Source organism: Lottia gigantea (genome assembly GCF_000327385.1).
Source record: "Lottia gigantea unplaced genomic scaffold LOTGIsca_8, whole genome shotgun sequence".
Lineage (NCBI taxonomy): Eukaryota > Metazoa > Mollusca > Gastropoda > Lottiidae > Lottia > Lottia gigantea.
In genome coordinates, this window is record NW_008710662.1 from 4,043,137 (window position 1) to 4,099,027 (window position 55,891).

Here is a 55,891-nt window from a genome sequence, read left to right on the forward strand (position 1 = left end):
ATTCATTTCAGCTGCTAAACTGGGCAGAAGATCTCGAAAGATGAGGGAAATGATTCAAACTATTGAAGATACCCAAACAGAACAAGCTTTACATGGTTTATTAAGTTTAAATTCAGAAGGAAATAGTCAAGTTTTAAACCAACTAGCTGCTAATCCATTGGTTATAACTGGTCTGAATTTACCACCAGACCCTAATAACCAGACGTCAATGGCAGCTTTATCTATGCTACTAAAATCTAGAAATTCTGCAGGATTGATAGGAGAACCAATGGTATCCACAGACACTGTTCCACAACATACCCAGCAAATACCATCTCCTAATAATGATAATTATAATGGTGATAATGAAGACCTCAGACCTGAACCAGTGATATATAAACATGAATTGAAGGATCAAAGACATAGTCTGGACCAAAATGTTGCTCAGAACTTGAGTATAATGAGAGAACCAGCTAGCAGTAGTCAACCTGACCGAGTCCCATTACCTTTAATAACAACCTATCAAAGCGCTAGCCCTAAAACTAATACTTCAAACATTTATGTCAGAACATCCCAGGATTCCACTTATATGGTCCCTCATTCAACTGTTAAAAATGAGTATGGTGAGCAAGAAAGAATGTTGCCATCACCTACTGTTTCAATGACTTATCTTCCTGAGTCTTTACACCAACAATATCAACAGCAACAACAACAACAACAACAACAACAACAACAACAACAACAACAACAACAACAATCTGTGATCGTTCAAAACCTAACATTAGATCTACGCAAAAAGTCTGAAGAAGAAATCAGCCGCAGTCCGATAAAAAAACGACCATATATACCAAATGATGATACCAATGAAAATCATTCAGACAAAGAAATTGTCTCAAGACATCAACAGATAGATCATCCTTCAAATCATTTTCACTCTAGTAATAAGAAACGTATAACTGATAATTTAGCATTGAGAGCTAGTTTAAATGCTCATCGTGAAGCAATAGCCAGACAAGAATATGAGACTCATTCTTTATCTCGTGAATCTTCTAGCGAACATTTAGCTGTGGTTTCACCTATTATGAAAAATAGAACAAATTGTGTTAGTCGGCGAGAGGAGGAACCTAAATTAACTATACCATCAATGATTGGCAAAATTCATGAATCTTATAATGTGACCTTTACATTTTTGAAAGTAAGAATGGGAGAAATGTGTGAAAAATTGCTAGAATTGAAGAAACGAAATAGTGTGGAATCCATGATAGGAAGAATTGTAACACAGCAATTACAGAGGGTAAATTATGGCTATATTAATTAAATAATGAAATAGTTTATAGAAATGTGCAGATGACGAAAAAAGTTGATTTAAGATATTTTCAATAGAATTTGTAAAAAGCCACAAATCAAATTAGAACTCATAAGCACTGACAACATTCCATTGTAATGATCGAAAGAATATGAATGAAAGGACTAATGAAAATTGAAAATTCTTTTCAGCAAAATGATGAAGACTTGACACCAGGAGAAAGAGCTTGGGATGTCTTTCAGTTACGTATGCATAAAACTATTCAAGATGTTGTTATATTTGCTAAAAAGATTCCTGGTTTTACTGGTTTAGACCAAGATGATCAGATTAGTTTGATAAAAGGTGGATGTTTTGAAGTAAGTGTTTTTTTTTTTTATTAATTCCACAAATATTTTGTCTTTGTATTCCAATAGTGAGTTTTCCTTGAATTTGCTTTTGACCGACAGAATCTTGTGATTCTCAGACATTTGAGTTGTCCTGCTAGCCATATCCGGAAAATAAAGCCAAATCACAGCCCTGGAATCAAGTAGCCTGTGAAGCAACACATGCGTCAGTTTTTATAGTTAACAATGTATGTAACTCTAACAACTGTTTCAAATGGATACCAAGTGGAACACATAACTTACTGTCTGCTCTTTCAGAACATTATGTTAGTAGTTTCTATTAAGATATTATTGAGTTAACAGCTTTAATATTACACATATTGTGGATATTAAATTCATCATCAATACAACTGATATGGACATATGATGAGTGCTATCAACTTTTTACTGTTATTCCAATTTTTCCCCATATTTCACAAACAAATATTACAGTCAAAATCATAAGGCTATTTTTTTTACATTACAGTTACAAAAACGGCCCTTTTTTATACCTACAACAGAAGTACATTTTGAGAAGTGTAATTTGCGATGCAAATGGGGAGTTGTTTAATTTTAGATAATGATTAAATTTAATGTTAATCAATATGTATATGATGTAATTGTAGGTAGCATGTGTTGTTTGTGCACCATTTGTAGATAATGACAGTAATACTATTTATTTATTGGGGAATGGAACTTTAATAACTCGAGAAGAAATGAAGATTGGCTTTCCTCTAGGAGAACATTTTGTGGAACTACTATTTAATTTATGTAATCGTTTTAATGCATTTCATCTCTTGGATTCAGAAAAGGCATTATTTAGTGCTCTAGTTATGATATCACCAGGTTAGTATGAGTATATTTCGCTATTAAAGAAAGTTTGTAGTGCAGATTTTGAATCATTACATGCTGTGGTTTCTTTTAAAAAATCAATCAAATGGTGGTCTGGGGTATGGCTGGTCAATTATGGTTCATGTGCATATCACGATATAAATCATTGATATATCACAATATGGGTATAAATCACAATATTTCTTAAGGGGGTAAATTTTACTGGTTATTCAAAACAAAATGAAAATATATTGTTCCAATATTAAGAAACTTGTCAAAATTGGGTACTACTCTTCATCATAATATGGCGATATTTCGGTATTTTTTAATCATAGTGTTATGTTCTTATCTCGGTCAGCTTGTGAAAGTCAAGTGAATAAAATAAGAAATCTTTCCTCATTGCTCCATTTGACCCAGCTTTACATGGGTGCAGATAATCCAGGAAAGAACAATGTTTGGTCAAGGACCATTTGGTAGATAGGATCTTTTGTGAGCCTAAGTAGTTATCCTTGTAAAAATGGTTCTTTATTTCTTTCTTAGATTGAAAAGGATTCCATTTGTAAAATTTGAAAAATAGACATCAAATTGATGTGATTCCTCTGTAATAGTTGGAGAGTCCACATAGCTAATAACACTTACATGCGTAAATATTTTACTGAGAAATTGATAACATGGCTGGTGCTTTAAATAATCAGTCAGGTGTTGGAATAAAACCAACATAATAATCTTAAAACTTATTCTGGATTAATCTGGTATTGTTTTATATTATTATTATTATTATTATTATAGATCGTCCTGGTTTGAAAAATAGAGACAAAGTTTGTAAGTTACAAGAAATGTTGATTCAAGCATTACAGTTTGAAATATCAGATTGTCACCCAGATGAAGTTGGTTTGTTTCCTCGTTTATTAATGAGTATATCCAGTTTACGTGAACTTGGCGTTGAACATCGACGAATGTTAGAATCACTTAAGGGTCAAATGAGTTTTCCTCATGACCTATATGCTGAAACATTTGATCTAGTGCCATAAAAAGTTGTTATGTTATGTTGTTAAAATGACTCTCCCGGTGAACCAATCAAAATCTGTATTTTTGTTTGTTATTCAAATACTCCTTATTATTTATTAAAGGGAACATCTTGGTTGGTTATATTTTTTCTCACTTTATTTTTTTTGTTTTGTGTTTGCCTCAATGTATCCGGTGTGTACAATTAATAGAATACATGTGCTTTATAGATATTTGCCTTAAATCTTGAAATATTATATATTATGATTATGTGTATATTTAGATTTTAAATGAAACTGCTCATTTATATTATTACACTTTGGGAGCTTTAGCATACTTTAACTAAGATTTGGTTAGCTACATTTTTATCAAGTTTTTGTGGAAAGAATAGAAATTTAGGAATATGAATCCATTTGATTATGTTCTTACGAAAAGAAAAAATTGCAAAAAAGAAAAAAAAAACTGTTATTATTTGATACCGGTTAAGGTTTGGTGTAATTTGGACTATCTTTAGCTTGCTATTAACGTTCAATATTACCAAAAATAGAATATATATAAGAATTGTCTGAAGCTCCCTTCTACATGCCCTGTTGTTACTACACATTTATATCTTGGTGTTATAGTCACACTGTGTTCAATGAACATTACACAATAACTAAATTTTAAACCTGATGTAAACAATGATTCTGTACAACATTTCTCTTTAGTTAGTCTTCCATTTGATATTTAGAATGTTCTAGTCATATGTTCAACTTGATATAAAACAACTAGTTTTAACAGGGCCAATTTTTAATGAAGGCAGCAATCCTTTTCCTTTTTTTATTTTGGATTAAAAGCTTTAGACGAACATTTGTTCAAGGTGCCATCAACTTTTCTTAATGTATGCTTTATGTGTTTAGATATTCTTAAAAAACCTGGATGTATCTAGTTTTAAATCCGTTGAATTGTATCATGTATTGAAATTGACTTGTGATAGATATATACCTTAACACTTGAATTGGTAATTAAAGGAATGGCTCCACATTGACTCATATAGTTGTTTAAGTATTGGCTTTACCAGCAGATACCAGGTCAATTTAAGCTAACCATAATGCTTTTCTGAATTTAATTCAACATAAATGTACAGTGAAAGTCTGGCATTTTCCAGATGTTAAATTTTAAAAAGTGTTGTGGTAAGCTTAAAATAAGCTCTACAGATAGGTACGAAGTTAGAGAAAAGTTAAGGTATATATCTATGAACTAATAGATACCTATGCCATATCAATTGTTGTATATAATATAAATTAGATTTTTATTATTCAATAACTATGCCAATATATTTAACCAGTTTATGATCTATATATCTATATAATGTTATTGTGTTCAATAAGTGTCAACATCCGGTGAATTCGACCAATCAGTACCTGATGAGAAAGTTTATTTTTTATCATTATTTGTTGTACTCGGTGATGTCAAATTGTCTGTACCATCTTGAATTTATTTACATGTATCATGAACCATGCCGGTGGATTTTTTGGTCATCTTCATTATTACGATCTACATGCGGCCAATTTTTAGTTACTTTGAGATGCTTAAGGGGAGCTGAAATTAATAGAAATATATGATTCTGTGCTATTTAGGGTTGAGATGGAATTTCCTTTTCCATATGATACATTTGTTTTGTTAGAAATAGACATAGGCTTTGTTTTATACACAGAGCTAACTAATACTTGTTGATATTAAGTCTAAATGAGAGAAGCTTTAACTGTTGAAAGAGAAATTCATATAAAACCTCTTTTCAAAACCAGCTAAAAAAATAAATTAATATAAATATTAAGGGATATGGTTATCGTTGTATTGCTTCACCAGCTGAGAGAGCACAGTTTCAGATCTCCTTAAAACATCTGAGAAATAAGATCTGACCCCCAGTTGTAGTGTTTTATTTCTGAAAAGTGATATGATGAATTGAAAGTAAACTAACAGTTGGAAATATCAAGATAAGTAGATCCTTTTAATTGGTAAACTTTGTGTTTTACTGTTGAATAGTGCTCAATGCTTTTAGAAGTGATGTTAATAAAGGTATTTCACCAATGTACTACATAGTAGCCCCCCTTACATCAGTGATAGCAATACATGTATTATCATCTAGATTTGTTTCACATACATTAACTTAGCAAAGTTTGATAAAAATTGGATATTACAGATATCTATGGACAAGTCTATGAACACCTTATACCAGTGCTTTGATTTAATATATTATTATTTATGTTAATATTATTAAAATGATACATTGTACTCAATTGATAAATTTAAAGTATTAAATATATACTCTGTGGACAAAGTTTTCAACTGTTCAATGAACTAAGCAGATCAATATGGATTAATGTACATATATATCAATTAATAAACCTGATATTCAAAACAAAGAGCAATGTATCATTTTAATATTTGTTTATTAATTATTAGTTATTCAAATCGTGTATATTATATTCTATTTATTTTGATATATTTTATTAGTTTGTTTGTTGTACATTATATTTTAGACACAAAAAGGGCAGTAAATCCACTTTCAAGGGAGAATTCTACATTGAAAAATTGCATTTTATTTTAACAAGGGGAGATAAGGTAGACTGATAATTCTGAATAACTAGATGTGAAGAGATTAAAATACTATGAGACTACACAGAGATTATATTACTGTCATGCTAAGATTTTTTTATTTTCTTATTAGCTGCTCATGATTGTTTCTAACTATCCAATATAATTTTGAGAATTTTTTTTATGAGAAAAAAATTACAGTAGATCAAGCTGAAAAAACGTTTCCATTGTTAAGAATATTGAATTACATTTAAAATGAATACCTCACACATTTAGGTATAAAAAATAAGTTAAGCTTAATATCATTTTTGGACATACTGGCTTGGCTATAATGTTAGCTTTTAAGTTTCATATCTCAACCATAAATGTGGATTTATATTGTCATTGAAACCATCTGTAAACATGAATATATGAATGAATTCAATTTGTGAATGTGATACTAGTTTTAGTATAAAGCAGGTCTCCTTAGTAATAAGGTCAAATCTTTAGGTTCAATTTCATGATTTTTTAGAAACATTCTCTGAGGTTATCCTTTGACTTGGAGAAAATTCTTTCAAGTTTACAGCAACACCATGGAATTTAAGGTTATACATTTGATCAACATTTTCAAGATTTTTCAAGATTATAAATGTTCAATGATTCTTTTTCAAAAAGAGGTCATGTGTGGACTGTTCATTTAGGGTTACTACATTACTATATATTGTCATTTATCCTTCATTCCTTAAAACAGTTATGTGTGCCACAGAAAACGAAAATAACAACCAGTATTATATTAAGAATATGAGTAGATTATTTAGCACAGTCCATACTTAATAGATTGAAGCATTTATTTCTTTTACATTACTTTATTCTATAATGATTCAAAAATTAGTTTGCTGAAAAAACAAAATGTAGATTATGATATAAGCCATGAATTTATAGTAGGTCCAGTCTAACTAAAATTAGACCAAACTTTCGTTCCTTTTTTTGATTAGCTTTTATTTTTAATATAGCCACTTCAGTATAACAATAGCCCTCTTGAACATTTGTCAAATTAACATTTGGACCTAACCTGATAAACACAAAATGATAGCGCTTGAGAGGGCAGAGATTTGATTGGTTAAAGCAGATGTCATCGAGTTTGGTGGAAAGGTTAATTTGACGAATGTTCAAGAGAGCTGGGCTGTCGTTAGAATCTAACTGAAGTGGCTATATAAAAAATTAAACTGGACTCACATTTGTGCACATTTTGGTAGGACTAAAAATGTAAACACAAGCAGTGCGCTTGTTTGTTAAGTAGTACATATTAAAATAAAAGTATGGTTTACGTAATGTCAATAGATATATATTGTATCTAACAATAACTAGAACTTTAGGTTCTGAATTGTTTCCATGCATAAATATCTGTGCTTTATTTTAAAATCCAGATTGAGAAAAATATTATTGAACAAATTTCTTTTTTCCATGGGAAAGTGGCAAAAAATTAAAGTTTTAGAGGCATTGGATGTTGTAGAAAATGCTTAGAATATATGACCTAAATATAGGTGGTGTTTAATTATTTTTTAGAAATAACCAATGATCATTGATGTTAATAGGCACTATTATTATTATTAATGTGTTATATAGATTATATATATAAGTATATATTGTGGCTTAATGTAGAGAGAGAGAGAAGATCAAAGATTTTAACATTCCATCTAGTGCCATCCTTATCATGCAATTATTGTATGTAAATTGTAGTGCGATTTTTTAAGAACTCTCCCGGTGTTAGTAAACCAGTGAAAAATCATAAAGATTGTAAAACCATTCAACTGGCAGTATTTATTCACAATTTATGCAGATCTATAGTTTTTAGGATTCACTTTGTGGTGCAAATATTTTAAGTGAATCTCTTTATATTTTTCTGTGTTTGCTATTGAAATAATAAATCTTTGTCTCCTTCAGTACGTTTGTTTTGTAGTTTGTGAAGGATTGTAAAGACGTTTTCTTTTCTTTTTTGTATATAAGGGAATATTTTATTGAACAAAGCATTTCATTGGTTAAAACATTTAACCTAGCACATGAGTTGCATAACAATATCATCAGATCCTGGAGGTAAGTGGATTTCACTTGGAGTCCACAACAGAATAACATGAAACAGAATATCTAAATATTCATTTTGAATAGATTGTGTATTTCCACAGAAAATATCCTCATTACAATTTATACATATGTTGATAAAAATTCTCAAATTTGAGATTGTGTCACAATTGGAAGAGGTTTACTGCTGAAATGGATAAATCATTAATATAATGAATAAATATATTACATGAATAATAATGTCAATAACAATAATAATGTATCACTTTGTATGACAAAATGCCAGCTTTAGCGCTTATACAGGTTTTATAAGCCTAAAGAATTACAGTATGTGCCATTTTAGTCGTGTACATTTTCCTGAACAAAGAATAGAGTGCAATTCCATCTATACACAACACTTAAAATCACATGCCAGCTTCTCATCCAATTCGAATTCTATGTACAAAAAATATACCTAGCCAATAAGACTATCTCCATTTCCAGTAGGTCATTAACCTCCGCACGTGCAGTTATATTAATTACTTGTATATTATTATATATTATTATGATTGAAAGTTACAATATATAATTATCAGACTTCTACATCAGCTGATCGGCATGCGAAAATACTGGGTGTTGCTGGGAAGATCGTGGCCCGATCGTCGTCCTCAACCGCATCACACACCACCTGCTCGATAACATGGTATCAAGAACAACAGAGGTACCATCATGTTTCTTTAATAGCAACGATCCGATGATAGTGTTAAATGTGAATAATCTTCGTACCGTTGCTAAATGAACATGGCGTATCATTTACATGGTCTTTGACTTAGTCAAATCTAGAAAAAGTGCCAGGAACAAAACTAAAAACATCTGCATTCTCTTTGAGGACCTGACGAAAGCCTTCGATAGGGTCATTTCTATTGGCCATCTTATCCAAGTTCGGCTGTCCCCTAATATTTATCGACTAGTCATTTAACTAAGGCATGATGGCACGAGTGGTGGAAAGTGATCAGCAGACCTCTTTACTGTTTCAAATGTTGTAAAGCAAGACCTCATGCTGCATGTTCGCCACAATGCTCTTTTCAGCACTCTTAAGCCGCGCCCTCACTGAGAGAAGCAGACTTAACAGCTAGCACAATTGGCTGTTAACAGCTCAAAGAGAAAATTTGGACCATGAGTGTGCGGAAAACAGAAGTGCTGCTCTATCCTGATTCAGGTCTCATTTCCTCAGACACACCGAAAAAGGAGGAACCAGGATGAGCAATGTGGAAAGCTTCCCATGCCTTGGTAGCACTATATTTATCACCTCAATGGGCGAACACGGCAAGACCAAGATAGCAGTCTACAGAGCATCGTATTGACATCCATGTGGTATGGTTGCGAAACATAGACAGAATGTATAGGAAACAGCTGAAGAAACTCGATCAGTTCCACCTCCGATGCCTGTGCAAAATCAAGGGAGGATAGAGTTCCGAACGCAGATGTAATCCAAAGAGCTAATATGCCTGGGGTAGTTCAATCCCTTATCTTCAACTTTGTTCTTTCTCATCTGAATACATGGGTAGGCCTATTTTAATTAAGTGATTTATGGAGGCATAACATGGGCCTAACTACTTATATATAAAAAATAAATTATATACGAATCGAATCAGATAGACTGTACGCTATTATAGTCAGATTGTTGATTTGTAGTAGGGGATGACTTTATATTGTGCTTTGCTGGTTGGCTAATTGTAGGCCTAACAATTTCTTTCACACTCAAATCTTGGCCCAGTCCTTGGTAGCTAAGTTATTTGAGGCTAAGTTTGAAACAAAAGAAATGGTTGCCAAGTTATTTAAGCTGGTACATTGACCAATGGCTTTCTTGTCTTTCAGGTCAATGTAAAGGGAACACTTATAATTTCCAGTTTCTCGTCTGGCGTCAAGGCTCATAGCTACAGGGTTAGGCTTCCGAAAGAATGGATCGTTCCCTTGAAAAGATTCTGACAACCGACCAATTACATTGGCTACACCACCATCTATAGATAGTCTCTACTTAACCTTTTACAATCAAGTCTGACTACGGCTACGGGCATGCTGACGATTCTTTGACAATCTTTGAATTTTAGCCTACGAAATAATGCCAGTAACCACAAAGGCTACAAAAACAAAAGTCTTGATCAGGTGTGTATATGAGCAGTCTCCAATTTTTTAGGCTATATATTTTAATGGGATATTAATATCAAAACTTAAGTACACTTTCAAAGTTCAAAATGCCAATGGTAGGATGTTTGTTGTGAATTAAGAATCTTTTATAAGCAGATTGGATTTTTAGAATCATTATTCCTAGAGAATTATTTTCAACCATTACCGCCCTTTTTTATTTATCTCGCACGCCTACCGTGAAAAATCTGCAAAGCAGGGATATACACGTCACGTGATCTCCGAGCATGCGCAAACTAGCGGCATTTTACGAGAAGCCAGTCGAAAAGATGAAACTGCTGCCTAACTCGGCCTCAACAAGGGCCCGTTAGTTCAGCCGTGAAACGATATATTTTGTGTATTTGGGCAATAAAATGTCTCGGTACCGGTGCTATGTAAAAACATTAATTGATTAACTAATTGTGTGTTTATTCCTCAAGCAGCTTCTGTGATACAAGTGCAATCTTTCCAGGGTAGGAAACTCGTGCGGTTGAATTCCTTTTTATAAAAAAAAAGGTAAGGAACGGCTTGATAATATTTGCACAATCGCATTGTTTACTGTTTTGATTCCTAATTAGTTAATTAGATTAAGATTACATCTTAATGGTCTAAATTTTGGGATTAATCGGTTGATAAATACATTCATTTCTGTACACCACTCAACCGAAACACAACATTGAGCTTACAGCCATGTTGGGCGAAGAACGAATCGAAACACAGTTTGATAAAGATGACAAATATCCAATTAAATTGTCTTTTGTGGTAACTCTTTGCTAAATTAATAATCATTTCACTTAGGAAATATTTCTGCCTTCAAATGCAGCATTTTTATGAGAGAAATGTAGAGAAAATGCGTTGACAACACGAAGATTGTTGTAGTGTATGAAAGTGACGCTTTGCTGTAATACAATAGTCGCCATTTTATGTCGGCCATCTTCTCTACTCTCTACACTGAGTTAATTGAATATTCAAGATGGAGGCAAAAAATGTAAGACCTTGGGTAGACGGTAGCTGGTTGTTGCAATTTGCAATGAGTGCCCTTTTCTAGCATTTGTTTAATTGGTCCTACTCTACCTTTATAAGCGTTCGGAGGTAATATTTCTTGGAAAATGTAATAATAAAGCTAAATGAGGCTTAAACATTAGTCATATAAGCTATTCATATGTAGTGGGCTATTACATACAAGTAGGCCTATGTTAGGCTTAGAAATAGATTTGCATGTCCCTGGAATGCTGGTGTGAATTGATAGATCGTAAAATATCTGTGTAGATATGGTCTTATTAGATCTGATACGTCATAAAATATATGATGAAAGTAAGTTGCATGTTTATAGGATATCACCCTGTTGCTGATAGTTATTTATGCTTAGATCTACTATAAATTGGCCAGATCTAATCATTATTTAATTGAATAGATAGGTAAAATTTGAACTCATCTCCTATGACTCTGGCAGCAATCTCGATGTGAATCAGTCAAAACATTAGCATGATGTTGTCTTGAATTTATCAAAAATATAACATGAAAGAAAACAATTTCTCTGGAAATTTGTGTCTAACATAATAATAGGCCTATCCTATTGAATTTATCTACAATTATATATAGATAGACAAAGATATGATTTAAACCTATATTTATATTTGTTTATTGGGCTAAGCTTACTTAAGCCGAATATAGATCTGAATCAATCCATACATTAGCACCTGTGATTCCATTAAAATTGAAAAAGAACACATTCTCTACCACAATTCCATTCCATTAAATTTTGCTTATAAGATTCTTCATTTTGAAGAATGATGTGTTTACTTCAGTTGCCTGGGGGTCAGATGATATAATTAGCTGACTGTTAATTGTCATTGCATAAATATTCATATTGAGACCCTTAGATATTGATATAGATATAAATCTTATCAAGATTATTTGTATTTTGTAGCTAATAATCCAAAGATCTTTCATCTTGCCTTGCAGTATAATCAACATTACCCTTAATATAAGGTGAGAAATATTTTACATGCACCTTAAAGGGGACACAATGTTGTCAAATTCTTATTGTCAAAGAAACCTGGTAATCTAATGCATAAGACTTTCACTTTTCTTTTTTTTCTTAGATGAACAGTTTATTTAGCATCAATTAAATGCATGGCTACCTTTTGGTCATTCCACATTTCTTGTAGTCACGTCATAGAGGCTTGATCCAATCTTTGTGAAACTTGGTATGCATGCATTATTGATGATACACTGGTCAATTTCCATTTTGCCAATTATCGTACTATCGGTTTTTGGGTTATACAAAAGCACTGTGTAATCTATCATCAAATGCTGTGTGGTAGTACAGCAAAAAGTTTTCACTTTTAACGACATTCATGGGGAACTGGTCCAAACTAGGTCAAATCTTCTTCAGTACTCATTTGCAGTTTAGTTGGTTTTTAAATCTTGGGTAATTAAATGGGATTAATTGGGTACCCATACCGTAACTAAAGGATGTAAAAATCAATGACTGTTTGAACACTAGACAGCTGCTGTGAGCATGTTACCTAGTCTGCCAAACTAAAGCTATTTCTAAATATTTTTTTCAGCTACCAGTATTACTTTTGATAAAACAAATAATTTTAAATGTATGCTTGTGAACATGATGGAGGTTACAGTTTTCTGGATTTGAGAATCCTATACACATTTTTTACATTTGCCAAATATGAAAATGCCAGATTTAGACTTCAAACTTAACATCGATTAGCGGCAATATATCGTTAGGCATTTCTGAGTGATAATCGTTAAATATAATATTGATATTGACTAAATAAAATAGGGAGACAACTAAAGTGAAAAATAAAGTGAAAGTAATGATACCTGTATTCAATTAATTATATATACATATATAATATAACAAATGTTTGTACTAATTTATTTGGGTATGAGAAAATTCTTATTGATGATTGTTATGATCATATACAATCCATGAAATGGAAGAACATACAAGAATAAAGACTTAAGTTTAGTCTTAGTAGAGTTTATTCTGCAGTATGTGACTGCCTAAAAAATGTTTTTATTATGGTCCCAGGGAGCACTTAACAGAATTAGCAGAGGTTATCTTATTATTATGATAATCGATCGATTTTGAAATGAACTATCGATTATCGTTATTGGTACATGACATAACAGTAATAATCGATTTTTCGATAATCCAATTTAGTTATTTATAGTGCTGAAAACCCAAACCCTTGAGGTTTTAACCATGATAATCAGACCTAAATATTTCACAATATATGTTGAGCTTTTTCACAGGCAAACGTCAAAAAAATATTGAGATCCAATTTGATGGAAAAGTAAGAAATGTGTATGGAATCCTCTAGTATTAAGTTCGCTTTTTCAAATTTATGTTCTTCTATAATGTGGATAAAGAATGTTTATGTTTTCCTTGTGCCATATTTTTTAGTCAAGATATATTCAAATTGCCCTGTGAATGCTAGTTGTACATTCGTACATATTCATTTTAATTTCAGGTTTTAATTTCCATTGCCAAATCTTAGTTGAATCACTGCCTTTCATATCAAATCTCAAGTAAGTGTCTCTGTTATATGAATGTTTTGTGACATGATACGCTCTCTAATGAATTGAGTTAAATATTGATTTGTTTAGTGGATCACATTGGAGCTATACTTTCCAAATATGTATGAGTGTCTTATTATTAATTTACAGTACCGGTATCGCACCTTTTAATGATCATTGTTGAGGAAATAGATTTAGTTTTGAAAAAGTGATTCTCCGGTGAATAATTGTTTTCTTTTATGTTTCCAGATTAAATCAAGTCATTCATGAGGTAAGTTCTCAAACCATATTTTATTCGACTTAAACTGTAATTGTTTCAAATCAAACAAAGGAACATAGTTTCACAGTGATTCTGTCTTATGGATGTTGTTTTATATACCTTGTTTCAATGGATGGCGCAGTTATGAAATTCTGGACCTGTCTAATTGGTGTCATGTGAGAAAATTCATAATTGATCTATACAATTTATGTTAACAGATCTCAAGGGTCCATGCCACATTCTTTCAAGTATTTCCTAGTGATTAGAGTAAGTATTGGTCACTTATATCTATCACTATTCAGAGAAGACTTGAAATTTAAAAGTTCTGCTTTTCATTTAACACCAAAATATAACAGATCCTGAACTGTGTTATCTTTTATCTGACAGTGAACAATTTTGCAAAGCCTCTCCATTACATTTTGTTTATAATGCCAGATAGCTTTCTGAAAAGTTTTAATAGTATTTTAATTGCTGGTTATATAGATTATTACTCAAAATTTAAATAGTAAAGTAATTGTGTTTTTCAGGTAGTATCTATAGATGTTTGATTAATGCAAATATAATATATATCTTAATTATTGGTTGTGTGTTTGTAAGGTATGTATTTTGAATTTTATTATTTATATCTGAATTCTTTTTTAAAAATTTGTGAAAAGATGAGATTATGTTTTAATTTAAGGCATACAATTTCTTTGACTTTCGCTTAAAATTTTTTACATTTATTACCAATTTTATGGTCATTGGTCAGTCTATTTTATATTGACTGAATTTTTTATGTTTCAGATTGCATTCCAAAGAAAGGCAATTCAATTTACGGCTGATCATAATTTTAAAGTGCCTGAGCTCTCAGGAAATGGGAGTCATTTATTCCTTCCAAATCAAGGGAGGTAAAGCATTATTAAAGCTGGTAAGTAGGGACCTAGACCCTATTATCTTCAGATTTCTTTTAATGATTTTAATAATTATATTTTGTCATTACTTCTAATGAATAATGTTAAGTCCAAGCCCTTTATTTTAAACACTGAGTCCTTTTAAAGGTGTGTAAAATGTGTTCTCATTTTGTTGATTTTGGGAATATATGTCATAACAATAGCATAAACAAATCTTGATCTCACTTTTGTACTTTTACAATTATCTTAAAGTTATCAAATGTTTATGAAGTTTTGTATTTCTCAATATTTAATTCCACCCTCATGACAAAATGTTTTATCTTACGATCAATAAGCTTTTCTTACTGTGTTATGAGTAAAATTTTTTTTTTTCAGAATTGAACAAATCTAGTGATCAATTGCAAGTAGAGTAATTGGCTACTTGCTAAAGCAACGAAATTTCTATTGAACGAGAGTATTTTTAAATTTTAAAGTGTAGATAATGCAACAGGGTAAGTTTGATAGTTTTGCTAAATTAGGGGCATGACATTCTTATTTTCTCTCTTCCATTAACAGGCAGTATCTAGGATCATAGTTGTATTTGATGTGCTTGCTTCTCTTATTGTTTTTGTTCATGTTCTTGTGTCATGCAATTACAATGAAACATGAGAGTTGAGAATTTTAACTTGCAAAGAGTCTACATACTTCCAGATAATAAAGGGAGCCACGGTGGCTCAGTGAGTAAGACACTTGCTCTCTAACCTGAAGGTCAAGGGTTCAATCATGGCATAGGTCGTTAATATCTTCAAATTTTTCAACCCAGATTCCCCCTGTCAGTGATGCACGTAAGAGGGGCTGACATGGAAAAAGCGTCTAGTCGTTCAATCGAGGCCCCGTGTGCTACAGGCTGTGCATGTTTAAGATCTCTTGACAGTTGGAAATCGAAAAAGAGCAGGCTAATGCCGCTGTCCTCAAATTCCCTCATGGCACCCTGCATGGCGTTGCCCGTCTTCATTAGACACAAGGTGCAGAAAAGTAGGACGTAAAACTCGATCCATTTCGTTTTTTCTAAACAATAAACATATCAGTTAAAAGCAAACTTCCCTTACCGAGTTATGGTAATGTTCACTAGAAATCGAAATGGTTGTAAATTTGTTAGTGTTTAGATTGGAACTTTTAACAATGCAAATATATAAGGTACTTTGTTTGCAGGATTAGTGAACAGTAGAAAATAGAAGAAACAAATCAACTTCTACCATTTTCAACTTTATCAGTTATCCTGCTTGTCTATATGCTCCTTAAAACTTGTCTTTGCTCATTGTAATTGCTTTTTCTGTAGCTGAAAAATTTCTGTTTGTAGCTGGATCAACAGTAGATAGTCATTGGGCAGCAGGTGGAGGTGATAATCATAACAGTTGGGGAGAAGATGGTGGGTGGAGTCAGGGACCAAAGGTTACGGGTAGTGGCTGGACAGACACAGGTGTGTAACTTTTATTTCTTTGCATACTTTATTTGGCTAGTGTCACATATGTACCTTAATTATCTCTGAAAAAAAATATCCCAGAAATGAAAGTCATTGTCAATTGAAAACATGACTAACAAACTTTTAACAGGGCAATTGTTCATTTCCTTTTTCACTGGTATCTACAGATTGTTTCAAAGATTGTGCATTCAGAAAGATCATTAAGACTACTGAATGACCTCTTCTAAACAAATCGAATTATCTGTTGTAGGTCCATCTGAAAACGGCCAGGATATAGGCACTTGGCACAACCCACAACGTTCTGATCAGAATTGGAGTCAAACTACTAACAGTGTTATTGTTGATTCTACTGATAAAGAAGCTTGGCCATCAATTAGGCCAGGTGAAACTGTCTCAGACTCGTGTGATGATATTTCTTCAGCTAATCAATCCACTGTGATAACCAGCTCAACTAATCAAGGGCAAAATATTAACCTTTCAAACGTGTCTAGTGCCATGCAGAGTCAAAGTGCTTCCAGTCCATGGGGCGCACCATCCACATTCAGTGGTATTGAATCAAATCCTTGGGGGTCAGGAAACTCCCCTAGTCCCTCCGCATCCAACCAAAATTCCTTAGGTTGGACCTCATCTAATCCGCATCCAAGTCTTTCTGTGAACAACCAAGGACATAATATGCAAACTGGTACCAGTTCTGCTGGTAGTGATAATATATCAATTAGTAAAAACTTAAACCCATCGTTATCATTAGGATGGGCATCCACCACCCAAGGGCAGGGTGTACATCGACCACAGAATTCCATGCAATTACCAACCTCAAACGGCAACAGTGTGCATGGTATGTTGCCTAGCATAAGTGGTGCTCAACAAAGTGGACCTGCAGTAGGCTCAAGCAGAAGTACTTCAAATCCATGGCCAAGTAGCTCATTTGGAGAACTCTCCAACTTTTCTAAGTCAAATGATTCTGGTTGGAGTACTTCTAATGCTGTAATGAATAATGGGGCAAGTGCTGGAAAGGACAGTCGTGGCAATAATGAACCCAATACTGATTCAGGATCAAGTGTTTGGGGTAAATCTAGCGGTTTTGGTGCCTCTGGTTGGGATCAAAATCCTAGCAACAATAAACCACCAGTATCAGGATCTCAATGGGAGAATGGTAATACAAAGTCACAGTGGGGTGAAAACCCAAGTGGTGCTGCAAAAAGTCAGGGAACAGGCAATAATCCAGAGCAGCTGTCATGGGCTCAAGCTGCATGTAAAGGCCTTCCACCAACTAGTAATTCAGGTAATGATAAAATTATCCCAGAGCAACCAGTTTCTCAGCAAACATTGGAAATGGCACGTGTCATAGATTGTCATGATGGCTGGGGAAGAAAACCTGTGTGCCAGAATTCGTCCTGGGATTTAGAAGTTGCTAAATCTTCTCAGACACCTAGAGTAGATGATGGTGGGGCAGCTAATGTATGGGATAATAATAATGGAACAGCGATATGGGAATCTTCAAGAGATAATCAGAATAGAGTTCCTGGAGGTTGGAATGGGGCAACAAGTGGTCCCCAGTGGAACAAAGACAAAGAATCAAATCAATGGAGTGGTCCTGGTGGTGGGGGATCAGAAAATAATCCGATGAGCGGAGGAGGTGGTTCTGAAGGATCAATTGGGAATTGGAATGTTCCAGACACTACAAATCCAAATGTATGGGGAGGCAAGACAGAGACTGGTTCGTGGAAAGATACCTCCTCTTGGGAAGATACTAGACAGCAAGATGGCACAGCTCATTGGGCTGGAGGTGAAATGGTGAAACCTAAGTCATGGAGTAGTACACCAAGTACTCCTTCTACACCTATTACACCTGGTATTATACAGAAAGAAGACTGGAATAAGGGTGTCAATCAAGTGAATGCACCGGGCAGCCGACCTGGTGGATGGGGTAATCCCTCTAATAGTGACAGAGTTGATGATGGTACCAGTATTTGGGCTGGTAATGCTCAACACCAGGTAAACAAATCACTGGTAATTAATCTTGCTTCTGATTTTTCAATTATTCACAAATCTGATTTCGTCAAATTTTTTACTGAATTATGCAAAATATATAGATATTGAAATGCTTACTGATGTCTTAATGATGATTAGTGTGTGACTTCAATTGTCTTAGTCTGTTCTTTTATTATTTTATAGGCAAGAGCTAGTGGATGGGGTGATACTGGTAGTCAATGGAATCCAACTGTTGGTGCTAAAAGTAAAAGTAGTTGGGATGAAGGAGACAGTTGGAATTCTGCTAACAGAAAGGTTTGTTTGCACTCTGTGTTTTTCATGCTTGTGTTATGGGTTATGTGTAATGCAATGCTCCTGGTTTGGTTGCTGCTTTCTCACATTATTGTCTTGTGAAATTTCTTGGGTTGTCTTTTAAAAAATTTGAGTTTTCCCTTTTCTATTAATGTTACTTTCGTTAGATATGTTTCTTTATTTCTTTTCTACAGACTCACAGTACTTCTCTAACCTAAAAATAAAAATCAACTTTGGTCCGAGACCATAATAGTTTTTCAAGCAAAACTAGAGATTGTTTCTGTACTGTTATTTCTAGGTGATACCCTATTATAAAGACTAAATTGAAGGCAAATATTGAATTAGAACTCTTACTATATTCAACCATTTTTTATAAGAAAGTAATTTTTATTTTACTTGAACTTTGTTGTTTACTTCTTTATTCAGGATTAAGCTACTTTTGCATGCCAAATCTAATATTCAATCAATACTTACTTCTTTATTTCTTTATATTGATAATACAATTCTTGGTCATGAAAGTGACTTCACATTGTATTTTATCATGAAAGAAAATTTTTTTCTTTAACTTTCTCAGAAACCTAATTGTTGAATTGTCTGTCCTCTTGATGAAATGTCTAAATGAATGATGGAAACTTCTAGTCATAATAACTAACTTTACCTAATAGTAACATGTAATATAATAAGATAAGCACTGTGTGTCTGTAGAATTAGAATGTTACGTTATTATTACATTATTTGTATGTGTGATTGAGAGTGACCCGACCTATGTTTACAGCCAGACTGGACTGATGATAGAGGTGGCTGGGGGTGTGTAGATGTAGGCTATTGGAATGATGTTCCAAATGAAAATAGTACATGGAGTAGTGCATCAGGCTGGAAAAACAAACAAGCGGTGAAGGTATTATCAGCGTTCAAAATGATGCTGGCACTTGATTTCAATGTTTTACCCATTCACTTTGTTGGTCAATTTCCATTGTTGTAATGTTTACATGTAACCAACTGAATTATTATATACTTTATTTTATTTCAATTGCACTGTACACAAATTAAATGCTTTGTTGGCTTATATTAATGTCTGAATATAGTTGTAGAAACACCTAATTGATTTGAATGCATTTTACTAATTATTAGATTTAGAGAGTTATAAATGTTATAGTACCAATTGTTATATACAGGGGCTTGTCTTTTAGTTAGTACAATGAGTAATTGAACTTAAACTGCAAGTTTTCAGGTTAAGTTTTTCATAATCAATCGAATTGAATGAAGTTGTAAGAGATATCAGTTTTTAGGAATGGGTATTTTTTTTGTTTGTTAACTTTGTTAAAATTCATTTAGTTATGAAATGTATTTACCTGTGTAAATTTGACTTAAATTCTATTTGATATATTATTATGATAATTCTCTATAAATATTAACGATTATATAATTTCAGATGCCTGCCAATAAATTTCCCCCATCAGTTGGATTTCATCCAAACAATCAAATGCGAGTTCGATTATTAGAACAACTTGTATCAATGGGCTTTAAAGTAAGTTTCTAAACATTTTTTAATCATAGTATTTAGTAGCAAATAAACTCCATTCAATTCATTTTGTTTAACATGGAACTATATGCTAGAATTTTGCAGGTATTAGACAACTGAAAACTTCTTAAACATCTAGTTACAGAGGTTTATGAAAAGAACTCAACTCTATAAGGTACAATAAATACCTCTACTTTTGTTTTAATCAAAGATTATATCTTATTATTTCAGAAAGAAGATGCCCAAAATGCTCTGATTAGCAATAATATGAACTATGAAGGAGCGCTAGGTATGATCTGTCTTCAGTTTTAATCATCATTTACTACAATCTAATAATGTTGATTTAGTACAGTTTAGTTTCTATGGTAGTTTTTCTACCCTTTAAGTACGATAAGATATCAAAAGCCTTATTAGTATGTTAATTTACATCAATTGGTAAACTTACATTCTCCCATATATCAATGACAACTGATATGCTCTCATTGAAATATATTTTTGTTTATTTCAGCTGAACTAGCAAATACTGCTAAGAAAGATAATGATATGGATGTGTTTCACGCCAAAACCAAACCTGGAATATTACCTGATAGTGGGCTCAACAACATATCAGAGAATCATTTGGAGAGCAATCCACATGTGCCTAACTTTCCCGTGCAAAATACTCCTTTTCAAAATGCTCAAGTACCAAATCAGCCATTTATGTCCATGTATGATCAGTCCAAACTTGGTAATACATTGCCAACGTCTAGTCCAAATCCAATGAACTCCAGTATTAATCCTGCATTACAACCAAAATTCATGCCACAACAGAAGTTACCACAGCTTCAACAAGCACCGTCTTTAAGTCCCACCCAGGGCCCTATGACACGTAGTCAAGCACCTGATCTTAATTCCACACACTTTCAGATGTTCAGACAACAGTTGTTAAAACAATTGAATATGGCAGTACAGTCAGGCCTAATAAGTCCTCAATTACTAGTCGCCCAACCATTACCCCGTAATATACTTCAACTCTTACAACAACTACTAGAATGTCAAAACTTCCTACAACAACTTATCAAACAACAAGTTATGGTGCAGAAAAACAAAGGGATGCAACCAAATCAACAACTTAATACACCTATGATAGCAAAGATCAAACAACAAATACTGAACATTCAAAAACAGATCTCACAGGCTGAAGCCCAAATTAAACCTTCACAGCCACAAAACCAAGATGTAGTGTCCATGATACAAACTGAGTTGAACAGTTTATCCATAAATAATTCAACAATGACTCCTCCACAACCTCAATCTAGATTAAACCAATGGAAGACTGGAAATGGTGACAATGATGCTGATAACCTCAATAAAGCTGTTGGTAGTAAACCAATGCATCAATCTCAATCATCTCCTAACCTGGGTCGATTTGATGAGCTCAGTGGTTTAAATATATCAGGTGATACGACTTGGTCAACACATGCTTCATCCACCTCGCAGAATTGGCCATCCACCTCAGAGGGAACCACAATTCAAGCGGATTCAAAACCTAGCATGGATAACAAAGAATCTCTTAATTTAGCTACTTTAACTGACGTTATTCCAGAATTTATTCCAGGCAAACCATGGCAAGGTTTCAGTAACAAGAATGTTGAAGATGATCCACATATTACTCCAGGAAGTTTTCAACGCTCATTCAGTGTTAATGTTGTTAAAGATGATGCTTTAGACAACTTATCTGCTCAAAAGAATATGACTTCATCAGATTGGAGTAAGAGCACCAATTCCAAGAACTGGTCAATTGGAGAAGTAGGTGGAACTGATTGGAATAGTGGAATACATGGTACCAGTGGTAGACAACCTCCTGGCTTATCTTTACAAGGCAATAAAACCAACAACTGGCAACGTCAAAACTCATGGGCTGGTCGCACAGATAACTCAGCCTTTACACCAGGTAGGTTATTGACCACTGAAACTTTTCAGATCTTATCTATTCTATTGAAATTCAGATCAAATATGTTGACATGTAGGTTTTTGCTTCAAAGTTGCATTGTTTTGGTTTTATCATCATACTATAATTACTGTGTAAAGTATTGTATAGTTATTAGTAATGATCCAATACTAAAGAAGTATATGTTATGTTATTAAATTTCAGTTGGTAATTGGGATAAGAAAGCGCACAGAATAATTATCAAGAATATATCCCAACAAGTAAGTTATTGTCTATATTGGTTATTACTGCTATTTGCTTCATTATCTCCCTGGAAATTGGAAACATCAATAAATTTAAATGATTCAAGTCAATGTGCCCTGAAACATTTTTTTACAGGACAATAATGTGGACATACAATGTCCAAAGATGTTCTGCATTGTGTCTATAGACATTAGTTTCAAACTTTATAGGCAATCGTACCTTGACATGCCTATGAGAATAATGATATTGCATGTAATCCATGACAGAAAGTCCTAAGAGAAACATATTGAGATCTGAATAACCGTAAACTTAGTTTTCAAGTAATGGCAGTCTCTCTCTGTTTCAGACTGATGGAAATTTACTAAGAACATTGTGCCTACAACATGGTTCATTAACTGGTTTTCAACCAATACCACAAATAGGATGTGTAATTGTTTCCTACTCAACTAAAGAAGATGCTATGAAGGCTCAAAGAGCTTTGAATTCTCTACCTATCAACAATTCAACATTATATGCTGATTTTATTAGTGAAGAAGATGTTGAACGACTTGCTAGCAATTCAACAATTTCAATGAATTTATCAACTACTAGTCAGTGGTCACAAAATCACCATCAACAGCCACAGCAGCAACAACTTAATGTTGGTGGTAATTCTAGTTCAACCTGGTCCACAACCCCAACCCCTTACTTACCTACATCTGGTAGTGGTAATATGTGGAGTTCAGGTTTATGGGGTGCAACAGCAGATGATCACAACTCCAACCCTCTCAATATTCTAGGAGGACAATCTATGTAATCAGCATAGGTAACTCCATAACTTATGATCTCTTATTATGTATTACTAACTTATATCTTTTGATTGCTACAAGAAATAGAGACAAAATGGCTTGTTTTCTTTTCTTTCTTCAAGTATACTTATTAGATTTCAAAGAACCTCCAAAAAAAAATTGAATCAGTATTTATAAATTATTTTTTACGTAAAAAAAAATTGAGGTTCTTTAAAATCTTGTTATCGTTTTGTTTATTGTTATGTGCCAAAGTTGATTGGAGTAAGTTTTAATGAAACATGCTATTTACAGTAGCTTTATAGCATGAAGTGTTGTTAGATCTTAATTTAATATATAAAATCAAAGAAAAATATATATCAAAGGTGCCTCTATTTCTTCAAGCAATTAAATGATATTAGTTTGGAAAACCTTTATGGGTTTATTAGATGTGCTTAATATAAATGTGTTCCAAAGACGATATTAGCACGAAAAAGACTGGTCAACTACCCAAAGTGCATGCAAATTTGGTGCTCAATGCTTCTAAGAAGTATAGCACTGATTTTTATTTTTTTATACTTCCACATGAAGTATTCAGTCTTTCAGATGTCAAATTGTCTTGTCAGATGGGTCGACCAGTTTTACTGTGTAGAATGTCCATTTTGGAAAAGGTATTTGAGCCTTGATACAATTAAACCTCATAAGTGAAAAGTGAGAAATATGAAAAAAGAAAAAAAAAATCACATAGAAATATATATAGATATTATTATATATTAATATTACAAATTGTATAGTCTATTCATGACTAATTTCCAAATAATTAATATTTGTATTGCAGGAAATATTGCAAAAATTGTTTTCCTTTTTTTGTTTATTATGGTCATATATGACAATGAATCATGGTGTAATATGTTTTTGTTCTCACGTTTAATATTGGAATCTGTTGAATATTAGGACAATCCTCTGTGATAATGAAATTTCTCATTTTGTGTGTATGTTGTCCAATGTGTGAATCAGGTTATAGAAGTGCATTCTAGTGCTGTTCAATAATTAATTCTTCCAAGAAATAAAATAGTAAAAAAAAAGAGGAGCATTCTAATACTGTTGTATAGATGAAATGAATGGTTAGATTGCCCCCACCCTGTCGATTTATTAACTGCTGTATTGTCTGTAATAGTATTTTTCCCGCCCAGATTTGGACTTGATGCTAACCTCTTCTATGCTGTTGTGATCGGTGTCAATTTACAAAATTGTGTCGTAAATTTTAATCATTTGTTGTTCCATTGTCTGGGCTGTGAAATTTTTGATTAATGGCGCTATAAACCTCATGATGGCCATTTCATATTTTAATCTTTCCTAAAAATGCAGTATAGTGCAAGATTAAAGCATTCTGTGATGTTTTTTATTATAAGCAGGGCACAAAGTGTTCTAATAGTGCTGCTATTACAGACAGTATAGATTAATATATTAATTATTATTATAAATATATAACTATGCCTCTGTGTTTTCCACACTCAGTACTTACTGCATTTGTTTGTAACCAAAATGAGATAATAGAGCCATCACAATCTGCCAAAGCACCATTTATTCTAGGATTGGGCAGCCTTTTATCAGTAAAGTGATAGATTTTTTTTTGACATGACATATGTATATTGTACTTGTAGCTTGCTTTGAATTGTATTCTGAATAAAGTCTTTATTCATTCAAATTGTGACTTTCCTTTCTGGCATTTAGAAATTTCTGAACCATTTGAAGAGACCGATCACTAAAATCTCACTATATTTCATAGATGTAGATAAGCATGGTATACAGGGACTGCACATTTATTTGTAGTTAAAAAGCCTTATGGCCAAATTAAGGTGTATCCAGCAACATTGCCTTCTTCAACTGACACATTGATCTACAAGAGTCATCTCAAGGCATAAAAATAAATCAACTTGACGTGCTAGTGAATAGAATGTTTTAAAGGGATTGTAAAGAGGTTTTCTTAATTTTTGTGTTTCTGGGAAACGGATAGCATCAATAGCACAAATTCAGAAGTGTGAATTTTTTGTGATGTTTTATGACATCACAAAGAGCCTTATGTGTTCAAGCATTGGTGGCATTATCAAACACTTAGTTTGTGGTGGATTTGCAGGAACCACAGATGTTTGTTTGAAAATTGAAATGGTGCAAATTGATGCTATCAGTGTCCCTGATAAGCATAACTTTTTTTAGAAAACCTCTTTACAATCCCTTTAATGTGCCAGTCTATATTCTACGAAGTCATGAAATGGGTATAATGTCAATCTGCATCTTTCATGACTCATATCAGGCTAGTCAACACAGTACATTCAGGAGAGAATCAATAAGATTATTTCAAGAATAATATATTTTTAACAACATCTGTTAAACTATTCATTAGAAAACAAAACATATTACTTATAATCAAAACTAGAACCTAAATAAATACAAAATAGAATCTCTCTAGAACACTAAACATCATAGTCACTTCAGTTTAAATATAGTGTTACATATTTGTTATTTAATTAAGCAAGTCAAATTAAATTTTACCAGACATGCAACACAAATTATACTATAAGAATTTTCTTTAAATGCAATCATAACTTTCTTTTGATATTTTTAACACTACATTCTATGTAGACACTAACAACAACAAAATATTAATTCTAAACTAAAAAAGTATACCAGTCTTTCATATTAAGAACAGCTTAAAATTATAGCAATCAATTCAAAAACATCTTCACTAAAACATATAGTAAATACAAACCATTCAAAGAGCATAAAAACAAAGACTTTTTAAATATAGAGGAAGAACAGATACAATACTGCAAATATGGCAATTTGTTTTATCATTTGCGACAGAAATCAAAATATTTTTGTTTTAATTCTCTTGTCCACACTTTAATAATGACAACTTAAAAGAAAGAAAACTTAACAGGCAGGGTAGCATTTAGCCTACACTGCAGAAAAAAGCACAATCAATAAATTCATTACATTATGATTATTTTTTCTTATCACTATCAAAATATCATACAGTTCTTGTTCTTATGTACGTTTCTCAATTTTATCATCCACTCTTGTCCTATGACAGAAATATCAACCTGCAGAAGTCTCTGACAAGAAACTTTCAAAAGTTTAGTCATGCAAATATGATTGAAGAACACAAATAGTTCAACAAATGACGATCTTTAGATTGTTCAATGATGGGTAATTAGGCCTTGTTCCAAAAAAAATCTTATGATTAATTTTGTCATAAGTATGGCATTTCTCAATGCAACATTCGACACTAAAACAAATTCTCATCTTAAGAATTTTTGTGGAACAGGGGCCAGGTCCAATTTTCTATCATAAGTTATTGTGCACACATATTTATACAAGCAACTCACAAAACAACAAATCACTCAATATATCACATTGAATACCGGTAATCATTGGCAACTAAAATAGCACTATTACAATAATTAGCATTATGACATAATTGGGCCTAGATAATTAAGGCAACGAGGCATTCCATGTAAGGAAAGAACAACAGTTATTTCTCTAAATGAGAAAACTGCACAACAATTATAATATTTAATAGGTTAAATTATTCTCATTCCTTTCTTATATTTTCAATTTGTTTAAGATATTAATACATTTATTCAGTAATTCATTCTCTAGCAATGATTGTTACAGAAAGGAGTCAGATTTAAAGAGATTATAAGAAAGGTTTTCTAAACTTTGTATGTTAATAGGGTACACTTATAGGTTTCATAGTCATCAACTTGACTTCATTGACGAGATTATGACATGACTATCATCAATTACTATAGTGACGCAATATTTGACTGTTGTCAAAACTGGATATTAGATTGGTTAAATCGAAGCTATAGGTGTACCCAATACTCAATACAAATACTAGAGAACCTCTTAGTAATCCCTTTAAAGGTGTCTTTAACATTCCATCGAATTTAAATTGGTACAAAACATAATTCCTATGTATTGATTAATATGGTAAAATTTATACTGCTGTACTACTCTGTGAATGTGGTATATCTGGTATAACATCACTTGGTATTCCTGGTAATAATATAGGTATAACCAAATCATCCATATTGGGCATCACAAAAACACGCTGAAATATCAAATTATTGATTGAATATAAAACAACAAAATTTTATCAACCTTTAAATAACAGCACCTGGATAAGTCACTGCTACCTCTTTCATACATTTGATCAAAAATACAACTTTGATTATATACTTATCACACGAAAATACTATAAATGTCCAATTCGTCATTGTTAATAGATCATAACTTAAATATATTATTATTGTTACCTGAAATTCTGTAGATAATTTTTTTTCAATCCATTCTGTTATGTGTGATATATTTACTTGTCTTTCTCCTACTTTTGGTTTAGCAGATAATGATAATATTGGATTTCCACGGAATCCATACCTACACAAAAAACATATCTCTGTCAGAAAAACTTTAAGAAAATATACCAAACTAGGTTAACATGCTCTTTACTAAGAATTTAGCCCCTTTACTGAAAGAAAGACAATATTTATGGTAAAATGCTGAGAAAATCTCCCTTTTCTTGGGAAAATGCTGTCCTTAAGTCTAAAATCAATGTCAGATATTTGGATATTCAATTAGACAAGTAATATCAAAAGTCTTTTACTGTAAAATTAAAGAAATAAAAACATTTTTATGATACGAGATCCATGTTACTGGAAAAAATCTAAACCTGAACTAAACTAACCATAGTCTATCTGTTGGTGGTGGTGGTATATTTAAGGCTAGACGACCTGTTAAATTATTGAGTTCCACAGTTAATTCTAAAGGTGTATTAGACACTCCTTCCATAGCTTTCTTTATATATTTATACTCATAAGCTTGTTGAAAATACTTTGAATTAGCTATCTTATCAATATATTTTAGTACTTTTTTACCAGCTCCCCCTGATGACCTGTGAAAAGAGAATTGTTTAGAAAACCTACTTGAAATAAGGAGAAAAAGAAAACAAGACATTCTTGTTTTTAACAAAAATATAATTGATACTCTAACAGATATTTGTTGAATGTTATTTTATATCACAAGATGTGCATACATCATTCTTAAACTCCTTATATTCTTTGAAGATTGAGAGTAACAATTTATATATAAAAAAAATTGAAAAAATTACCCATCATTAGCTGTATCTTGACTTTCTTCATCTTCATCTGTAGATGATTCAGCACTATCTTCTTCATTAGAATCTGTTACAGGTGAATGATAAGTACTGAAGTAAAATAACATACAACTATTATTGGAAATTTAAAAAAATGGATCAATGGATCAGTGTGAAGCTCATGTGTAAAAACATTAAAATATATTTAGATGACTATATAATGCCTTTCAATTCATACAAAATACTTTACACATTATGCAATTCATTTTCAAAGGGCTATATTATTTACCCAGAATCATCTTTATGTAATTTTTCATCAGATTTCTTCTGTAATTTCATCAAGTTTATTTTTGTTTCCATTGTCATGTAAAAACCTCCATTATAGACAATATCTAGATCTATCCACAAACCCTGCTCATCAATATAGGGTTTACCAGCTCTTCTAATACTAGGTACTTCATATCCCATTTCTGTATGTGTGACCTTCAATTCTTCTATAAAATATGGCACCTACATAACAAAAAGGAAAAATCATTAAGGTTTCACAATGATGTTTACATGTATGTAAGTGAAGTTTAGAGTTTAGTAAAGATATTTGACATCCTGAGACAATTCAAAACACAAATATGAGATTTTAACCATCCAACTTTAAGGTAGCATCAGCAAAAATTAACATAAAATATGTGTGGTTTGTGTAATTTCTTTTTTTTCGTCTTTTTTGGCAAGCTCAACTTACATGAATTTTACTTAGTTTCTTCTGCAATTTCTCTCTTATTTTTTCAGACCACCACTCATCTTGTAACAAATCCCAAAAACATCTTCCAACTAACGAATTCAACCAAATCAACTGAGGATCACAGACAAGGGAACCAGTGACTTGTCTGATATCACTTGAATCGTGCTTAAAATGGCTAGATTTGGATGTGGCTGACTCCTTTAGTTCTTTTTCAGATGGCATTAATCTCCCCATATATTCAGCGAAAGCTTGAAGATTGACTGGATTGTCATCACTGGTTGTATTAGAAGTAGTTGTCTGTGAAGGACTAGGTGGTTGATCAGGTTGAGACGAAATGGAAGAAATAGAATCATTTGAACTCTGTCTTTTATGTTTTAAACTAGAAGTGGAAGGATTTCGAGACATTCTGGAGGTTATACTTAGAGCCTTATAAATATCTAATATATGATTTTGTAATGGTTTACCATGCGAGGCAGCTTGAAGCCTCTTAAACCATACCTCTTTCTCCCAACCAGTTCTCGCAAATAAATATAAAATATTAGATGAACACTTGTCTTCTGTGATAATTTCAAAATCAGAATCATCATCAGTACTTTTCTTACTATCATTACTCTTGGTTTTTACAACAGGTAATTTCTCCTGGTCTAAGGCTATACAAATTGGATATTTTTTACTCCAAACTCTTTTTTTGACAAGGCCTGGTGGCATTAGAAAAATACGGCTACTTTTTAATTCTAGATGACGTTGGTGTATAAATTTAGGAGGAGGTAATATCTCGTCCCACAGAGCACGTCTAGGCATATTAGTTTTAGGTCTTTGTAAACGTAAATGAGTTCCTTCTAAGACAACATATACAGAATGTGTTTGATTGAGATGATAGTCATCAGGATTATACTCTAATATCTCATTCATCCAACCCTAAAAAAAAAAAATAATAAAACTATAAGGCATGATTAAAGCTTCAACTTCGTTGAATCATATAACAAACAAAGAAGATAAAAAGTTCAAAGATCAAAAACGTTGTAAATATATATCCCTGAAAATATTTCTAAAATATGCTATTTATATCTATGTATCTACTCAAACTTATTTTATTTTAAAAGGGTTAATTAAAAATGGAGAATACTATAACTAATTTTCAATTGAACAGTTTGACCTAGTTTTGGTGACTTTATAATGTCCCAATATTAATAGTCAAATACTTTAGAATATGTACAATATGACATATTTCTCCACAATTAAAATTTTTATTATACTAAAATCTGTTTAATTTTTTGGATTTTTTTATTTTACTTAAATCTGTTTAATTTTTTGGATTTTTTTATTTTACTTAAATCTGTTTAATTTTTTGGATTTTTTTATTTTACTTAAATCTGTTTAATTTTTTGGATTTTTTTATTTTACTTAAATCTGTTTAATTTTTTGGGATTTTTTGCAACTTTCAGACGCGTTGAGGGACACATTTTTGGTTTTTAGTTTTCACAAATTTGAACAAAACAATTTTTCGACCTAAAAAAAAAATTTCTCTTTAAGATACTTCATTTTGACAAAGGATAAAGGGTTAAAAATTCTTTTACTCTAATAGTTTCTTATGTGGTTTTTGGAGAGGTAATAAAACAATATACCTTATAAACACCACTTTCTTTAGTTGGTTCTTTCATACGAGGTATTTCCATTGGTGGTAATTTATGTATTGGTGTCAATTCTACTGTTTCTTTTGGTAATGGTGCTTGTATTACCCATAAATATGCACTCCAACCACCAAAAGATAAAATAACTCCAATCACTAGTCCACTTACAAATGATGGCATTGGTAAAATTAAAAATGCTACTAAAACAATGCCTATAGAAATAATTTTCTGCCATGGCACCCTTATGTCTTGACTATTTTGTCTAGATAATTTATTATTAGCACTAGATGATTTTGTACCATTATTATCTTCATCTGATATAATCTTCTTTTCCATATTTGATGATGAAAACTCCCTTTGTACCTCTTCCTCTTCTTCTGGTGTTGATATTAACTTAGACATTGAAACTGTGGCTGATGATTTAGGTTTATTCTTTTTACCCAGTTTTTTGGACTTGGTATGAGCTGCTGTACCACGAAGACAAATACCAACATCTCCTGAGATATCTTCCAGCGTCTCATCACCAAAATAACTTTCAACAACCTCAATTCCATCATCCTCATACTCCTTTCCAACTGTTTCTGCTAATGCAGCAGGAGCAGATTGAACTCTTTCATAATGTTCATTCTGGAATTCTTCTTCTTGAGACTTATTTAGCTTTTCTACTATGGAATCATCTAAAGGATGATTAATAGGGGCATCTAGAATTATCCGACTACTATTTTCACAAGATGGACTAGAATCATTGGATAATTCTTCTAATTTCTTATTTATTGATCCAGTTATCTTAACTTTGGTATCTGTTATCTTTTCCTTTAACCCTGAAATAAGTTCTTTATATTCAAACACTGACGATTTACCCTTTTTTGATGGTGACATCAACTCATCATCCAGTGAGAGTGAAGAAGTTCGTAATTTCTGAATTTTAGTATCTGATGACCTTGGTGGTGAAGATCGTTGAACACCTGGGAAAATTTCTCCAACAGATTTATTTCTATGACTATCATCAAGTAACTTATCAAATTTACCAGTAAATGATGTCAAGTCATCTTTATCCTCTTCCTCTTCAAGTGCTTTAAAACTAAAGCCTGATAAATTTGATTTTTTACTACCATCTTTACTCATTTCAAATTACTTTTTTATCTGAAATAAAAACACAGTATCAAGTTATTCAGTTGAAGCATAACTATAGGCCAATAAATCAACTAAATATTTGTCTCACTCAAAAAATGTGTATGATCCTGATTTTTTTTTTTTGTATACAAATAGAGCATTGTTTTTGCACCAGATTATACAACATCATATATATTTACCATATAATATACATCAAAGGTGATATCAATTCTCTTAAAATAATTGATAAAGTTTGATATACCAACAAATAATTGCAAAGGTAATAGTAGTGTTTTATATTATTAGAGATTTTAACAGCTCATAAAAGCATGACTATGATTTTTTTCAAATCAAGCCACAATTTTGCTAAATTTTATTACTTGAAATCAGAAAACATGTTGGTGTTTTCACCAGTATGCCTAATTTCTTTTAATGAAAGTCTTCTCATTGAGTTTATACAGCTTTCCCATTATACTGGATTTTCAATAATATATAAAATTTCTAGGCTGAATATTTTCAATGAAAGTCTTCTCATTGAGTATATGTTTTTTTTTACAGCTTCCCCATTATACTGAACAATATAAAATTTCTAGAAAACTTATCTTTCTTAATTAAAACTAAAAAAAACTACACATTCACATGTTTTTGAATCAAAATGTTTTCAGGTTCGCAGACCCATTGTGTCAGAGAGAAATAAAGCTTAAATCTATCAGACGGGTCATGTAGAAATTATAAGGTCGAGTAGATCTATATATTATTGCTTGTGCAGCTAATAATAGCCCTACAGTTTATTCTTAGAAAAATAATCCACATGTCACATGTGTCTGTGGCTATTTCTATAATCTAATGAGGTTTTATCTACAATGTATGCATACATGGCATTTGAGCATATAATTTATAAACACAATTCTATCATACAAAATGAATAACATTGTAATGTAGGAACAGGTTGGTGGAAAACTAAAACTAGCACCAGAAATTAGTAGCACGTAGTAGAATTGGCAAGCCGTAGATTCAGATCTAATTTAGTAATTGCAAAATTATAAATTTTCAACTTTCAAGACAACCATCATGTACACAGAGAAGTCCATTCCCAAGGCAATGTTCAGATGGGCATTTTAACTCTTTCCAAATAAATAAGTGACAGACACCTTTTACTTTTACGCAGATGTTTGGGTTCCTGCCAGAATTATTAACGACATATTTTTTTTCTTATCTAGGGGCACTTGACCTGACACCCATTTTCTTCCTGTTTACACATCACGAAGCGAATATTTTCGTCCAATGCAGAAAAACTACGTTGGTGTATTTGAAGACAAAAATTTGACTTCTACAAAAGATTGTACGTGCAACTGATGCTTCTAAATTTCTTTGTAAAAATATTGTTTTATGATCAATTTGATTTATTTTATTCTTATTAGCCAATCAATATTTCAATATTTTGATTGAACATTTTTCACCGAGACTGTAATCAAAATCATAACAAACATGGCGGACCAGAGTGAATGGGAGAAAGGTCAATGTGTTTTCTCATGAATATTACTTATTTAATATAAAATGTAATTTGCGCGTATCTCCACAGATTAATGTCAATATGCTTCTGAAGAAATCTAATTTCTTTTTTACTATTTTGTGGTCTGTATTCTGGTTTCAATTGCTTGTCAGTGCAACTCAGGTAAAACTTCTAATTTACTTCATATCCTCATTCTTCATAGAATCTACCTACCTACCTAAGTGTTTCCAAACGCAGGAGATCAGTTTTCTCCTCTCTATTTGGCTCATTTTCATCATCACTAATTTCATGTTTGTTACTTCCGGTATTACTATATGTATAATCCATGTTAAAGTCATATATCAGGCCAGGGGATGGTTTTCCAATATCTGTCTAAACGACGCTCAAATGTTTTTACGTTCTTAGCTGAAACAACACTGTCAGGTAGGCTATTCCACACTTTAACTATTCTGTTGGTAAAGTAATATTTCCTGATGTCAAGTCTGCTTCTGTTTTTAACTAGTTTGAGCGAATTTCCTCTTGTTGTTGAACTGACATGTAGTATTGACACTAACAAATTCAGATTAATCCAGCCCTGGATCTAGTCCGAAACATCTGCCTCTATTCCAGCATCTGAAAGATATTTTGACAGTTGTCGGTCATCAGAAAAATATACCCTGCTAATTGGGGATTTTTCATTGTTCGTGATAATATCTGAACTTGAAGATGCATTTTTTCTGACATGATATTAATTATCTTTACAATGACTGTTAGTGGTTGAAAGGTATAAAGTTACCATCCAACAGAAGGCACTGGCACAGGGTTAAAGCAATGTTCATGAAAGTTAAGGTTAATATGTTAAAATGGAAATTGGTACTCGTAGTCCAAAGACCAAAAGACTATAATAATATATTATTAAAAAAACTGATATTATAAATCGATGATTTAATAAAAAAAAAAAAAAACATAAATTTTACGAAAGACAAAGTCAATTAAGGCAATCGACATCACTTTTCAGATGACAACAGTCTTATAACTGACTGTGATTCTTTCAAAATCACAATTTTTTGGTTGTGAGCTAATACACTTCTTGATAACTTTGACAGCACTCTCCAAATGTCTGTAGGTCAATTAAAATTGCAAAGAAATTTTAAGACATAAATCTCACCAACCTGACATGACATTCGGCCGTTTTTTTGCTAGGATGAAAAATTTCTCCTTTCTTCTTTCTGGTGTAATATGGGACAATTTGACCAGGAGAAATCTCAGTCTGAATAAGGCTAAACAAAGAGAATGTTACCCAGACTCCTACTCAGTGAGAGAATTTAAGAATTTTATTCTATGCATAGATTTCATTATAAGCTTGAATGCATCACCTTTGAATATGTTTATAGGTGAATGAACTTACTTTGCAAGAGTCCATGGTATTTATATCAACATTGAGTGGTTCATTTTATGCAATTGGTAAACACAGTGGGAAAAATTTGTGGACGCTAAAAGAAGGTATGATTTATTCATTACACCAAGTCAATATGTTCATATGTTCACGCCAAGAACATATAATAATGAAAAATATTTCTGGCCAGATTTGAACATAACTAGGTTAAATTCTTGTTAGTAATCACTTCAGGATGAAACCTAACAAAAACACAATAAAATAGTAAATATGAATTATTCTCTTAGTCATCAAAATGCTTAAAGTCCTAATTAAACAAAGATGGTTACCTGACATATCAGGAATTGATTTTTTTTTATATTGATTTTCAGATCCTGTGATAAAGGTTCCTCTTGATTTGACGTCTGGGTAAGTTTACATGATTTATAACTTTTTTCTGAAAAAGAAAACCAAAATAATGGTAAACGTAATCACTTTTTCACAGCACACAACATAAAATGATGATTTGTATTATTTTTTAGACCAAATTTTCTGCCTGATCCAAAAGATGGAAGTTTATATGCTATAAGTTCTGGTTTAGAAGGAATTAAAAAATTGCCATTTACTATACCTGAGTTAGTGACAGCCTCACCATGTAGAAGTACAGAAGGTATATTATATACTGGTAAGTACATTAACCCCCCTCTTCCTTTTTTAAAAAACCAAAATAAAGTAAATAGTCTTTTCAATGAATTCACAAAAGTTCTAATTATATTCACTATTCAAAAATCACAAAACCACTATTTTAAAGATAAAGCAGTGTGTTTCGTTTTGATGTGACTTGTAATGCTTGTAACTCTTTGCAATATATTACTGTGTACAATAAAGTAAATTCATTTCAGGTCATAAAAGAGATGTATGGATAGCTATAGATTTGTTAACTGGAAGTAAGTTGCAAACATTGACTATGGAAGGCTCAGCCAAAGTTTGTCCATCTTCAAGTGAACATATACTGTATATTGGTAGAACAGGTAATTTATAATTATTTAGATTTATTCAATATACCTTCTTGTTTAATAGTTCCATCCCCTGACTACGACCATTTGTGATATTATGGCGAAAACGTGTTAAAAAGTTCCTTAAAATTCCTCAAAATCAAAGCTGCCAGTGGGCGTATATTACCTTGCCTGGCAAGCTATCTTTGAATAAACATGTATGAGAGAAATTTGTATAAAATCACAGAATTATGATGATAGATCTTCATGTATTAACTGACTTTAATAAATAAAAACATATTTTCTAGAATATTCTATAATGATGTTTGATAGTAAAACAGGAGTTAAAAGATGGAATGCTACGTTTATGGATTATAGTTCTCATGTAGCTCCCGATCCTACAGAATATAGTAAGTTTTATATGTTGATTATGTTCAATCATATAATAATGCAAATGAAATTGAATCTGATGATTCATACACAATATTTGATTGAATTCATTAAGCTGAACTAATTTCACAATGGCTAAAAATCAATATTTTTGTTTTGTTGGCTTTTTCTGAGGAAGACTGTAGTTCAGCTGGTTAGAGAGAGGATTACATCATCTGTTGTGAGGCAAAAATCTTTTGACTTAAATGAATCTTTTCTATCCCCTTGGTTAAAACTTATCGAGTCTGAATTGTTATTGTTTTCTTTTCTTTTTTAAAGATCTGCGTCATTTTGTTGGAAGTTCCAATGGACAAGCAGTAACATTAGATAATGAATCAGGTAATGGTTTTCTAAGAAGTAATCTATATCTATCTTAGTATTCCATGAATCAAGTTATTAACATACGCAAAAATTTGATACGCTAGGTGCCACAAAGATCATGCAGAAATAAGCATGCATGAAGCCAGCAAACAATAAGATAATGGGTTGATTTGACAATGTAAAATACTGAATTTGTGCCTTGAATCTTGTAGATATTACAATATGAAATTTGTGACATGTCAATAAGAATATAGTTAAGCTTTATATAGCTTTCTGCTGATCTTTCATTGTTAAAATGTCATATTTATTATAGGTGAAATTCTGTGGTCTCGACAGTTTGATTCACCAATAGTAGCCATGTATAAATTACATCAAGATGGTTTACAAAAGATACCATTTCTTAGTTTTGCTCCTGAAACACTAGATCATTTAACTGGCCAATTATCATCAAATGTCTGGAGAACCAGGTTTTTAAATCAGGGAAAACATCAGTTATTTTAGTATGTATTTTACTTAGGATTCTCTATATTGAGGAATTCCTCTATTTTTTGGCTGGTGGTATTTTTTTGTATTTCGAATAAAACCATTAAAAATAATTTGGTGTGAAGGATGAAAAGATTTCAATATAGGAAATGACTTCCAAAGTATCATATAATGGTAAAATCTCCTCTTGTAGGCCACAAATGTGAGCCAGTGGTCCCCTTTCTATAACTTACTGCAATCCCTATTAGTCCCATTTGAACATTTTTATTTCAGTAAAAATAGCTCTGATAGGTGTCTTTTTATACGCCCACACATAAGATGGGCATATATTGTAATCACCTTGTTGGTCCGTGCGTTCTTTGGTTCGTGCTCACTCTACAGGCTACAATTCTTTACAGATTCTTTTGATTTTGTGTGTCAATATCATTATGAAGATGATCCCTATCGATTTTCGTGATGATCGGATAATTTTTCATCGAAATATCGTGTCTGACTTGACGTTTTTCTCTATTAGCTATATTGTGCAACTCGTGCTCACTCTACAGGCTACAATTCTTTACAGATTCTTTTAATTTTTATTTTGTGTGTCAATTTCATTATGAAGAAGATCCCTAATATGATAAATAACTGGCAGTAAATATACATATTGAATTCAAACTATTAAAATTTATTTAATATGAGAAAATTCATACTTTAGTCACAAAATACTGTTTTATCATTTCTGACAGCTGCCAGGGGCGTATGTTACCTTGCCTGGCAAGCTATCTTTAGAATTTTCCCATCCCTCAAGAACACCAGGCTACTCGGCTACTGAGTTTATCGTTTAGCAACCCTATTACAAATGTTTAATGTATTGTGTTAACTGTATAATATGTTTTCAGTCCTACTTTATATGTTGGAGAATATGAACATGGACCATATGCCTTGGCTTCTATGGTAGATGAAAGAACAGTTACTATATCAGTAAGTTTAACCTGATTCAAAACATGATCATTGTTGGATATGCACAAATATCTTTGTTCATTTGGACCAAATTGGCTTAGTGTCTAAGTACATGTATCTGAAAAAAGTCTAAGAGGCAAGGCTCTATTTTGAATTTACATTAGACCTGTATAATATGAAACTTGATGCAGAATGTTACATTATTGTACTTTGTTGTAGCCAAGAAACTTTGGACCATTATTGATAGAGGGACCACCTAATCCTACAGATCATGCTCAAATCAACATAGATCATTCCAAACAAACTCATGAAGAAAGAATCACAGCATCAACAATTAGAAGGGGTTCCCCTTTTCTCATGATTGGTAAGCTAAATACTTTTTTTTTTCTTTGGGTCAACATTGTGATACTGTTATTTTTGTGTCTGGCCTTAAAGGGATAATTTTGTACTACAAGTGATAAGTCACTAGTTGCAGTTACGATATTTGTGTGTTAGCTCATTGTGTAACGTCAATAGATTTGGCACCTTGCAATCATTCGTCATGCAGATTGTGATTCTTAAAAATTAGGTAGCAATTGAAAACTTTGCATTAGTTAACCTTCAAAAAGATCTGGCCAATGATGTAAGTTGCTTAAGGCTATAGAGTTGCTGTATATTTCTAGATTTGGCAAAAAATAATCATGAAAAAAATACAATTTGATTTGCAGATTGCAGATAAATTTTAGTTTTGGAGCGCAAAATTCATATTGAATCTCAAATTGCGATGCGATACTGCTTGAATTAAACCCTGTCATCAAGAACATTATAATTCATGTATTCTATTACGATTTTGTGTTTTGTAGGTTATCATGAAGTCCCTGATGTATCTATCTCAAGAATATCACCAGCTTTTCACATAACTGATAGAACTAGTAATACTCATAATGTTATATCTGTGGATAAAAATCATAATTCTGATAGAAATAATAATCAAACTAAAGATGATGGTGGTTTATCATGGTTTTCAATATCTGATATCAAATTTATTACAACTGTATCGTTGTTGATAGGAACTTTCATTGCTGTAGTTTACTACTTTCCTAGAGTAAGTATTTAATGCCTTAAGACTTTCTACTTTTAATGAAATTGTAATCATAATTCACTTTTCTCAGAAATTTATTTAAATTGTCATTTAATGATTTTTCAAAAAGATTTGTTTTTCCTGCAGAAAACAGAAGAGTCAATCAAGTTAATGTTAAAAAAACAAATGGAAGAACACAGATTGGAGCAAGCAGCACAAAAATCACTTCCAACACCTAATAAAACAATTTCTCAACAAGGTAAACACCTATAATTAACATTGAAGTCTACATATTGAACCAAACAGAATATCTGAAAACGAATAGAGTTTTGAGGTGAAATAATTTTTCAACCTAATGTTTTAATAGTTATGTTTGATTTTTTTATACAAAGTTAAAATTTTTCTTTTAGATATTCCAAATGGCCATATTCAAGTTGGTAAAATTCTTTTTGATCCTAAAAATGTCTTAGGTCATGGTTGTGAAGGAACATTTGTTTATCAGTAAGTTTTGGCACAGTTCTAATTTAATAATTTGATCATTGAAACAGTAACAATCTTTCAATTATTCACTAACTGCATAATAGTTTCCTAGTAATGAAATCTGTCGTGAAATTATTGTGAAAATGATAAACCATCAACTGTTTAAGTAAATCAGGCCGTGGTCACTTCCTATGAAAAAATATTTTTTATATTGAATAAATATAAAAACTCAGGTCATCTGGGCTTTAAATAAACTCTGGATAATTGGATAGCAGATGCAGAAAGTTATACGTAATAATTTGTCTTGTCATTGAATATATATAATACATAATTGAAAATTAAAACTGTACACTGTGAAAAAACCATGTCTATTATTTCTAGAGGTAAATTTGATAATCGGGATGTAGCTGTAAAAAGATTGTTACCAGAATGTTTTAGTTTTGCTGATAGAGAAGTAGAATTATTGAGAGAATCTGATCAACATTCAAATGTTATTAGATATTTTTGTATGGTATGTACGATTTTGAAAACTTTTCCTTTATGAAAATAAATTCCAAGTGTTAGAGAAAAATTCTTATGGAGTGGTTATTAAAAGTATAGTTTACTAATAGAGCTCAATTTTAGATATTCATAACACTTAAGTAATTAAAAAATTTAAACTGCTATGGTAAATTTCAAGTGAATTGCAGGTGAACCAAACTATTCATGACTGAATCCTATCAGCCTGTTAAGCAGATGTTTATATATATTATAATATATTTAACCAAAATTTGCATATTGCTTCACTTATTATTTGTCAAAAAGATAGCTCTGTGAGAAAACTAAGTTAGTGAAAATCTAAAGATTTCTGTATGGAAACTTCTATATATACATACGAGTATATACCTAATAAATGATTTGTTATAAATTTATTACAGGAAGCTGACAGCCAGTTTCGTTATATAGCATTAGAATTGTGTGCAGCTACTATACAAGTTTATGTTGAGAAGAAATCTCCTTATGAAAATTTAGATTGTAAAACACTGTTGTTTCAAGCTATGTCTGGGTTAGCTCATCTTCATTCATTAGATATAGGTAAATATAATAAACTACAAGTTATTTTTCTATTCCACTTGATTACAACATCTGTATGTATCTGTATCTGTTATCAAGCTTAACAAGTGTGAAATTAACATTCTTTTTAATTTAACAACAGCTGTTGATCAAATTACATTATACTTTTATTGTTAGTTAATGTAATAATCTTTTTTATACAAGTGATATGTCATACTGGTAATATTTCAATTGTAGATATATAATTATTTAGTTTTTCCTTTATTTTAGAAAGAGATTAAGAACAAATTTTCTCAAAATCTGAATAGACCATAATCATATCAACAGGGAGCCATAGTTGCTGCAGGTTCAAGCTGTTCATGTGAACAATCAACTGACAGTTGGAATTTGAAAATAATAGACTTATGCTGCTGTCCCTCATCGCACACTGCATGATGTTGCCTATCTTCATTAGTCCAACTAGGGACAGAAAACTCGATGTCACTTCTACTCTATATTTTATCTATATTTTCAGTACACAGAGATATAAAACCACAGAATGTGTTATTATCTTATCCTAATTCTAAAGGAGAAGTGAGAGCTATGATATCAGATTTTGGTTTATGTAAAAAACTAGCAGCAGGTCGTATGTCATTTTCACAACGATCTGGTGCAGCAGGTACAGAAGGATGGATTGCTCCTGAAATGTTAGATGAAGATCAGAGAACGGTATAAAAATAGTATTTTTATATGCCCACATTATAATGTGGTTGTATATTGTCCGTCTTTCCAACCACGTTTGTGAACGCAATAGAGACAACAGTTTTTATCTGATTTGAATGAAATTTGTTGTGATCATTTATATTAATGAGATTTTGGACAAGTTTGAATTTCTTTCGATAACATTTTTTGAGCTATTGCCCTTGATTGAGGAAAAACGCGTCTAATCTGTTTGTGAACACAATAGAGACCACAATTTTCATCCGATTTAAATGAATTTTGGTGTGATCAATTATAATGATGAGATCTTAGATAAGGTCGAATTTGACGATCTGTCGATGAATGGTTTTTGAGTTATTGCCCTTGATTTATGAAAAAGATGTCAAAATTTGTGTGTGAACACAATAGTGAGTTCAGTTTTCATCCAATTTAAATAAAATTTGGTCTGATCAATTATGATGATGAAATCTTAGTTCAAGTTCAAATATGACAATCTTTCGATGTGCATTTTTGAGATATTGCTATTGATTTATGAAAAACGCGTCAAAATTTGTTTGTGAACATAATAGAGAGTACAGTTTTCTTCCAATTTAAATGAAATTTGGTATGATCATTTACAATGATGAAATCTTAGTCAAGATTGAATTTGACAATTTTCGATCTACAGAATTTGAGTTATTGCCCTTGACTTAGTAAAAAACCCATCAAAATTTGTTGGTGATAGAGGTGACAGTTTATGTCAGAATTTTATTAAATAATGGGTGTTTGTTTAAATCAACAATAGCTTGCACAAATTAGATTTTTGGTATGATTTGACACAGATAGGTGACTGCCCTTGATATACTGAAAATGTATCAGGAAAGTGGGCGTATCTTGCTAGGCAACCATTTGTATTTTTTTGCGACTCCTAAAGGTAAATGAGAAGTACATAAATACAATGCTGATTCGAAGTTTTAAAGAAGTTAAACTAGGGAGATTAACAACTGATTCTTGTTATTACAAGAAAACAATTAGTTCATTTTCATAGTATTAGGATATTTGTGATAATACTATTTAAACAGACTCTTCTATTTAAAAATATAGTGAAATTGGTCTGGTAAAACATAATTAGAGTTACATAATGGACAAAAACATAATTATTTAAATTAATACTGGTTCTATTTAGGATGTAAACTTTGAAAGAAAATCAGAATTAGGACCATGCAATTCAAATATTTTCAGGATAATAATAACTTTATGATTGGCCCTCAAGTTTTTTGTGGTGTGTGTTATCACCCTGAGCAATCTTGAATCTTGAATATGTAATATTCATATGTATGCATATTTTTTATTACCATTATAGACGTGTGCTGTTGATATATTTTCTGCTGGCTGTGTGATATATTATGTTATGTCTGGTGGTAAACATCCGTTTGGTGAAAGTTTAAGACGTCAAGCTAATATATTAGGTGGTGAATCATCTCTTGTACATATTCATGGCGATGGTAAGTTACAGGAAATTTGGTGACTAGGTGAAAACATCATTTCTACTACCTCTTGCTCTCAATAAAACAACAAAAAAAGCATGGAATTTTGTAGATTGTTTCCTTGATATTGAGACAATTGAGGATAGGTTTAAAAATTTCTGAAATGCAGACATTTGTTATAGAGGTAAATTCTATTCTTCTACCCCAATATCATCAATCATTTACTAATAACTATTTGTAGATTATGTTGTATTAAGATCAGTGGTTGAATCTATGATAAAATTTAACCCTGATGAAAGACCAAGTGCTAAAGCTGTATTAAAACATCCATTTTTCTGGAGTAGAGAAAAACAACTGATGTTTTTTCAGGTAGAGTAAAAACTTCGATTAACACCAATTTATGATATATCAAATCAACTTCATTAGCAATGTGTACTTGCTGACAAACCTTAGTGTTTTCATTTTATCATGTCATGTCTACCTGGCCAAAATTCTTATTGAATTAAATTCATTTAGTACATCTGGAAACAGTCAGAAATGGATTTTGAAAACTCATGGTAACAGATGAATTTTTTTGTATGGAAAATTGGATTTCAAATGATAAATAAAGCCAGTATTCATTTATCATGAAGTCCTTTATACATCATTATTATTCTTATATGTATGTAGCAATAATAATCTAGAGCCATTGTCCTTATTTACCAACTTATTGTTACAGCCTTATTATCATTGATATTAATCTTTCTCCAATCAAATATTTTAATCAGAATAAAAGAGGTTTAGCAGTTTTGTCATTATATTATATTATTTGGTAGGATGTAAGTGATAGAATAGAAAAAGAAACAGAAGATAATCTGGTGGTACAAAGGTTAGAAACAGATGCATATATGATAGTTAAATATGATTGGAGGAAAAATATTGGTCCAGAACTACAAGAAGGTAATTAGCATATCTTATTATCTGTTATTCATCATTTGATACTTGTAAGCCTCAACTTTTATGGGCCATGATTGCCATTTTCAAGGGTTGATTTGGGTCTTGAATATGTGTCTTCAAAACTACTAAAACTGCACGAAAACTTCCTCCCAATATAGTTCAAACTAGAAATTTTACTTTTCTATGTATGGTTGGTTTCAAGTATGAAACGCAGATAATTATGTACACACATGGATTTGAAGGCTCAAATTTCCACAGTGAACTGTGATAGCATAGCTTTGAAATTCCTGTTTCTGAGACTATGTTCCCTAAGTTTCTTTTATTTTGTTGTTGTAGATCTGAGGAAATTCCGTAGTTATAAAGGAAAATCAGTTCGTGATTTATTGAGGGCCATGAGAAATAAGGTAAGGTTTTAATATAGGGTCTTGAAATAATAAGCATATGTTGATTAAAAATTAAATGAGGCCTTAGAAAATATTAGAATCCCAGAGAGAAACTTAAATAAATACCCGTTCAGAATAACTCTAGTTGTTGTCCATATCTATTTTAGTTTAGGCTGTTGAGGAAGGGGGATTTAATCTAAAATATCAAGTATATGTTACAATCTTACTAAAAATGTAAAAATCATAGAAAACCATGTTTGGTTATTATGAAAATTTGTATAATTACAGAAACATCATTATAGAGAATTACCAGAACCAGTTAAATTATCTTTAGGATCAGTTCCAGATCAATTTGTGTATTATTTTACTTCACGTTTTCCACACCTATTAATGCATTCTTATGAAGCTATAAGATGCTGTGAAAATGAAAGACTATTTCAAGCGTATTATGACAGTGAACACACGTAGTATCAAGTTTTATTATTTTATACAGACATTGTGCAATGACATATTGTTTTATTCAACATTCCTGCCATAAATTATATTGGATTTTCTCCCAGATATTTAAAATAAAATTTGAAATTTTAGATTTTTTGGAGCTAGCATTCTCATCTATTAATTGCATTGATGATTATTTTAATAGCAGAAAGGTTATTTTGATATGATTTAATTGTCCACATAATATATTTTGATAAGAGACAAGTGAAAAGTTTGCCAGTATGTATGTTGTTTTAATTGTCAATAATTTTTAGGTTGTCTGTAAGATCTCCTAAATATAATACACAAATCAAACCACCCACATTTACAAAATATTTTTTTTTTGTTATTAGTTAATGCTAGGTGATTTAAGGAGGTCATACACGCTCAAACTCTTTCATCAAAAGTATTAATCTCAATAATTATATTGCCAGTCTGCCTTATACATTCTGTGCAATATTTAGCTTGTTCCTAACTATTAAAATCTACGTGCCTTATTTTTTTGGCCCAACCATATTACCACGAGAAGTTAAAGACCATGAGCTGGAAGATCATAAAAGAAATTTAATACTCGAGTTGAATTTGAGTAACACCTCTTTTTGCTATATCACCCTTCCATAAACTCTGATATCGGCAATGGAGAAAATTTGGAGACCTCTGATATTGATGCACATGCATTCAAATTTGTTCATGCTTTGCACAGAAATATCGACTGATAACAGTTCTATCAATATACATTGTTTAAATTCTACTTTAGATCTACGATTTAAAATGTCACTTACTGTTGTACAACCTAAACTAAATTTCATAGATAAATGTTTCTGTTTAGGGCACTTTTTCATAATCACCAATGGTCAGTGATTAATCAGTAGAATTCAGAGTTCAGCGATCTATTGTTTTCATGTGATTTGATGTTGGATTATCAATTATACAAGCGATTATCTAATGTCGGATTAAACAACTTTTTCTGCCTGTCGGGACCACTGATTAGTGTTGTAATTCATAAAACACTGAGTGTCGGAGTATATTTTTAAAATATCAACCCTACACCATCAATACTATTTGTGAAAAAGTTACAGAACGTGTGTATTATTAAGATTGTACAAAAAGATTTATTTTGTGGGAAAGGTTTTATTTCACATTACTTATAGATCAAAATTTTTACCAGTGCTAGATTGTTCTGTTCTGAAGGAAGAATCTTTTAAAGCCAATACATGTACTTTTTCAATCATTGGCTTTTTTCTTCCATATGCCTAACATTTTGAGGGACATAGGCATGTAAATTGTTGTTTTACTAGATGACTGAGCTATTTCAGGTATTATTTAAGGTATATTTAAGATAAGGTTTATTTTCCCATGAGTCATTGGTGGTAGCTTCATGGAAAGTGTTTATAAGGAAACATAGACATTAGACAGTCATAACTAGTGTTATTATGATTTGAAAAACAAATTATCAATTGAAAATGGTAATCTACATCTTATATTTTGAGCTCTAACAACATGTAAAAAAAAGTTTAATGTTCCTAACCATGACAGATTATTTCATCTACTAGTAAAAAATTAAACTTGGGTTTTCCATTGATTTAATGAAGACAAATTAAAATGATAAAAGTGATAAATCTGCTGGTAGTCATTGTTTCTCATAGATGAAATTTCTATCATGTTGCTAATATAAAGATGTATAAAATGTTCAAAAATTTATCAATTATTTTACAATATAAAATTTGTCATATTTTGTATATACATATTAACTATTAGTGCTTAAAAATACTTGACAATGAAAAATATACTTCTAGATAAAGTAGATTTAGGCCATGGTATATATCTGTTATGTGTCGTTATTTGTTTTTATTTTAAGATGTTTCAAAATATTAATTATTATTGTTGGGTTTATAGAATTTGTATATATTTGGCTATAAATAAGGAGAGATTGGTGGTGTTATATAGTGCTTTGATGATGTTAAGTACTTTTAGCACTATTACCAATTTATACATTTTTTATATATTCTTCATTATAGCTATTTATTTTTTGACACCCATCAATTTGAGCTGAAATTTTACTACCTGAATTATTTTTAAATTTGATATTTGATATAGAGTTATCTGCAGCTAAAGGTAGTATATCCATTAAAACCCCATTAGGGATGCTATCACATTTGCACTATTATGATTAACATTTGGGTTACAATGACCTTGGGGAACATTCAATTTTCATTTTGTTTAGGACATGGTTGTTGACAATACATGTATATGTCTATATAGGGAGATGTGGATGTATAAAAGTTATGATTTCACGAGTGGCAATACCTTACCAAACATTCATACCAAATTTTGTCAAAATCCATCAAGAAACCAACTCTCTATCATGTCCCAAAACATTTGTGGATAGACAGACAGACAGGAGGGGCAACAAACTATATAAGCCCACATTAATGTGTGGACGTATAAAAAATAATACAGATAGCTGAGCTCAGACAGCTAAAAACGTGTATATTTAGTTAAAATTGATATTTGTTAGCTTATGAAGTGCCTTCAATTTGGGCACCAAAGAAATAATATCTTTAAAAGATGACATCTTAGTATAGTTATCCAATATATCCCATGTTTCATTGTTCTGTTTTGACAAATTTCACCACTATTCTGTGGTTAAATTTCATATTTTATCACTGTCATAAGAGAAAATATGTTGTATTTGTTAAAGTCTAACATATAAATATATTTTATAAATCTTCAAGATTCACTTGTTATTATACCATTTACATCAGGCTTTTTTACTGTTTACGTACATTTTAAAATCTGTCATGTCTTATGTAAAAGAAATACATACAGGGCCGTAACTACATCAAGGCAAATGCCTCCTGCAGAATTTACAAACAATAAATTTTGTTTTTAAAAATAAGATATGAATATGATATCAGCTAAATATATCGTCTATTTTATGTCTACAGTTAAGGTGGTTACCGTAAAGTGTACTGAAAGCGTTGTGATGACAGACATAACTGACTTTAAAGAAAACAGGATTTTTGCCTCATAAAAAAAATACTCTAGTTACAACCCTGACATAAGAACATGATATAGGGCTGATATATTGGAAGATTTTTTATCCAAGCTAGTTCTGAAAAATCCATGACATAAGCATAAGTTTAATACCATTTGAATACAGTGTACAACAATCAGCACAACTTTGATAACAGTAATCCCTTTCATGATATGTAGGCAATGCTGATAATCGCCAGAGATAAGCTAGGAGCAGCTGAACTTTTAATTCTGTCAGTTCTCAGAAAGTGGAATGTTTGTGTTTATGTTCTTAATCGGACCAAGATATGCATAAATATTTTTGCTTGACTTTATTATAGTAAGAATAAACAAAGATGGAAATACATATATATATATATTAGGCATACAAATTCATGAATTGAACATTTAATCTTATTGATCAACTACCAGAACTTTATTTTATGTTTCATGAACAATCAATCAGGTAACTATAAATTGATTTTTAAGTTAGACAGTAACTTTTAAATTTTGTTTTTGAAAGAAATGTATATTATAATTTTAAGAACAAATTGTAATAAAATCTAAATGACCATAATGAGTACATTTTCATTTTCATTTTTCCTTTCTATGGCATGATCAGCCATTAGATATTTGTGCACATCCAAATTCTACCTGGTTGTATATGAATATATCTGCTTGCCTACAAATATTTATATCTAAATGTTTTAAATGCCATGCCATCAAAATCTTTAAATTCACTATTTTGACAAAACATTTTTCCTATATTACACTCGGAAGGGATTACTCGAAGGCTAAGTTATAAATGCTAAGAACCCAAGAACAGAGGAATTCAGAAGAAGTCCATCATTTTACTAAAGAAGAGAATATTTTATAGTCCAAATAATTTAGTTTCCGCTTTTTATGACTTCACTCTTTGAAACGTATGACTTATATTATACTAAGAGACTGCATAAGTGAAAAATAATTGATAGTTCAATATATATTTACATTGTCTTCGAGACCTAAAAAATTGACTGAAAGTAATCTCATTTTTTTTTGAGGTGGTGCATCAATATGTTGTTTCATTTTCCAAGATTGCTCAATTTACAACATATAACAGTGAGTTAGACACTTGCTCTTTAACCTGAAGGTCAAGGATACAATCCCGGCATAGGTTGAGATATCTTCAGATTTTTCAACCCGGTTTCCCCTTGTCAGTGATGCAGGTCAGAAGTGCTGACATGGCGAAAGCGTCTAGTTGTTCGGGTGGGACAATAAACCGAGGCCTAGCTGTGTATGTTAAAGATCCCTCAACAGTTGGATATTGAAAAAGAGTAGGCTAATGCCCCTTAATATATGGTGTTCATTAGCCCATAAGGTGCAGAAAAGTAGGACTTAAAACTCCATTCAATTCATTTTTTATTTACAACACATAACAAAAGCAGTGCTATTAATAGCACCAATAACATTATCCAATTATATATATTTAGGTATTATACAATTTAGAAAAGGTAAGAATCAGACAGAACAAACCATTCACAGCCATGTTAATACAAAGGAAAGAATGAGCATATTATACTGGATAAGGACACAGAAATATCTTTATTACCTCTGTCAATACCTTATCAGATATCATAAGAATAAAACTTGCACATTCATCTTTCTCTAATTATTAGGTACGGTACAGCACTCATTGAGTAATAAATGACACATAACATCTAGATCATCCTACAGAACAAAAATTCCATGATTTTGTGAGTTCAGGTTTAAAAGAAAACTTGCACACGATTATTCAACTGAAAATCAACAATATTTAACTAGTTGAATCACAGTCAAATTTTTATGACCTTTAGTTCAGTCTTGTTAATGAAAGGTAATTCTTGAGACTAGATGGTAATGGTAACCTATCAATATGTTTTGCAAAATAAATTCCAGAACACTTCACTGCCACATAATTACGAATGATCCTTTTACAGTAATGTTGTAATAAAGGCGGTGTTCTAGAGTCATTATCTAACAGAGTTAATATATCACCTTCTATATCACTGTTCATTAGGGCCATTTTCACTGCTCTTATCTGAGCCAATGGAACTCCAGCTGTTAAAACTAATCTCACTATTTCAATATTGCCTCTTTTAGCAGCCCAGAATAAAGCACAATGTTCAATAGGTGAATGTGAATTGAAAGCTCCCAGGTTACTCCCATTTATAATCAACATTTTAACTATAATAGAACTAACATGATACATTAATGATGCAAGAAGTGGAGAATATAAAAATTTGTTTACTTTATTTACACTAGCTCCATTCATAATTAGATAATCTACTAAATCTGGCATCTGACGTCTGGCAGCAACCCACAGTGCTGTATGTCCTAAATTATCTATAGCATTAATATCTGCTCCAGCACCAACTAAAATGAATACACCTTCTAAAAAATGCATTCTACACGCAGTTATAATGGGAGGTTCTACTCTTCCCAATGTGTCTTTACTACTAACATCTAAATCCACTCGTCTGGTCTTTTCTTGGTGTCTTATTAACATATTGAATATATCAAAATGTCTTTTATATAAAGCCAGTGATAATGGAGTTACATCTCGAATGTGAAAATTAAGATCCAAATCGGGTCTTGATAATAACACATTTCTGACTAATGTCAAAGAACCGTTCTCAACAGCTTGAAACACATCATACGCCAAGTTTGATTGCACATACCTATTTGATGTTTCAAATGTAGTTAGTACACTATTGTTAGTCGAGGAGTTGTTTGGAGAACGACAAGGCATCTCCTTCTGATGTGTTAATACCTTATAAACAGGTATTTCAACCGGAGACATGCACCATATTTCAATAACAGATAACTTAAAAAACTTCCTCCAATACGGTAACTTCCTGAAAAAATACAGACATTATCAAATAAATATTGGAATATTATATACTCACTAAGAAGTCGATACAAATATTATGGTTAGATCTACTTGGCTATTACTAGGCTACATACTAACATAGTACAGTACAGAATTTAATTTTACAGTCCCTAGGTTTTTAAAATCTTAAAATTTACTGTTTTATTATACCATATGAATGTATAAAATTCAAGCACTAATGTTAAAATCCACAAAAAGAAGACAAAGTTATGTTTCGTTAATCCAAGTTAACAATCCAGAAATGCAAAGCTCCAGTCTGTGAGTGACTTCACTTGGTATACAGTACTCTCTCATGTCTACAGACGCTTATTCCGTCATTCCTTTACTTCAGTGTGACAAAGTATATCCATAGTTCAAGAATAGAAACATAATACTTCACTTAACATTTCAACACAACAACTAAAATCATATGATGTAATTAAATCTACAAACCGTCTTGTTTTTATTTTTAATTCCTGGTAATCACAGGGATTCGACAAGAACTTAAGGCATTGGTTATTGTTGACATCAACTTGCCGTTCAGTGGACATGCAAGCATTTTGAAATAAATTTTATAATTTAAAATAATTCTGCTAGGTAATCGATTTGTTCAAATAATGATATGTCAGGAAAATACCTTTTGAATAAAGCCATGCAGAAAATTTAAAATCAAGTACTCATATTGTTTACCACTAGGCCCTATGTAATGATTTGACCTTCACATTGAATGTATTTTGACCAATCGGCAATCGTAACGACCTTCCGTCCGTATTATGACAACATTTTTGTTGTAGTTTCTTAGAGAGTCGTTTTCGATTCTCTTTTATTAAAAAAAAACTTCATAGCCGATCTCAATAAAATGCCTGCTGTCATACGAGCAAAGTGTATTGTAGTCGGTTAGTACAATTAACTGACGCAGAAAGTAATACCAGCTTCCTTTCAGGCACAATGTCATTAAAAAACTTACAGCGGCTTACGTGGTGCGACTAATCTTGCAAATAAATGCATGAAAACAATATACACAAATTCCCATTTTTCTATTGCAGGAGATGCTGGTGTAGGTAAAAGTTCCATGTGCCAGTTATTTTCCAGTGATGGAGCACATTTTCCCAAAAATTATACAATGGTAAGTAAACAGATTCTGGTTAATAAATAGAATTACTGCAGACCATTGCTGGTGTTGGCAATGTTGTTGCACTGGCATTATTATCATTTAACACATTTTAGTTTAAGTTTATAATATTTTTTGATTATACAATTTTCAGACTATAGGAGCAGAATTTATGATAAAACCAGTAGTTATACCTGACACTCAAGATACAGTGGTAATGTATTGCTATTTAATTTTAAGTTTAAAAAGAATTCAGGTACCGGTACTATGAGAATGATATTGCACTGATGTATATGTTAAATGTAAACATGTAAAACCTTCCAGTACATTTTGAAACTAACTGATAAGGTTATTCCAATTCACTCAAAATTAATCTGTAAATTTATATTCTGTAAAAAGTGCAAAGATAGAATCTGTTATTTACATCAATACAAATTAAAAAAATTCTTATGTTCATGCTTTATTTAATGTCTTTCATAACTATGTGTCAACTAAATCAATTTTTTGAGAATATTTGTGTTTATTCATCTCCTGTAATTTACAGGCTGTAAAATATGACTATTGTTTTAAGCATAATCATTTGTTGGATATTATTTTCAGGAACTGTATATATATGATTCTGCTGGAAAAGAAATTTTTTCTGATATGGTAATAAAATTTGTAAGTATATGAGCTCTTTTCTTGGTTATGTGCCCTCAATTTTTCCCTTAAATTGTTCTGACCATGGCCACAAGATAAAACATCTCCAGTCGGTCATATGTTGATAATCATGTGATCATGCAATTAAAAGGAAGATGAATTTGATTGGCAGATAAAGCTCTGTCATGCAGACAATAAAACAATTTGTAGTCGAATTGGTTTGATATTATTATCTTGTAACAAGAACAAGATTTGCATCAACGACAAAAATTGGTGACAAAAACTTTTTTGTGTGCCCGCACAATAAGCCGTCTGCATTCAGTGATATATAAGACACTCTAAATGTTCCCTGACCTATTGTCATTTAGTTATCATGATGTAAGAATTTAATACTATCTTTTGATGGATAATATTTGTAAGAATTACCAATTTGCTTTATTCATTTATTTTCAATACAGTGGGATCATCCATCTATGGTCATTGTTGTGTATGATGTCACAAATGAATCTTCATTTTCAAGTTGTGAAAAATGGTTAGAACGTGTACGGTCTCAAAAGCCAGATGTTCCATTTCCAGGTATTACTTGTATTCTGGTATTCAATATTTTTGATGTTTGATTTAAGTATGGATAAAATCACTGCAATCAAACATTGTCAAATCCAGAACTTTTAAATTGATTACTTAAAAATATTAAGCTTATGATTACAGGTGTATTAGTAGCAAATAAAATTGACTTAGATCAAAGAAGATTAATATCACCTAAAGCTGGAAAAGAATTGGCACATAGAACTGGATTGGATTATTATGAATGTTCTGCAGTGAGTGAAAATCTTTACATATTATTCATAGAATTACGTCTGGTTCTCCCATAAAATCAATAAATAACAGTGTTAATTTGGACATTCAGGCTATGAATATTTTCACATGTCATTGTATTAAGTATATTACTGATGATGTCGTAATACCAACAATGTATGGACATGAGAATAGTATAAAATTTTCTTAAATAATTAATACACTATTGATATATAAACTTTTCTTTTTCAGAAAGAAATGCAGAATGTGGACACACCCTTTTATTTTCTAGCCAGTGAATATTATAAACTTTATCATGAAAAATTAGAAATGTTTAAAGCTTGTGTAGCTTAACACCAGTTTCAACCCAGACTCATAATTCGGATATTTTTCATAAAAGAAAATCATTTGCACCGTATAATAGAATCTTTAAAATAAGAGGACTAAAAGCCAAACATTATCAATGGAACTGACCATTCTGTTTGCTGTATAGTAATCGTTTTAGCCATAAGAGTGAAGACACCCTGGAAAATTTTCAATTTTTTTTACATAATACTGTGATTCACATTGATGACTAAATTAACATTTAATAACTCTTTTTCATTGAATGAAATTGTGTTATCTGTTGTTTATTAAAAAGGTATTCTTTACAATAAATTTCTACCAATTATTGTCTTAATTCATTTATCATTTATTGTATTAAGTTGTTCTTTCTAGGTCATGAGTAATTACATTAAAGGCATATGTTAATATATATTGCTATGAATGTTTGTATATTATATGTTTGTTTTTTATTTAAAAGAAAATTAATTATTTTATGTTACAAATCTGATATTTATGAAGACTTATGGATTTAATAAAATCTCCCAAGTTTAAAAGACCAGATGTTTCGATTGAAAATCAAAATACTTCATTTCATAACTTTACCATAGAATAATTTCACAAAGATTCAAAAACACATCTATGTGTTCATGTAATAGAGCATTAGTGGGTATCAAAGTGATTCAAGAAACATATTGATGCTTAGCCTCCTTAATAGACAATGATGAATAAAATTTAATTTCATAAATCATAGACCTAAAGGCAAAATATGATAGTTCATTTTGAGCAGATATTTATTAAAAACGACATAATTTGTTATTTAATTCTAATAATGTATTAATTTTTCCAATCATCAGCAGCCCAGTAAGGGGCTGAGGCTTTATAACTCCATCCCGGGCCTTCGTATTTATAAGCATGTAAATATAAAATAAGGTCTTTAGGTTCAGGGTTTTTATAGGTGTTCTGACATTCTTCACAGTCGATATCTATAGACAGCTGATCTTTGTCAAACCTATTTTCTTCACTTAGTTTTAATTTCTTTGTTTTAGGTTCAAATTCTCCACTTTCAATATCCTTTGTCAGCTCACAATTTTCTGCACCAGTGACATTTTGATGTTCAGGTGATTTTTCATTTGATAAAGAATGCCCCGTTTCAGTACTTCCTATGTTTGTCATACCACCAAACTTTTCTTTATAAAGTGGATTGTCACCTTTTACCCATTGACCAACATTATGCTCCTGTAGGATTGCAGAAACAACATCCTTTTCATCTCTTTCCATAATTCCACCTTTCCCACGACTTGGTCCCCACGCCTCACTGTTATAGAATGGATCGTTAACAATAGGATAACCTAAATATTGTAAATGGACTCTAATTTGATGAGTTCTACCCGTATGAGGTGTACATCTCACAACACTAGATGTTCCATTGTAACTGATCCTTTCAAAGGAGGTTTGACTTTCTTTTCCGCCTTTTTGAACTCTCCACAATGTTAAATTATGTCTCATACAGGCTAAAGGTTCATCCACTTTAACTATACCATCTGGAAACTTGCCAACTACTCTACTAACATATTCCTTCAGAACTTCACGATTACGAATCTGATCTTCTAATCTTTTAGTTGCTTCAACTGACTTTCCTAAAATTAACACTCCTGACGTCAGCCTATCTAAACGATAAATATTCCTCAAATTAGCATAGCCATACTCCTTACCAAGAATAAATACTATAGAGTTATGTCTATATTTACCACAAGGATGACATGGTATTGAAGATGGTTTATTTATAACTAATACATCATCTGTATCTATAATTATCTCTATTTTACTACCTATTACAGGATTTTCATGACGATGGATCTTGTGACAAATTTCATCTCCATTCTTTAACAGAAGGTCCGCCTTAACTTTTTGACCATTTACTAAAATTTTACCACGTTCGATATGTCTTCGATAATTTTCAGAATTCATGGCAATAAATTCCTTTGAAAACACTTCAATTAAAGATTTATTGAACCACCTCTCTTTGGCATGTGTTGTAAATGTAAAATAGTATGGGTAAACTTTACGAAGGCCATCTTCAAAGTAATACTCTGTTTCAGAAAATATATCTTGCGAATATCCTCTATCTTCCACTTTCCTTTCTTTATCTTTCTTTCGAATTCGCTCAAATCTTTTTAATTTCTTTAATGCACGCTTAGACATGCCAGACACAGCAGATGGATTGGTTTTACTATCACCAGTGGAGGGAAAGTCAGACTCAGGATTTTGTTTTCCTACAGATACTGGCATGTTACTTTCTATTGTACTAGTGTTATTGAGTGTTGCTTTATGGTCATCTGATTCTATCTCATCTTGTTCTAATACCTTTGGAATTTTTTTGTTTTCCTCCATAATTAATGTATTAATTCAGTTTCTGAGATTTCTGGAAAAAAAAAATGATATATCATGATTAAAGGAAAATCTTTACCTCTACCTTCACAAGGCAATATTTCTATTGGAACTAAACACACAAACCTATAAATCCATACAATTTAATTTGTATAATTGCAATTAATTTTTGAGAAACTAGATTAGGTTACTTAGTTTTATTGAACTATACAGGGAATCTGTTGTCTAGTCACTGATGAATATGAAATCATTTTTTGCCAAGTTTGAGAATTTTTATTCATTTTCATTAAAAGAGGTAGTATATTCCTTTCAGTCCAAGTCTT

The 55,891-nt window shown here is 31.5% G+C and overlaps 7 protein-coding genes across 7 annotated transcripts; 4 read left to right on the plus strand and 3 right to left on the minus strand.

Annotated features, from left to right (window-relative positions):
- Positions 1-1,524: 1,524 nt before the first annotated feature.
- Positions 1,525-3,971, plus strand: LOTGIDRAFT_184265 (hypothetical protein). The gene is made up of 3 exons (XM_009067081.1): positions 1,525-1,645; positions 2,278-2,493; positions 3,268-3,971. Exons 1-3 carry the CDS (start codon positions 1,534-1,536, stop codon positions 3,507-3,509), a joined length of 570 nt encoding a protein of 189 aa, XP_009065329.1. The 5' UTR covers positions 1,525-1,533; the 3' UTR covers positions 3,510-3,971.
- Positions 3,972-11,552: 7,581 nt separating this feature from the next.
- Positions 11,553-23,209, plus strand: LOTGIDRAFT_155537 (hypothetical protein; the record flags this gene model as incomplete). The annotated part of the gene is made up of 15 exons (XM_009067082.1): positions 11,553-11,595; positions 13,779-13,836; positions 13,975-13,979; positions 14,611-14,680; positions 14,867-14,990; positions 15,452-15,464; positions 16,313-16,432; positions 16,686-18,430; positions 18,611-18,721; positions 19,494-19,616; positions 20,151-20,246; positions 20,472-20,529; positions 20,749-22,173; positions 22,375-22,430; positions 22,760-23,209. The coding sequence occupies 15 exons, from the start codon at positions 11,553-11,555 to the stop codon at positions 23,207-23,209; spliced, it is 4,497 nt and encodes a 1,498-aa protein (XP_009065330.1).
- A 3,971-nt stretch (positions 23,210-27,180) lies between these two features.
- LOTGIDRAFT_211163 (hypothetical protein) lies at positions 27,181-29,989 on the minus strand (the record flags this gene model as incomplete). Its single annotated transcript, XM_009067083.1, has 6 exons — positions 29,072-29,989; positions 28,625-28,845; positions 28,351-28,446; positions 27,928-28,161; positions 27,500-27,620; positions 27,181-27,294 (listed from the first exon to the last, which is right to left on the minus strand). Exons 1-6 carry the CDS (start codon positions 29,981-29,983, stop codon positions 27,181-27,183), a joined length of 1,698 nt encoding a protein of 565 aa, XP_009065331.1. The 5' UTR covers positions 29,984-29,989.
- Positions 29,990-34,710: 4,721 nt separating this feature from the next.
- On the plus strand, positions 34,711-44,397 carry LOTGIDRAFT_108604 (hypothetical protein; the record flags this gene model as incomplete). The annotated part of the gene is made up of 20 exons (XM_009067084.1): positions 34,711-34,810; positions 35,075-35,111; positions 35,225-35,367; positions 35,585-35,713; positions 35,986-36,087; positions 36,386-36,445; positions 36,741-36,927; positions 37,792-37,873; positions 38,072-38,273; positions 38,695-38,940; positions 39,004-39,171; positions 39,323-39,413; positions 39,774-39,903; positions 40,310-40,466; positions 40,960-41,153; positions 42,487-42,628; positions 42,852-42,979; positions 43,426-43,549; positions 43,883-43,950; positions 44,218-44,397. Coding segments are annotated over 20 exons (2,670 nt in total), but the record flags the coding sequence as incomplete, so codon positions are not given.
- A 4,408-nt stretch (positions 44,398-48,805) lies between these two features.
- LOTGIDRAFT_229668 (hypothetical protein) lies at positions 48,806-50,965 on the minus strand (the record flags this gene model as incomplete). The annotated part of the gene is made up of 2 exons (XM_009067085.1): positions 48,806-50,297; positions 50,949-50,965. 2 exons carry the CDS (start codon positions 50,963-50,965, stop codon positions 49,253-49,255), a joined length of 1,062 nt encoding a protein of 353 aa, XP_009065333.1. The 3' UTR covers positions 48,806-49,252.
- Positions 50,966-51,170: 205 nt separating this feature from the next.
- Positions 51,171-53,210, plus strand: LOTGIDRAFT_108201 (hypothetical protein; the record flags this gene model as incomplete). Its single annotated transcript, XM_009067086.1, has 7 exons — positions 51,171-51,207; positions 51,358-51,437; positions 51,577-51,636; positions 52,023-52,082; positions 52,520-52,624; positions 52,757-52,879; positions 53,109-53,210. The coding sequence occupies 7 exons, from the start codon at positions 51,171-51,173 to the stop codon at positions 53,208-53,210; spliced, it is 567 nt and encodes a 188-aa protein (XP_009065334.1).
- An 804-nt stretch (positions 53,211-54,014) lies between these two features.
- Positions 54,015-55,382, minus strand: LOTGIDRAFT_107992 (hypothetical protein; the record flags this gene model as incomplete). The annotated part of the gene is made up of 1 exon (XM_009067087.1): positions 54,015-55,382. The coding sequence occupies one exon, from the start codon at positions 55,380-55,382 to the stop codon at positions 54,015-54,017; it is 1,368 nt and encodes a 455-aa protein (XP_009065335.1).
- Between the last annotated feature and the right edge of the window lie 509 nt (positions 55,383-55,891).

Coding starts and splice junctions, on each gene's coding strand:
- LOTGIDRAFT_184265 (XM_009067081.1), top strand. CDS start 1,534: ATGCATAAAACTATTCAAGATGTTGTTATATTTGCTAAAAAGATTCCT. Junction 1,646..2,277: donor AGGTGGATGTTTTGAAGTAA/GTGTTTTTTTTT, acceptor AATTGTAGGTAG/CATGTGTTGTTTGTGCACCA. Junction 2,494..3,267: donor TCTAGTTATGATATCACCAG/GTTAGTATGAGT, acceptor TTATTATTATAG/ATCGTCCTGGTTTGAAAAAT.